This window comes from Mus caroli, unplaced genomic scaffold, assembly GCF_978045245.1.
Source record: "Mus caroli unplaced genomic scaffold, Mus_caroli_1 scaffold_9, whole genome shotgun sequence".
Lineage (NCBI taxonomy): Eukaryota > Metazoa > Chordata > Mammalia > Rodentia > Muridae > Mus > Mus caroli.
The window spans coordinates 116,988,334-117,060,422 of NW_028227264.1; the positions used below are offsets into that span (position 1 = coordinate 116,988,334).

The window sequence follows — 72,089 nt, forward strand, 5'->3', positions numbered from 1 at the left end:
CCTGGGACATTTTCTTGATTGCTAATGTTGACGGCCCCTTTGACTTCAGAGACTCCATCCTGTGTATTGTCTCCACTGTGTATGTAGCTGAATTCTAAGAACAGCTGAATTCCCAGAAACCGCTTCTGGCCTCAGGTGCCCTGTAGGAACTTACACAACACTATCTTACCCTATGCTTTGCTGGTCAGTACCCAGGCGGGACTGAAACCCTGCAGCTGCTCTCTATCCAAGCCAAGCAGTCAGAAAGGCCATCTAAGTGCTTGACAGGCAGTAACCTACTTAAGATGCCCGGTGTGAAAAATGGTTAGAAACATACAACATACATGTGCCTGATTGGTAGCCCCGGCCCCACTTAATTTATGGGTTTTTGCTTTAAAAGTTGCTCTGTGTCATTTCCCCCCTCCATACACACATATAATGGTTTAGATCCCAAATTCCATTCTTTCCCTGATATATCGGTTTCTGAATAAAGACATTTTTGTTGGCTTGAACTTGGTTTTCATGGTGGATTATTCCCCAAATTCTTGGTCCCTAACACTAACTGATGCATAGCTCACTGTGACAGAAGCATGCCTAAGCCAGGTGGTGGTGGTACATGTTGTTAATCCCAGCACTTGGGAGGCAGACGCAGAAGGCTCTCTGTGAGTTCAAGGTCAACCTGGTCTACAGAGGGAGTTCCAGGGCAGCCAGCTCTACACAGAGAAACCCTGTCTCAACCTCCCCAATCGACCCCCAAAGGAACTGAAACTAAGGCAGGAAGCAAGCCAGTGAGCAGTGTGCTTCTATGGTTTCTATGCCTCTGTTCCTACTTGAGTTCCTGTCCTGACTTCCCTCCAGGGTAGAGGGTTACCTACAAGTGTGACCCACATAAACCTGTCTTTCCCTCAGATTTTTTAACATGGCGTTTATCAAAGCAACAGAAAGCAAACTAGAACATGTATGTATACTGCACTAAGATTGGCTGCCTGTTCAGCGCAGGGAAAGGACTGTATAAGGGTACTTCCTGCCAAGGCTGGTGACTTGTTTATCACTGGAATCGACAGGAAGGAAAGATGTGATCCCATTTAAATTGTCCATTGATATCTACACGTGCAGTTGTGGCATATGTGCTCCTGACCAGACACATATGTTCATGCTTGTGTGCTGAGCATGCGTGCGCACACGGACATATAAACAGACACACACACACACCCCACATGCACACATTAAAGAAGGCTGGAGAGATGGCTCAGAAGTTAAGAGCACTTGTTGCTCTGCAGAGGACTCAGGTTCAGTTCCCAGCACTCACATGGAGGTTCACAACCCTCTATAGCTCCAGTTCCTGACCTGTTCTGACTTCCACGGGCACCAAGCATGCACATGATACACACAGACACATGCAGGCAAGGCATTCATACACTTAATTTATTTTAATCTCAAAGCAAGATTGGTTGTACATGTATACAGTGGCATTTGGGCATGATTTCCATATGGACACCAACATTCATGGATATTTAAGTCTCTTAAAGGACTTCTTGTAGTATTTTACGTGTTGAGATAGCAATAAGAATTCTATTTCTATTTATCTAGGTCTCCCAAAGTAGATTTAGTTTCTTAATAATATTTTTCCAGGTACATTCTTGGCTGGTAGTACTTTGAATATTTCATATCATTATTTTCTTGTATACTAAGTTTCTGCTGAGAAAATCTAATACATGTAATCTTGTATATGTTTTTCTCTTGATACTCTTAAGATCCTATGTTCTGGCAGTCTGCTTAGGATTTATTCCTCTGAAGTGATTCGAGCGCCTTTCATGTGTGTGCTCATTTCTCTCTGATCTTCAAGTAGGCTCTCTGCTTCCTTCTCATCCTGCATGTTCAGTAGTGTGCCTGTTGTTCAGCTCCTTGGTGCCACAGACTCTTAGGCTCTCCTCATTGTCTGTTCTCCTCTGCCCCAGTAAGTTAAAAAAGTGCTGCCTGTTGGTTTTCCTGATTCTTTTTAGTTTTTTTGGAGGCAGGGTCTCACTATGTAGCCCTGGCTAGCCCAGAACTACGTAGACCAGACTGGCCTTTAACTAACAGAGATTGGCCTGACTCTGCCTCCTGAGTGTCGGGATTGAAGTGTGGACACCACGCCTGGCAGGTTCACTGAATCTTGATTTCCATTTGTTATGGTTTGGATGGGCGCCCACCAAACACACATATATTAAAGATGTGGCTCCCAGGTGTGGTGCTATTGAGTGGTGGAAGAAATTGAAAAGATTCCCTACGGGAAGTTCTTAAGTCCTCCTTAGTCTGAAAAGGGAATGTAGGATCTCATTTTGTCCTCTCTCTCCTGCCTAGCTTGTATAAATGGTTTACTTCAACATGTCTTCCGGGAGCTTAACCCAGCGTCCACTCTGAAGCAGCCTAGGGGGAAAAGCATTGGTGGGGACAAGACTTGGTCTTGCGAATGTAAGGTTGCTTTCTATAATAACATATGCCTATCTTGACTTTAAGTTACTCTGAGGCCAGAAGCTGCAGGCCTCTGGATCTAGTGACACTTGTTGCTAACAGCAGGGTTTATGGCTAGGGCTCACAGTTTCTGGCCAGGCAGCCAGAAGTCCTTCACTGCCCTGGCTGCTTAACCCTGTGTGAACCAGAGAGGAAGGAAAGGAAAATAATTAAGATGCTTTATACAGGCAAATATGCACAGATGCATATACATTCACACATATTTACCTTTTCATTCACGTTCTCATTCACACATTAACCCAGTCACATATTTGTTGGCTCAACCACCCCTATTCACTCACACTTGCTTACATGCACACATGTACCTACACAGACACATATAGACAAACAGACATATACACATGGATGGATAGATGGGGCAGAGACACCCAAGCCAAACCATCTAAACAACAACTTTACTTCTTTTCGCTGGGCTTTTTATACCTGCATAGACAAAAAGTCCTTTACAAAATGACCTCAGAGATAAAATGGGAGCTTACAGAAGGGTGCTGACATTAAGTTCAAAGCAGTGTTCCATTCCAATATGCTCATTGTAAGTTCAAAGCAACAGTTTTTACACGGCCTTGCCTTATCACAGTGCATACCTGTGGCTTTATCCTTGGACCTAAATGTTTTTCCTTGAACACAAATTTGGCCCAAGTCTATTTCTCTTTTTAATGAGGAGTGGGCAAACTCTATTCTTCATTCTGACGTTAGTAAATCTTTCTAGCAAAGCAAGTAAGACCACCTCTTAATACTTTCTCCCTAAAATTATCTGAAATCAGGAATTCTATAGAATCATTAATTCATCTAAACAGCATTAGTTCATGAAAGTTCATCTTTATGTTGACATGCAGGAAATAGGGTGGGCTAATGCCCAGGGATTGTTATATTAACTTAATAATGACAGGAAAGGCATATCAGCTGCAAAAAGCAATCCTGGGATGAAGTCTCTTTGGGACGCTGCCATCAAGCTCACTCATTGCAGACCATACAAAAATGGTGGAGCACCTTAGCCGATCCTAGATGGCTCCTAACAACGTGCACCATACAATGTGCATCTCATGGCCATTCAGCATCAATGCCAGAGATCCAAAGCCATAGAACGATCTAACTTTGAGTGGGAACCTCGAAAATTGTAAGCCAATTAAAAAGAATTGATATCCATATCTTGTTACAGTTATACAAAGCTAATACAAACCTGTTCAAATCTGCCACTAAGGCAAGAACTTTCAATACAGGAATATATTCCTTAGTTCCATAACTGGGTTGCTCTTTGTTATCTCTTTGTTGACATTTCCTTTTCTTCATACTGGATTTCTTGATTTTTCTTAGTTGTCCGTGCCTTTAAACTTGTAAAGCATCTTTGTGATGATTTTGAACTCTTCAAGTTGTCTTCTGGAAACTGCTGTGTGTGTGTGTGCGCATGCATGTGGTGGTTTGAATATGTTTGGCCCAGAGGGAGTAGCACTGTTAGGAAGTGTGGCCTCGTTAGAGAAGGTGTGGCCTTGTTGAAGGCCTACACTGTGTGGGTAGGCAATGAGACTCTCCTAACCATGTGGGAGCCAGTTTTCTAGTGGCCTTCACATGAAGGTTTCTTAGCTCCTCCTGCACCATGTCTGCCTGGGTGCTGCCACGCTCCTACCTTGATGGGCCTGTAAACTCTGAACCTGTGAACCAGCTCCAATTAAGGAAACTCTTATAAGAGTTGCCTTGGTCATGGTGTCTGTTTACAGTAGTAAAACCCTAAGGTAGAAGTTGGTACCAGAAGTGGCATTGCTGTGACAGGCCTAAGATTGCTTTTGTTTGCAGAAATGTGGCTTTTGGAACTTTGTACAGCAGCAGAATGCTTTAAGTGCGGTTTAATGGGCCGGGCTACTAGGAGCATGGAGGACAGTGGTCCTGAGCGTGTTTTGAACTGTGGGGCCATAACTCCGAGGTTTCAGAGGACAAGACTTTTAGTATGTGGCCTAGAGACTGCTGTTGTGAAATTTTGGTGAAGAGTATGGCTGCCTTTTGCCATTGTCTGAAGAGTCTGCTTGAGGCTAAGGTGAAGAGATTTAGATTGCTTTGACAAAGAAGTCTCCAAAAAGCCCCTGGTATAAATTCTGATGTGTTCTTTTTTTTTTTTTTTTTTTTGTGGTTTTTCCAGACAGGGTTTCTCTGTATAACCCTGGCTGTCCTGGACCAGGCTGGCCTTGAACTCAGAAATCCGCCTACCTCTGCCTCCTGAGTGCTGGGGTTAAAGGCGTGCACCACCACGCCTGGCTCTAAAGTTCATTCTTATGAAGAGTTTTTAATGAAAAATAGCAAGCTTAAAAAGAAAAAAAATACAAAATGTATGGTTCAAAGAGTAAAAGGGCATCAAGAAGTGCAATGGAGCTAAATCCTGTGTTCAAGGAGATAAACAGATTACCGGAGTGGAGACTTTGGGGCAAGATCCTGCCCAGCTAAGTTTAGATCCAGAGCAAGTTCTAATAGAGAATAGCTTAAGTCCAGGCATGGAGAACCACACTTTTAATCTCAGCACTTAGGAGACAGGCATCCAGGTCTTTGAATTCAAGATCAATCTACAAGTTCCAGGACAGCTGTGAAGCATAGGCCGTGAAGGAGTTAGAAAACAGAATGCTGGTGATAATAGAACAATGGGGCATGTTCCAGCAAGCAGCAGAACTCTGCAGCTTCAGCCAAGTGGCTCTTCTGGCTTTAGAGTCAAAAACAGAAAGGACTACCGGGACAACTGATGCTGGTTAGCTGAAGCTAAGAAATTAGCAATGATTAAGAAGAGACCAGCATCACTGCAGCAAAATCTTCTGGGGAGTGTTTTCTGGGAGCACAAAGAAGCTGTGTTCCAGAGATAACCAAGGTTGTACCTTGTGCTGCAGCAGTAGCTGGTAATGTGTAAGAGTTACCCAGGTGGTACTGGTTTTGAAGGTATGAAGGGGTTATGGAGAGCAGCTGAGACTTGGCACTGTGAGAGGCCAGGGAAGGCCAATGGTGAAGGTGCGGCCTCAGTTGCAGTTGATAGCCCAGGACTGAAGGAGTCATGCAAAGAAACAGGCTTGGCACCATGAAGAGAGCCCATGAGAGGCTATTGGTGAAGCCTTGTTGCAGCAAAAGTTTCCAGTGAATTAAGAGATGCCAGTATCATGGTATGATTACCAAGAACAGCAGCAGCAGTGGAGTAGAGTCAACCAGAGCTCTTTGAAGGAGCCCAGATCATCATGTGTGGATCCAGACACTGGAATAAGAAGCTGTAAAGTGGAAGTTGCCTTGGATATCCCAAGATGTAAGCGATATCAGAGCTGTGTGAGGCCTGCTGAGGAAAGCTGCTAACAGGGAATGGAACCAGCCCAACGGAAAGAAGTTTGTTGCTGCTGAATGACAGATCTGCCAACAGTAGTGAATAAGCATGAAAGAAGTTGGAGGGGGCTGGTGAGATGGCTCAGCGGTTAAGAGCGCCAACTGCTCTTCCAAAGGTCCTGAGTTCAAATCCCAGCAACCACATGGTGGCTCACAACCATTCATAACGAAATCTGATGCCATCTTCTGGAGTGTCTGAAGACAGCTACAGTGTACTTACATATAATAAATAAATAAATATTAAAAAAAATAAGTTGGAGATCTGAGGAGTGCTCAGACATCGGACACAGAGATGTGAAGTTTGCCCAGCTGGTTTTCTGTCTTGCTTTGGTCCAGTATTTTTGACTTTATAGGGGATTACAGTTAAGAGACTGCATGAATCTCAGAAGAGACTCTGAACTTTGGACTTTTAACATTGTTGAGAGTGCTATAAACAATGGGGACTTTTGAAGTTGAATTAAATGTATTTTGCGTTATGCTATGTTTAAGTATGGCTCTCACAGACCCATGTGTTTGAACAAGTGTATGGGGACCAGGGAGTGGAATGTGATTTGAATATGCTTGGCCCAGGGAATAGCACTATTAGGAGGTGTGGCCTTGTTGGAGTTAGTGTCACTGTGGGGGTGGGCTTTGAGACCCTCCTCCTGGCTGCCTGGAAGCCAGTCTTCTCTTAGCAGTCTTCAGATGAAGATGTAGGACTCTCAGCTCCTCCTGCACCATGCCCGCCTGGATGCTGCCACGCTTCTGCCTAGATTACGGATGGAACCTCTGAACCTGTAAGTCAGTCCTAATTAAATGCTGTCCTTATAAGAGTTGCCTTAGGGGTCATGGTGTCTGTTCACAGCAGTAAAACCCTAAGTTAGTATGCATGCGTGTACTCCACCTCATCTTTCACCAAACTCAGTACTCACAGATTACCTAGAATGGCAGGCCAGAGAGCTCTGCCCTGCCTCCCAACCCTGTGCTAAAGTTACAAACATGAGCAACCCCTCCACCCCATCCTACCCACCATTGCCATTTTTTAAAATGCTGGTGCTGGGGGTTTGAACTCAGGTCCTGATGCTTCTTTAGCAGTCATTTTACCAACTAAGGCATCTTTCAAACCCATTGTTTAAATGAGTGTCTTACCTTTCATTGTTGTAATAATAGTACCCTGACAAAGAACAATCGAAGAGACAAAGGGTTTGTTTTTGGCTCACCTTTCCTCATAAAGGACAAAAGATAGAGGAGTCCAAAGCTGACCACATTGCATCCAATCAGAAAGCAGAGAGACATGAATGTCTGTGTTCAGCTACTTTCCTTTTTATGCAATATGGGACCACAACCCATGGAATTGTGCTACCCTGTGTGGGAAGGTCTTCCTACCTCACTAACCATATCAAGATAATCTCTCAAAGTCATACCCGGAGTCTTATCTCCAAGTCCTATCTCAAACTGACAATGGAGATTTATCATCACAGGCCATTTTCTCCACTTTTGTCTTAGTAATTTTTGTTGAGATTTTGATGAAGAAATCAACCATCTTTGCCAGACTTTAGGGTCGAGCTTTATATAGGAAACTTCCCATCACATGGCTAGAGAATCTGGGTGTTTCGAAAATGGTTTCTGGGAAGGTGACCTCTTTGGGCTTGTACCTGTCCTTTAAACATAGAAATGTGTTAAGATTTCGATGCAGGTTGCTTTATGCTATGGTAATCCCAGCACCAGAGCGGCACCTAGTGTCTGCATGTGGTACTGCTGACTTGGGTATATTCTCATTTCCTAACTATGTTAGTGCTTGGACTCAAAGGAGTATCTGAAGAAAAGAAGCAGGAGGAAGGAAACAAATAGACTCTTCTAGGAAAGAAATGGTCTGGACCAGAAGGATTACGGTCAGGTACGGAGGAATAAGATTCATCAGCGTCAGCTCAAGGAGAACACTTCCCAGCAGTGTGCCAGAGGAGAGGCTCGTGGTGAACAACAGGCATGTTTAGGTCCACTGTCCTGTCCGAGAGAATGAATGCTGGTACTCTGAGGCATCACGTGGGACCTGAGGCGTTAGACTTACCACTGGCCTAAACCTACTATCCCTTACCTGCATGTGTCCTGACTTAGTCTAGCACTGGAATTTTCCTCTACCCAGTGATAGGTGAAAAATACCCTTAGGGCTACTCCGAAAGAAAAACAGCATCAAAATCTCATTCCTAAGAAACATATTCCTTGATTTTATTTGAAATTAAAAAATTCAAAGCAAGGGTGATTTAAAAAAAAAGATTTATTTTTTTGTTTTATGTAAGTACACTGCCGCTGTCTTCATTTTCACACACCAGAAGAAGGCATTGGATCTCATTACGGATGGTTGTGAGCCACAATGTGGTTGCTGGGATTTGAACTCAGAACCTCTGGAAGAGCAGGCAGTGCTCTTAACCGCTGAGCCATCTCTCCAGCCCCCACAAGGGTAACTTTTAAGTCATTTTTTAACTTACATTATCTTTCTTCACATTTAAATTCTCTGAGCAAAACATTGTTTTAAAGTACTGTTTTTGTCATATTTTGGGAGAAATATTTAAGATTTCTTCCTACCATTTTCTAGGCATAATAGTAGCTTAAGTTGTCTAGAATACATTTTATATAATAGGTTATTGTACTGTTATATGTATGTGTGTGCATTCGCATGCATGTGTGTGGGAAAATGTTTATTTACAGCCCAAGCAGTACAATAGAAGAACATATATGTAGTCTCTGTGGATCTCCTTGGCTGTATCCCGCTACTTCCCTGCCCTATAACTAACATGCTGAATTTTGTTAATCATTTTCTTGCACTACTTTCCTAATACAAAACCCCTACATACTTGCAATTTTGTCTTTCTGGGAAGGTACATAAATGGAATTTTCCTAACTTCTTGAAGTCAAGGTAATTTCATGATTCATATGTGTGTGTGTGTGTGTATATACATATATACATAGATAGATAGATAGGTATACCTAGTTAACAGTTGTTATATATTTGAGTTGTTCTCCTTTCCCCTCTTAAAGATATTACAAAACTCTATTCTTGTATCTCCTATGTGAAGACAAATTTCCCCAGCATGTACATCACAAGCCATGCTCGGCCAACACACACTTCCAACTATCCTGTGTTCTACTGTACCATATGTGAGTGGAAATACACAACGGCTTAAGCACTTTCTCCAATCTCACAGTTGTAAAATAGCACTTGCGATCTTAAAATACATGTCGTAGATTTCTAATGAGGTTGTGTTTCACATTTAGGGACTGTTTCTGTAAAGGGTCAGTTCATGCTTGTTGAATGAAGCATTTGTGAGATGGGGTGCTGCAAAGCCCAGACTGAACTTGAACTCATGTTCCTCCTGCCTCTGCCTCTCAAACACAAGCCTAGTTAAGCACCACCTCACCTGACTTGTTACTCCAGGTGTCAACTCGACCTTCCCTATTATGGTAAATTTGCACTATCTGGGAACATGGAGGAGGACGGAAGCATGGAGGCTGGACAGAGGTAAGCAGCCACGTGGCAGAGCATACAACAGAAAAACAGGATGATTAATACGTGAGCTAGTCCGGGAACAGGCAAAGCTTATGGCCAAGGTGTTTGTAAAGATACTTTAAGTCTCAGAGTTCTTGTTCTGGGAGCTCAGGGACAGGAAGGACCTCCCACTTTTACTCTGGAGGCCAAACCTAGGTCATCATGCACACAAATATTCTATTATTGCTGTAGCCTCAGCCCTGTTATAAACATTAGTCTTTAGTGAGTTGTGTATTTCAAATATTCTTCTCACGGTATAGGACCTTCCCTCCTCTTTCCACTTTAAAAATTGCCCTTTTTACTATTATGTATTAAAAAGATTCTCTTGCACCAGCTGTGGTGGCTCATCACTGTCAGTTTCAAAACTGCCAGGAATTAAGAGGCCAGCCCGAGTTACAAAGTGAGTTTCAAGGGAGCCTGGGCTACAATGTAAAACTGGTCCGAATAAGCAAACGAAATACCCAAACTTCTGAAATCCAAGGTCATTTATTTTTATTTATTTATTTATTTATTGCCTCTAACATCAAGTACTTACTTGGCCCACCCAGAGTTATTTCTATAGACTTAAATATCCTGTTGTAACATCTGCCTCTCAGTACAGTCTTCAGCAATTCCCACTCTACCACAAGTCAGCTTCACACAAATAGTTTCTATCTGTCCATATTGTTTCCTGTAATCTACCTACTAACGCATTGAGCCTGGACTGTCCGACTTAGTGCAGGTCATGGTACCTGGCTAAACAAGTCCTACTGTGTCTCTATCTTCTTGTACTCACTTGCCTCTCAACCGCATATATAGTTCTGAGCCAGGCTGTTACTTACACTCTGTAACCGAATCCCTTGGGATTTAATTCAACTAACGTAGGAGAGATTGTATTACAACCCTGTCTCCTCCTAACTACACAGGCGCATTAATTTCCATTCACCTTACTGACTTCCGATAACTTTCTTCCGGCAGAAAGGACTTCACATTTTACATCAGCTACATTGGTTTCTAAACTGACTCTGTACATTGAGTTTGCTCAATTTTTGATTCTAGTAGTTCACATTGTGTTTGCAAATGATTCCTAAAAAATAATTCCTGCCACATTCTCCCTTGACTCCAAGATCTACACCTTCATTCCTTAGAATGAGGAGCCCAGATGGGTTTTGATGCTCATGTACAATAGCGCTGAGAAAGTGGTCAGCGTATGTAGTTCCCACTTCCTTCCAGACGGCCCCGTATGTCAGTCTTCATCTCCTTTCTCAGACAGGGCAATGCTTTCTTTCTTTCTACATACATTCATTTCATTGCACGTTCTTCACTTTTGTCACTGGAGAAGTATCTCATTTCCTGGTTCAAGAAGACAAATCTATACACTTTCACCTAGGGCTAAGAGCAACCTGATCTCCTGTATGCACTGAGTCCAGAGTCTTACATTTTATTCAGAACTTAGGACAGCATAGATTTATTTAAAAACCAAAACCTTAAAGTGGGAACCTGTATAATGGGTCTCTGCTACCTTGTGGGTTCTTCTTCCCACCCATACCATGTCACTGCCATCAGTAGGTAGGAGAGAGGACAGAGGGGAGAGAGATTCCTGAGTCTAATTTCTTTTCTTGTGTCTTCTTTGCTACACTGTGGTTCTTCTTTTCCCACTCTTTACCCTGACCCCGTTTCACAACCTATCACTTGTCCCTGGGTAGACATCTTACTCTATCTGGGGAAATTCACTGTTATAAAATAGCTATTGGAGTTTATGGCCCTTTGCCCTGAGGGATAGGGAAGAGATCCCTGGACCTAATTTCTTTCCTTTTGTTTCTTCTTTGAGCAAGACTACTAACAAACTGCAACCAACCCCGCTGAATGACCACCAACCACCAACCCTGCCTCTCCGGGCCCTAGCATTCATACACCCTCTGAAAAGTTCCCAGAATTCCAAATGTCACACAATCACAGAAACTATCTGGAGCTGACAAAACCACACCTCTGCTAAAGCACAAATTAGGATGTTGCTGTCGTCAGTCTGAAACAGCTCTATATCCCAATACCTGGGATTAAAACAAAAAACCAGGCCGGGCGTGGTGGCGAACGCCTTTAATCCCAGCACTCGGGAGGCAGAGGCAGGCGGATTTCTGAGTTCGAGGCCAGCCTGGTCTACAGAGTGAGTTCCAGGACAGCCAGGGCTACACAGAGAAACCCTGTCTCGAAAAACCAAAAAAACATTCTACTTCTATCTTTAAAGAAACTAAACTTCTAGAATTCTCCCACCATTTTCCCCATGTATTAAACCATTAATAAAGCTGGGTATAGTGGGAAATTATAAACAGACATTTTCAGTGAAATAAGAGCTTTTTGGGTCAGTGTGCTTTCTACTGGAGTGGCTTTGCCTTTGATGTTGGGAAACAGTAGCAGCTGAGATCACCTGTGTTAAACTGCATCTCTTTTGACATAGACCATAATTAACTGTACTACTCCTGTGAAATGTTCATCTGTAATTCCTAGATGCACAGTGAATCTCTGGGAAGTCAATCCACTCCTCTAGATCATCCCTACTGTCCCTCAGGGGCAAAGGGCCATAAACTCCAATAGCTACTTTTTAACACCTAATTTCTCCAGATAGAGTAAGATGTCTATCCATAGACAAGTCTAGAGCCATGATGCTGCACCTGCTGATCTGCATGTCACTCCTCGGCTCAAATGGCTTGTACTTTTTTGCTGCAGGTACTTGCGCTAAGCCCCCAGGGCCATTTCCTGGTGAAACTGTGTATGATAATGAAATGGACATGAAATGGTAATTAATGATAAGAAATTACCTTGAATATCTCTTTTGGACTACACTCACTGGTCCACTGGAAATCTTTGCAACATCGCTTGCATACCCCTGGAAGTGTGGACCTTCTTTTGGATTTTATTTAAAAAACCATTGCTCTTTAGAGATCCCTTGTTCACGGTCCTGTTGCAAATGACTCTATCTCTCACAATGGAAGCACTGGGCTTTTTGATATCCGAGACTTCTAACTATGGCTTGACATAGTTTATTCACATGACACATATTAGGGCCAATATTGGTCGTATATTTTATCCGGTCATCTGTAAGCACTGTTCGTCCATTTAATGGTCTGATAACATTTTACATCTGATATTTGCATTCTCACACACCAAGGTTTCTATCAGCCTCTGCCTTGCACCAGGGTCTGATGCAGCTTGGTTCACCAGGGAGACTAGTCTTTGTAAAACATCACTGAAGGCTTCTTCAGAGCCTTGTATAATCTTTGTAAACAAGGAGCCCGGGCTCCTTAAATTTGTCCCAAGCTCTTAAAGCTGCTAAGTGACATTTTTCTATAGAAGCATCATCAAATCGATGCTGTTCTTGTCTATCACAGTACCATCCTTCACCCAGCAACTGGTCTTTGACTATATTCATTCTCCTCCTAGCTCTTTTGCTGTTCAATATTTGCAGCTTCTTCTGTCCACCATGTTAACCACTGCAACTGCAGACCAGCCTCTACCAGTCCATTCAAGTCTTGGGGAAAAATTTGAGTAACCCAGTTATATTTAGAATTTGTTCCACATAAGGTGAGTGCATCCATATGAAACCACGGCTTCTTTAAAATGCCCTTAGATCTATCGTTTCTATATGAGACACTATCCTGTCTTGTCATAAATTTGTTCCACCGGAAAGTTGAGAGTGATCTCCTAACCCCGGGGTGCCTGCCCCTGCTCTGGCAGCCCAGCTGGTCCAGCTTCTCTCCCCACAGCTCTGCAGCAGTTCCTTCCCTCTTCCCTCCTGTGGGGAACTCCCACTCTTGCTCAGTCACCAGGACAGAGCCCCCTGCACTCTCTTCTGGGGCTCCTCCCAGGAGCTCCCACCCCTCCGTCCCCTCTCCAGCTGCATTGGCAACTCTGCAACCCTTCTGAAGAGCCGGGCAGAGCGATCCCTTTTGTTTTCCCACTTTTAGTTTCTCAGGCCCCTCCATGTCCACCCCCAATTTTTCCAACTGCTCAGCAATTCTTCTAATCTTTCTTTTTGAAACAATATACAAAGAAAAAGAAAAAATAGACAAAAAACAAAACAAAACAAAATACCAGAAAAATCCCCCCTGGAACCAAAGTGTGGTTATATCCCAGTGGTAGTAGCTACAATCAACTTTTTTTCTTTGTCGTCTGCCATTACCTCTATGAAATTTGAAACCAAATTTCCCATTTTTTTCTTTATCAAGTCCCACATTTGTGCCACTTGTAGCTGGACTTAGCTACTTTGTGAGTTTTTTCCCACTTTTTATCCTACCCGGCAGTTTCTCCCCAACACTAGATAGGAAAGAAGGGATAACCCCTAACTCTAATTTCTTTGTTTCTTTTTTTTAAAGCAGGACTAGTAACAAACTGCAACCAACTCCCCTGAACCATCATCACCAACCACCAAGCCCAACTCTTGGGGCCCTACCGTCTGAAAAGTCCCCAGAACTCCAAACATCAGACAAGCCTAGACCTACCTACACCTGGCAAAACTATGCCTTTGCCAGAGCCCCAGACAAATCTCAGCTGCTGTGGTCAGTGTGAAGTAGCCCATATCCCCACACCAGGATTAAAACAAAACCATTTCTGGGTTTTGTCTGGTTTTGCTTTATTTTTTTTTTAAGATGATTTATTTATTATATAGAAGTACACTGTAGCTGTCTTCAGACATGCCAGAAGAGGGCGTCAGATCTCATTATGGGTGGTTTGTGAGCCACCATGTGGTTGCTAGGATTTGAACTCAGGACCTTCAGAAGAGCAGTCAGTACTCTTAGCCACTGAGCCATCTTGCCAGCCCTGTTTTTTGCTTTTTGAGACAGGGTTTCACTCTGTAATAAGCCCTGCCTGTCCTGGACTCACTTTGTAGACCAGGCTGACCACAAAATCACAGAGATCTGCCTATTTCTGCTTCCTGAGTGCTGGGATTAAAGGCATGTGATACCATGCTGGGGTATTTCTGGGTTTCTTTTTGTTTTTAAAAATCCAGAATTCTCATTATAAACCTGTGCAATGGCTCCGTGGTTAAAGTGCTTGCTCTCCTACCCCACCCTGGACGGACCTCAGTCCAGTGTTCTGAGTCCAATCCCAAAGATCTCTACGTTTAGGAGAGAACCAATTCCCTCACATTGTCTTCCGACCACCACAGGAACCATGGCCCCTAGTAATTAAATATTACAGTGCTTATCTTTAGTGTTAAGTGACAGCCCGGAATGTTACTCAGTGGTAGGATGCTTACTTGCCTACTACCTCAAGGCCCTGGGTCTGAGCCCCAGAATCACAAAATGGACAAAATCTCCAAGTGAGGTTAAATGTATTCTCTAGGGCTATAATGTATTGAGCATCAAAATAATATTTTAAATAACCTCATGTATATTGGATAAATTTAGAAATATCTTCAGTAAGACAAGAACCGCAGCGACTTCACCAAGAGTGTCAGCTCATGACCGTGAGTGCACGCCTTTTATAGAGGCTATGGGTTTTAAAAGAATTTTTAGTAATGTTTATGCTGTTAGTACATGAGTCTGTCCTTTTTTTTGGTCATATAATTTGAGTTCTATATTAGGTGCTTCCCTTGTTGATTTAACAAAATATCTGCACAAAACTACTGTTTGTTTTAGTTTAGTATGAGGGGAATCCCAAGATGGTGGGACAAGCATGAAGGGGAGAGGATGAAGTGGCTGATCAGACTTCAACCGGGGTCAGGAATATCTGAGTGCCAGCAGCAGTCACCAGCTCACATTTTCCTCTCAGACCCCAGCTCATGAAATGGTGCCACCCACAATGACAGTACTCACCTTGATCATCCCTCAAAGATGAGCCAGCGGCCACCTTCCAGTTGATTCTGTAACCTGCCCAGTTAACAACCAATGTTCGCCATCACAGGCTCTCAGTAGGTCTCACTGTACAGCCCCAGCTGTCCTGGAAATCACTATGGAGACCACACAGGTCTTGAACTCGCAGATTTGGGTGATGAGGTTAAAGGTGTGCACACCACGCCCAACAGATCCTGAATCTCTTTACTGAAAGGTTTTCCCAATGAAAAGTATTATTATGAATTTACCCTTTACACAATTTACAAAATTTATGCAAACCTATCACTAGGTGGCAGTATACTACTAACACATCAGTCAAAAGATGACTAGGTTAAAACTCAATTGATAGTGTTTGCCTAATACTCTAAGGCCATATACTGGATCTGTAATGTTACAAAGCAAAACTACCGTAAAAACCAAAAAAGTGTATTAAAAAATTATTCAGCAGGGCAATTTAATGTGTTCAAACCTCTCTACTGTTCACTTTCTTATATTAATGTATAATTTACTTTCATGTTCATTGGTGTGTTACCTGCATGCTTATCTGTGTAAAGTGTCAGATGCCCTGGAACTGTAGTTATATATAGATAGTCCTGAACTGCCATGTGGGTCCTGGGAACTGAACCCAGGTCCTCTGGAAGAGCAGCAAGACAGGATTTTTAACTCCAGAGCCATCTCTCCAGCCTCAACTGTTCATTTTCTTAATCAAATATTTGAAGAAATTATTTTAGAAGAGATCTGCACAAAGATAAAAAGATACTACAGTGATCCCTGCTAGTAACAAAAACAGAACCAACCCAAATAGCCAGTGATAAGAACTAGTTTAAATTGTAGTATATAAATTTAAGTACCAGATGGGCATTATAGGCAATCTAAAAATAGGTTGGCTCAGGCCTATAATTCTTGCAGTCAGGAGGTAGGAAGCATGTTTCTGAGTTCAAAAGCAGCCTGAATGAGATCCTATCTGAAGAACAACAAAACCAAACAAGGCCAGGCATGGTGGCCCATCCCTTTAGCTCCAACATTCCGGAGGCAGAGACAGGTGGGATCTTTATAAGTTTGAGGCCAGCCTGGTCCACAAAAATTGCAAGATGTTACACAGAGAAACCCTGTTTCAAAAACACCAAACAAAAATAGAAGAAACCTGCAGTGTGTATTCAGATACTTGGTAATTGTGATTGAATGCAGAACTCAGTTCCCAGGCCCACTGGTGTTAATGTTGCTATAGACCACTTTCTACACTGAGTTTTAGGCCTTTAATGAGAAAATGTTATAAACTGACTTAATCACTCAACACACTCAAAAATTTATAGTTCAAGTACTGTTTTAGACTGTTTCTACTTTAACATGCCATCAGAACTTTTCTTTGATCTCCACCATATTATGTAAAGCAACAGAATGTGAATACAAATAACTTGGCTTTCCTGGAACTTCCTCTGTAGACCAATCTAGCCTCTAGCCTCAAACTATGCCTTGTCTCTGCGCCCCCTCTGCCCCACCCGCCCAATGCTGGGATAAGAGGCAGGTACCAACCCTGCCCAACTTCAATCTTATTTACTTTTTGTTCAGACAGGGTCTCACTATGTGGCTTTGGCTGTCCTGGAACTCACTATATCCTCCAGGCTGGCCTTGAGCACATATCAGTGTAGACCAGGTTGACCAGTGAAGCACTTCTCTACCGTGTCCAGGGCCCTGGGTTTAATTCTCTACACGTAAGAAGGCTTGTCATTGAGATCAAAAGGGTAACTGAGTCCTCTGACCTTGTATATATCTTTACTTGCTAAAACCTATTTTGACTGGTGAGGATAAACTTGAAACACGCGTATAGATAGATACCCACAATACTCCAGGCATCACACAGTATGTACCATGCAAAGATTCAAAGGGAGGAACATGCTGATTTGTCTGAAAAAAAAAAAAAACTGGAGGGGGCAAAAAAAGGGCAGGAATAGGCTGAACACAGGGGAAAAGGGACAAATTAGATCAACTGGTCTGGTCTGAGAAAGGAGGACCCAGAACTCAGTAAGTTCTTAAGTACTATAGCTTTCAGTAAAGAAACAGGGAGCAAGCCACTGCAGGATTCTGATACTGCTATAAAGAGACTGCATGTGGCCCTGGGTATTCATTGATGGGAGATATCCCAATATACTGCCTGTAAAATGTGATGGATCAAGGGAAGTGCCAAGTTTTAGGACACAGCATCTAAAATGTAATCGAGAAGGGATGTGCCAATGGTCAGAGTTCAGGCTTAGCGTGTTAAATTTGAGATTCCTATTGTTAAGTGGATTTTGCCACCAAGCAAAAAGGCTTGGGAGGACTGAATTAGAAACTGACAGAAGCAGGATGTGGGGGTGGACACCTTTAATTCCAGCACTTGGGAGACAGATCTCTGGGTTCAAGGCCAGCCTGGTCAAGGTTCAAGACGAAGTAGGGAGACTAAACTCCCTTGGGAGTACTTAAAAATAATGTGAATTTTACATTTCACTTATGACAGTTCAGGTTGGGCCTGATGGAGGATGCCATGTTCTGTCCTTAGTATGTATGTGAGCAAGGGGAACCAATGGAAGGCAACTACATCACTGTACTGTCCTCAGATCATTACTCTAAACCAGCTCAAGAAATAAAATGGCTTAAAACCCTACATTTCTAAGACATGTGAACTCTATACAGAGCTTGTTCACTCATAGGCTAACCTGAGATCTGGGCTGGCACCCACTAGTAAATTCACACAGCTGCTAGATGAGCATAAAACTTACACATCTTCTAAGTCAGCTGTGTTTCTAGGATGAGTGAGATGATTCAAAGTGGAAAACAAGACCAAAATTTTTTTAAAGATTTATTTATTATATAGTAAGCACACTGTAGCTGTCCTCAGATACCCGAGAAGAAGGCATCAGATCTCATTACGGATGGTTGTGAACCATCATGTGGTTGCTGGGATTTGAACTCACGACCTTTGGAAGAGCAGTCGGTGCTCTCAACCACTGAGCCATCTCTCCAGCCCCCAAGGCCAAATTTTCTAAACTCTAAATCTGTATATGCTTTAACTTATTGTTTATTATTTATGTGTATAAGAGTTTGCTTGTAGCCGGGCGTGGTGGCGCACGTCTTTAATCCCAGCACTCGGGAGGCAGGGGCAGGCGGATTTCTGAGTTCAAGGCCAGCCTGGTCTACAAAGTGAGTTCCAGGACAGCCAGGGCTACACAGAGAAACCCTGTCTCGAAAAACCAAAAAAAAAAAAAGAGTTTGCTTGCATGCATATTTATGTACCATGAACATGCCTTGTGTCTTTAGAGTCCAGAGGAGGGCACTGTATACCCTAGAAGTGGAATTACAGTTATGAGCTGCCACTGAGGGCTGGAGATTGAACCTGAGTCCTTTGGAAGAACAGCCAGTGCTGACACCTTCCCAGCTCCTTCCCCAAGTTTTATAACCATCTATCTACTTGGTATCTGACAGATAATCACAAAGGTAGCATCTGTGCACCTGCGTGCAAGTGTTCACGTAGGTTACAATACTACCTACCAGATGTGGATGCTGAGGATCGAGCTTGGATGCCTGCCCCAAAATGTGCACACTTCACCACTAAGCCAATTCTTCTGTCCCTGCATATTTATGTGACACTTTAAGAAAACGAAATATTACTTGAGCTGCTTGCTATGCACTGACTTAAATACAAAGCATCTCACAAAATCTATGTAAAGAATAGGAAATCAAAATTTGAGGAAGTGAACATTTATAAACATATTCCTAATTACAGTTCAATTATCAATATAAGGTAAAAATAGTGACAGTGGGGCTTAGCATGCTAGGGATGGACAAGTAACTAAATTGGGAATCCCGGGGGCATTTTCTAACTTCCATTCTGCCCATCAGAGCTTCCTCTGTAAAGTGTGATGAAAAATGAAAGGCTAAAAAGTACAAACCCCATTCTTTAACACACACCCTCACACAGGGAGCGAATGGGTAAGCTGTACTGTTGTGGCTAGGCTGATAAGCAGCAAACTGCAAAGTCAAGTTGACAGCGACAGCCTTTGTCCACAGCTTTATTCATCTACCTCCCCCTGGGAAATAGATGCATGTAAATGAACTGCCACAAATAAAATGGAGCCTAAAACTCAATACCTGCCAAGCCTTGATGATTACTTCACCTAAATACAAACCACACCTACACAAAAAAAATATTCTCAATTTCTACTTCAAAGTAGGCGGATCACTAAATACGAATATCATAAACTTCCTACCACCTAAGTACAAACCTATAAGCTTTTCTGTATTTATTCTCCTTTGAAAATAACTTTTCCATTTCCACCCAAAAAAGTAGTACTCCCTACGACTGATCTCAGTGAGTAGCTTGCTTGCGTCCTCACACAGAAGTATGACTGCAGCAACTGGGCTCCCCACACTGCTGTCACCACTGGTCCAAGTTCTTACAAACTTAGTGTGATCTCCATTTTAACTGTAACTAAAGATTACTTAACCCCAGTTCTCAACTTCAAAATCAAAATGGGCAGCAAAAATACTAACTGCAGCCTTTAAATGTCATCTAATGGGCTCCATCAGCACTGTCATACACAGCATCATACAAGCTCCTCATTTTTCACTGTATGCCACCGCATTTACTTTTTCTCTCTTCCTTGTATTCCATCTCCCGATTAAATTGTAAACTTCACTGTCCTACCTACCTCATCTTTCCCAATTGAATCTGTAAAGATGTTTTGAAATGCTACCTGAATTGTGGCCCTTTATACATACTAGTCACTCCCTGGGTGACTTAGGGAACTTTTCAACTTACATTGAATTTGGGAGGAGCAGGCGACTGTGCTTGTGTACAGAGGGCAAACCACAGGAGTCAGTTCTCTCCTTAAACCACAAAACCCAAATGTTCTTCAATTCCTGCTCCAGGCACACAAGCGTTCTTTAGATTCCTACCTAGCACACTGAATCCTCCTGCCAACAGGCTTTTTTTTCTCTCCAAAGGAGGTGCTTCCCTCTTTATCAGGCCCTACTCTTCAGATTTCAGTGTGATGTCCAGGAAAAAAGCTAAAGCTTTCTATAACTGAGTGTGGGGACTTTCCTCCCACTAAGTGTAGGGTCTAACTGGGTAAACACAGCACTAGCTACAAAAGTCTGACAACATAATTACTAAATAAGTCAGAAACAGAACACAGTGGTGCACATTTTAAATCTCAGCACTCATACTGAGATTTGGAGTCCAGATAGGGGATTCCCCAACTGATCACAGCCTGCCAGGCTGGGGTGCAGCAGAAACAAGGGATGCATCTCAAAGTGGAAAGCAAGAGGTAACCCTGTATGCTGTACTCTGATCGGACAGGCAAGTACCTGCATGACAACAGACTCATAGACAGGGCTAACTGGTAACTGACTTAGGCCAGCCTCAGACCAGATTCACTCCTTCCACTTCCACGTGCTGACAGTTACAGGCACACAGTATCACAGCCAACTGACTCTATGGACTTTTGAAACTCTTTATCTTTCATCCTGCATACCTGATCAGAATCACTGTGCATACACAAATTCCTAAACACCGTTAATGAACGATAAAGTTGAAAAGGCCCACAAAGTAGCCATTTCATAATCATGGCTAGGAAACCCAAGTAGGAAGACTAGGAAAATCAGCTTAAATCCCTTGTTTAGCAGAAATGGCTTTGCCTGGGTTGGAGTTGAAATCCACTTGGTAGAGTGCTTGACTATCATGTAGGAGGCCTTGGGTTTCAGTCCCTAACACTGCAGAAAATGGGACCCGCACCATGACTGTTATGAAGCACTTAAACATGGTAGAAGGATCCCAAATTCAATGTCATCCTCAGCTATACCCTAAGTCTGCGGCAATCCAGGCTGTGGCAGATTCCCTTTATAGTCTGGAATATTCTTTTAAGATATTCCCACTAACTTTACACAGTTCCATAAAGGCTATAGATACAGAGCCTCAAATTATTCCAATGAATGTAACTTGAAAATGCATAAAGATAGCTGAAGAGATGGTTCAGCAGTTAAGAGCACTGACTGCATTTCCTGAGGTCTGGAGTTCAATCTATTCCCAGCAACCACATGGTTGCTCACAACCACCTTTAAAGGGATCCAATGTCTTCTTCTGGTATGCCAGAAGGCAGGCAGCTACAGTGTACTCATATGCATAAAGTAAATAAATAATTTTAAAAAAATATGCATAACAGTAACAAGAAACCTAGCAATGCTACACAAACACTGAAGGTAACACGCATTATTTTAACCTGAATGATTTAGCACTGTTCTGAGAAGTTAGTATTTGCATGTAAGAAATTGTTTAGAACTTCAACTAGTATATATCTCTTTCTTTCTTTTTTAGTACTTCAATATACCCAAAAATGGCCTGAATCTCATCAGATGGGGATAAATCTGAACTTCTGATCCCAGTGCTAGGATGTGCCTACTGCAGCAGGTCTATTATGGTGCTGTGTGTCAAACCCAGACTTCCGCATTGTATGCAAATAAATACTCTACACAACTGAGTTATATCTCCAGCCCCAATGGACCAAATAATGAAGAACTAATCTGATTATATTATATTATGTCCTATAATGTTCCCAGGTTAACTGGTAACTATAGCTATGATCCAAATATGTTTTTAATTCTAAAGTACTAGTGAGGTTCATAATGTCAAGATGAGGAGATTATAATTCTAGCCAGATGTCTCACTCAGCAAGTAAAGTCAGTGCCACCTAACCCGTCACGCTGTCCTCCACCTGCACACTTGGACCATGGCTGGCACACACACACACACACACACACACACACACACACACACACGCATTTAATGTAAACTTTTAAAACATGCCAAGAGAAAAGAGCCACTCTCAGAAATGTTGTCTTACACAAAACAGAAATGGAAGGCTAATCTCTATTCATACTGCATTTTCCCAATAGATGTTTTTCAAGGTTAAATGAAATAGTTAAGCCAAGATTATAAGCCAAACAAAAAGAACAAACTGCAAAGTATTACCAAAACTTTGTTTTTATTTTCAATACAAGATAAATACCATGCTTGTTACTAGTGCAGTTTTAGGCCAACAATGGCCATATAGAAAACTGCTGAACAGTCACCTAAATGCTAAAGAAAGAAAAGCCAAAGTAAACATTAAACACAAAATTGCAAGTACAAACATTTTAATAAAATGGGAATGAGCCTTTTGAAGGAAGCTAATATGGAAGTCTAGTTTTCATGGACATCAAAAGAATGCCTATCGAATGGAATCTCACCTTACCTTTTGCACAGAAATCTTATGAAGTCACCACATTCAATAGCTAAAATCTCAAGACTTTCTTTGGCCTTCTGGTATCAGACAACTTATTTACAAAGGGTGATTATTCAATAACTCATCAGCACTGTAATATGATACAATTTTTTCTTGTTAAGGGTTTTCCATAAAAAAATTGTAAAACAACTTTGTAAGGCTGTGCAGGGCTGTAAACTACTCTGCTAACATACCATGGGATGCAAAGGAAGGAATAAAGACCTTTCCTTAAGGCTAAAGTCATGTGTTATAGTTGCAGTCCTCAAAATACATTATGATTCACATCAAAGAATCATTTCCCATTAAATACCACCTGAGTACTACAATTTCCAAAGTAAAAAATAAACATGAATTGATCACTGTATTTTAAAATAGTTTGCATACAGAAATGCTGAGAAGTGTTACGCAGTAAACAGTGTGGCAAAAAAAAAAAACTTTCAAATCGAAGTATTTGTACTAAAATGAAGGGTATAGCCAATTATGAAATTATTTTAATTTACTCCCATGGTGGAGTTTTAGGGTACTCACTCTCTGATATGAAAAACTGCTCGTAGTATTTACTATCCACGAATACCATTCAAGACCTGTGTGACTTCAATTAAATGTTACCTAATATTTTAAATGCCTCCTGATACAGCATAATCAACGTAGCAGGAATTCTTTAAAAACACGGAAATCTGCCTATATGTAGCCAAGATTTCATACACCCATATAAAACCCACAGTAGCTGTATATTCAGTGAATGCCAACCACCTGGAACTTTAAAGAAACACTGGGCTAAAACAAGCCTAAAGCAATCTGAACACAATACAATGGCCTGAATATTTAGAATATTCATAAATTCATATTGCTTCTTTCTAATGCCAAGAAAGAAGAGTGTAAGAACTTCCTCCCAGAAGCCTAGACGCTTAATACATTTTCTATTTTGACTTAAAATGAAACTAATTCTAAATCTTGATTTAAATAAAATCTAAATTTAAAATATTTCACGTTATGAACACAGAAAACACCACATATAAGGCCACATCTCAAGAAATTCATAATTTTTGGTTGAATGTTTATTTAAAAATTAGTCTAAGGCTTCTAGGAGTCAAGTTGCTAAAAATAAATACACCAGTGTTTAAACTGAATATTAATGTTAACACATACACTATAAGAACATAAAAATAGAATGCTTTGCTACAAAAACCCTACTTAATAAATTTTAGCACAAAAAATGTCTAGTATGTACAATGAAAAAGCGTGCATTTAGTAAGTACATACAACTGGGGGAAACATTTACAGAGGGCTATGGGATGCAAATGAAGTTCATGAATAAAATTTAAAAATCAGTTTATCTGTGCAATAGCAAGAATCTCAATACTGAATTCTCAGTGAAGAATCAGAGCATAAACTTCCTCTTAAGATAACTGAAGCTGAAGCCTAAAACACAATATTGGGCCACCTTGCAAGATACAGACACTGCAACAACCACTTGGGTAGCAAAACTGTAGTGACATGAGCACTCCAGTGGAAGAGTCTTGCAGTAGCATCTTGTTGTATGAAACAGAATGTACTCAGGCTATTGGCACATGTCAGCACAGGGAAAGATAAAGTCTTACCCTTTAAACAACTCCCCCCACCCACTTTACTATAAAATATTATACAACGTTCATGAAAACTTCCATGTTTATTTTTAGAACTGACTTTAAACTAGTAAAAACTAAAGCAACAGTCTCCATAGGAGAATCAAATTAAAATAATACCTTAAGCTACATGCTATTTGTAAATTCCAAATTGTAGTTAACTGCTTAAGATTATAGGTTAAGGAGACATGAAATGGCCTGACATGATCAATAGCTATGGCAAGTCACTCAGAATCTTGCTCATCGTGCTGATGAAAACTGACAAAACATAAACACAGGTAAATTTACACTGAAAGAATCCTTTCTACAAATCTATTTCCTTTCCCCCAAAGCAGTTTATTGAATTCAAAGTGCCACTCCAGGAGAAATACCATGTGGAATCTCACTACTAGCTGCAAGGAATGTGACTGCACAGCACTGAGCAACGCTAGGACTCAAGATAAACTCAAGCTTGCTGTCACTGCCACTATATATATGAACTACACGTGTCTAACTCCTTTTTTCTTCTCTCTGACTTCTCTGTCTGTCTGTCTCTTTTTTTTTTTTTTTTTTTTTGGTGTCTTTGTAAAATTTCATCTCTTTGGATTGCTTCTACACATTAAAAACCAGTTTTCAAATGAAACTGGCTCCTAGACAACAGAAGGGCTTTGACAAATAAAACAAGGTTTGTAATGTTTACTTTTACTGCTACACATTCATGTGTTATCAGGTAGGAGACACTGCAAAATTAGACAAACCAAAGCTACTTTATTTTTTCCTAACAACACTTAAAATAATGGACTAGCAGCAGCAAGCAATGCTAATACACTATCTGCATCCAAAGTCGCTTATGAATGAAATAAGCCAAGCAAGAAGGGTGACATAAAGAGAGCAAAGAAAGGGTTCCAACTGATTTTTAAAAAAGAAAAAATAAAAGGTAATAAAGGATTAAAATCAGTACAAAATCTCCAGTTTCATTTCAAGTATATGTATTTTTTGATTCCATTTTTAAAATGTTCAGAGAAATTCTATCTATGGACATTGTACTTACCTTTTAATCTCACTATTAACTAATCCCCCTTGTAAACACACGTATGTCCACACAGCTTCACATTAGGGTATTGTAATTGAACTATTAAAAAAAGCTTAAAAAATGACAAAAACTTACAAGACCTATATACAAAACAAGAAAATAGATTTTGATACAACTCCCAAATTAAAAGGTAATTGCATTTCAACAAGATTAAACACTTAAGAAAAATCATTTCTGAGAGCTAACAACAGTTGTGGTAAACACCAATGATACCTTCCAAAAAATACTCTGCTCACAGACGTTTTAAAATGAACTGGCAGTGGTATGGATATTTCTGAGTATTTTAAAAGCAGAGAAGATAAAACTGAAGAAAAGTAGAAATCTCTCAAGCTGCACATTATGTCACCTATGGTACAGACCTTAAGCATTGCTCTTAAATTTAGGTAAACTTTAAAAGTCAATGTATACTATCCAAAGATCTCTTATAGGTAATAAGATCTTTAAAACATTTAACACAAATTAGCTTAAGGACTTTATCTAAATTTCTTTAGTAATTCAGATTTTTACCTTCCTATAAAAATAGGCAATCAAATTGACAGACAGTCTGTCTCTGCTATTTTTGCATAACACATGCTAGCCAGGTGCTTTTAATACAACCTTTTATTAAGGCTGGATTTTTAAAAAAAAAAAAAAAGAAAAGAAAGGAAGGAAGGAAAAAAAGGAAAGAAAAAAAAAATCAACTGGTTAACTCTAATCAAGCATAAATCAACAAGGTTACAGGAATACACACACAATTCCTTGAGCCATGAAGACAGTGTAATTATAATTTTTCATTATTCACACTGAACAATACAGCCCAATGTTAATAAACATCACACCCTTCAGAAATCTGAATCAAGTACAATACTAGAGCTTTCTCTACCTATCTTGCTGTATAGCCATAATTACACTGCCTATGGCACCATCAGCATCAAACAGTAAATGACTGCATGAAACCAGAATTATCAAAATCTATCTTAAATGCTAGCAGTTCACAATTTATTATCTCAGTATATTTGGGTTGTAATTAAGCTGCACTACTGTAGCAAATACATGAGTTTTTACCAAAAATGTTACAACCTTCAATTTTTGACCCCTAACACATTGACTGGATTGCTCTGTCAAATTTCAGTTTTTACACGTTTACATACCATTCAGCAAAATCACAAGCTAACTAGGTAAAAACAGCTAGAAAAGCAGAATATAGAAATATTAAATACCCATGTAGTCACCTATTCTAATATCAAAATCAAGGGCAATAGACACTTAATTAGTCATGTTTAATTCACTGAACGCAAGATTAGATTGATGCATATCCAAACACGCTATTGCAATGCTTTTTTAAAGGACAGTAAAAATGTTGTCATAGTAACATTATCTTTAGATATTGCTGAACACAAGACTTTCCCTGAGGTGTAAACATCAAATAACTTGAACAGCTTTACACATCAGCCCCATTCAACAGTTTATTACAACACTACATCTAGTGTGATCAGATCGGTGCTGTTTACAGACATTATCATAGGAACATTTTAACAAGAACAAACTACTATAAAAACAAGCATTTACTTGACTTTTTTCCAATTGCTTGCACATTATAATGGCCAAATATATATAACCAGTAATAAAGTTGCAAAAGCTATTAACTTTTTAAATCACACAGGTTTCCTTCAAATAAAACAGTTAAGCAACATAAAAAATAAAAGTAGAGCTACTGGTTACCATTTATGCAGATTTGCTTTATTCAGATCTATTCCTGTTCAGTTTATCCATGAATCCTTACAGGTTCAGTTCAATCACAAGAAGCAAACTGCTGGACAAGCGTCACTTTTCCCCCGAGAAGACTCTTTTGTCTTGGAAGGAGTTCCTCTTCCTTCAGCTGTAATGTGTCAAAATTTGTGATGTAGATTTTGCTATTCCCCAGAATACACAAAAAAAAATGTTGGCTTAGCTATACATACACATTGTCGTGCAACTACTCACTGTTAGGGATTCTAGCCCAAAATAAAACGTAACTCAAACAGTAGCTGCTTACATGGGGGAGAAATGCTCCCATGTTTACAAATTGAATTTACAAATTCAAAGTAAGAAATTCTCATATTCTTTTCACATATTACTTCCATTGAAATTCAATGATTCTCATATGAGGACCACTGTTTTGTGCAAAATATGATAATTTTGAAAAGAATAAAATTACAGTAACAAATGAAAATACACAGCTACTGTTTCTGTGATGATGAGAACAACCATAAGTCATTGTCTAAAATATGCACACTACAAAATAAATGGGAAAATGCTTGGATTTGAATGTAGATATTTTTCATTCATCCACATATCAATATATTTAACAAATGCTGAACTGAATATAAAATGCAATGACATTTACAAATTAACTGTATTTGACAGCATACATGAACTTCTGCCAATTTGTTATAAACCAATGGAGTTCCATGTTACAAAATTTATAAATACCTCAGTATGGTCATTAAGTATGACATCCACATACAAATCTTTAGACACAATACAAATTTGAGACATTACTTTCATTCTATTTCACCTATATCCACTAACCAAACACAAACTAATGAAAATCTACAATGATAAATTTCATTGAAAACTTACATAAAGGGGGGGGGGGAAGCCAACAATAAATTGATACTATAGGCTCAGGAATACATATTTATGTAAATGTCCAAAAAGAAACATTAGTTTAAAAATGATCAGTTTTATATCAAATATTTAAAATAGAAATATTGGAGGGTATTTTAATATTTTTCAAAAGCACATAACATTTAGTGGCATTTCATCATAAAAATAATTTTGAAAGATCCTTTGCTTTATAATTAGGAGGAATTTTTGTAACAACTATGAATTCTGTGTTCATTTCTCTATTGGGAGAATCTTTTAAGAGTGTCAATATGTGTGTGTATATACATATTCATTCTCCCTAATAAAATCTTAAACCGTAAAAGTACAAAAGGAAAAACTGCATTCTTTTAAGAGTCATGTAAACTATTTATGTAATCACCTTTGTACCTTCTCTTTCACGATATGCTAATAGGCTCATACAAAGGATTTAACAGAAGAAATCTACAATGTTAGTTTTCAAATGTTTTAGTTTTACAGGTTACAATTTTGCTAGTTCTCTTTGTGTTCTGGGACTGAGGCTGAAGACTGAATCCAGTCTTCTACAACACACAAAGCCCAGGACCTACACTAACACTTCAAGCACTAGTGAAAATTTTAAAACAGTAAAATCATTAGAGACAGATAAGGCAGGTGTTTTAATCTACAAAAAAGAAAAAATAAAAGACTGTGGAAAATTTACAAATCCTACTAAAAAAGAAATGCTATCTACCCTAATATTTTTGTTGTGTTGTAAAGAATGAAGAGTTACTGAGAGAAAATTACTTAAAGTCACAGTATAGGGGAATTAAAAACAACAAAACAAAAAAACCCAATCTTTCAAAAAGCCACAGGATATGTATTACCATGACCAGTGGAAACGTACTACTGTACACAGGCAACCCTGTTTATGAGGTCCACGTACATGCAGAACCAGTGCACTTATCTTTTGCTTCATTATATTATAGATAGGCATTTACTAATTGATAAATCTTCAAATTTTACCATACAGTCATAAAATTTACGGAATAGTTTAGAAGCTTTTATTTCTATTTCTAAACACTTTACATAAACACAAATTTTACAATCTCAAACGGAAGCAAAATTTGAAGGCAATACAACCCATTTCCAATAATCCAATTCCATAATATAGACTCAAATGTCTAAGTAGACATCTACATAAACAAAGATACCAAAAGCTTAAAAGTAACAAATACATTCGATGCCCACATGTTCAAAATTGCATTTGATCAAATCTGTAATGCCAAAGCCACACAATGACTTGCTTCAACTGTCAGCTATTAAAGGCACCTACGTAAACAGTGTTAAATCAACTAGACAAGGAAACTGTCCTGAAAGTCTGCAAGCTACAGCAAGCAATAACATTTCAATAGACTAAATGCCTACACTTGTGCTATCAAACAGTTATGAACAACTCAAATTGAGTGTTTAATTATATGTGCAATCTTGGTATTATTTGTATTTTAAAACTCATGGAAATTAAGCTTTTAAGGAAAACACTTGAATATCTTATTTGATGAAATTCTCATAGGTTTTTATGTTGAATGTTTGTTCTTACTTCTGAAACACGGTTTTAGTATAGAGGTCTGGCTAGTATGAAACTCCACATGTAAACCAGGCTGGCCTGGAGCTCACGAGCATCCTCCTGCATCAGTCATCAGGTACTAAGGTCACAGGTGTGCACTATCACACCCAGCTCTTACAGGTTTTCATATTAATGAGCTGAATTTAAAAAGGATCCTCACATAATTTTAGAAATGCAATACTTTTAAGTTAATAAAATCTACCCTTCTATATCTGAAAATTTCTCCTTAATGAGGAATGGGGATGAGGTAGGCAAGAGAAGAGTCTAAACATATTAACTCTTCCTGAGTTTCTTTTATTGACTAGAACAGAGTACATATAAAACCAATTCCATTTATTACTGATGTTCACAAAAAGCTTGGAGCTGCTGAGTTGATACTCTGATGTTTTTCTCTGAACACCATACTTACCCCATTTTAACTAAGTAATTTTATTACTGTACAAAATACACAATGAAGTATTCTATGCAATTGACTACACAGAAATAAACTGCATCACAAATAAGAAAATGAAAGAAAAAAAGTTTTGTGCCAAAGAGAGTCACTCAAAAAATATGGACATTTCAAAATAAGCTGGTTGTTATTTAGAATTTACCCATTGTCAAGAGCTAGAACTTGCTAACTACAGAAAGGCAAAAGCATAAATTTACAGAACATGAATGTCACTCTTCTCTTATTGGTTAGTAAGTTTCCTTTAAACAATGCTAACTGAATTCATTTAAAACATTATGTATTAAAAACAATCCAAGATACAAACTAAACAATGGCAAAACCATCACCCGGGGTGAAGGTGAGAGAGCAGGGACTCACATTGGCACTGGATTTCTGTTTTAAGACAGAGAACATCAATTATTTATAAACAAAACTGTATTCTTAAACCACGGTGAGCAAAAAGCACTATCCATCCATCCATGCAGGGGGCCACTCTCTACCCTCTCTTGTCACTTCAAGTAAAACAGTGGACAGTCAGATTTTACACACACTAAAAACATGAGAAATAGAAAAGAAATGAGAGCCAGCATAGCGAGGTGAAGTGGATAGTTGAGATCAATGGAAAACCACAAGCAAACATGGTGGGAAGGCTAGGCTGGTCACAACATGTCATCTAAGACTTGTAAGAAATTCTGAAAGCTTAGCAGTTATCTATCATTCACCAGGCAACGGAGAAGAATTTAATTTTCACGAAAGCCTCAACATAACACTCCTAACAAGATGGAGCATCTTAACATAAAGGAAATGATTTTCTCACAAGCTATAATAATCTGGATAAAAAACACAAAACATTCTCTAAATCCTGTACAGTAATTAAATTTAAGTTCATGACATTTGTGCCAGAAATAATCACATGGCCATACACTTACAGTTATATAACCCAGATCCAAACACATTACTTAGGGGGAAAAGTAATCATTTGAGAACATGAGAATCTCACAAATAAGGAGGAGAAGCCGGAATAAAAAGCACCTAGAAAAAGAACGTGCTTCCCTTATTCGTCAGGACACAGAACTCGGTTGTTAACACACACTGCTGGGTGGGGCTATGCTAAACAATGAGAACAATACAACCAAGGAAAGGAGCTCTGCTGCAACTGGACAGTAACGTTATTTCTGTGAGGACAAACCTTACAGCTTTTATTTTGCTCAGAGTGGTCTGAGAATAGAGGCAAAAATTACAGACTATGAAGCACAATGCATTTATACAGTGAAATTTACAAAGCTGTTATTCTTCTCATTGAACTATTATTATGTACTTGGACTCGGATATGGAAAACTTTTTTAAAAACTAATACATTTTTCAAATGAGAATGCAATTAACATTACTCAACAGTTCAAACACGAGAAACTTAGGATGGGACAGACATTAACAGCTGTCAACACCGCGCTTCCAGAACCTGCCTGCACCACCATCATCCCTTGACAGTGGAGTACATCAGTGACTTATACAGAGGCTGACACTTACTTTATTGGTGAAGTACTTCTTAGTCCATTTATTCCATTTAAAATTTACAAGGAAGTTCAAAAGGACTCATATTTTAAAACTTCTAAAGAGGTCAACAGACCTTATAATGATAATAAAATTTGCAGATAGGTTTGCACTCGAATATATGCATTTAAGCCCACCCCCACCCTCTTACTCACATCTACTTCACAATAAATACCGTTTGGTATAGCAAAAGTACAGTAATCCAGGAAAACATATTCTTTCTTTTTTTTCTTTCCCCTACTATAAAGGCTTTTGTAAAATTTTGCTTGGATGAAGGCACATAACAATATTACAACTCAATTCTGATTAATGTACAAACAAAACATGGGATTTAGGGAATGGTACATCACTGATTGCAAAAAACTGCATAATAGGACACTTTAGTTAATGTCTGAGTGACATGAACTCAAAATGATATATTTAGGTGATTACTCTTGACTGGAGTATAAATTCAAAGTACGTAAAGCTAACAATGCATACTTGGTTTACTGGATTAATTTTATGAAGACCTGTAAAAAGAACTGCTAATTAAGGCTACATATGAACTGGCTTAAAGGCCCCTTGATGGACACACTGAATTACTGAAAATGTATCCAATTTCACTATCATCTCTTTGGTAGCTATATAATAAGTAAACAAACAAAAAATACCACTTGTAAAATCAATACCTTATCAAAACAGATAATTCAACATTTCAAGTAATAACTTGATCCCAATCTACCTTAAGGGATTTTTACTAGGACTAAAAAAACTTCATTTAAAAATTAGTTTAGATTTATATGATAACACATCCAATGTTTATATCCAAACAGTACAAACTTTAGTAATTTTAAAACTAAGAGAAATATTTTGAGAATTAAACTTTTAGTATAACATATAACTAGTAAAAGGGTTTTGATAAATATTCAAGATGTAAGACAAAGTATTAAAATGGGTTTCCTCACTTCAAAAACTGTCATGAAACTTGTATTTCATAAAAATTACATTTTTTCTTTTTCAAAAGGGAAAAGTGTTTGCGTGTGTGTTATGTATGTGATGATTAAAGAAACTGCTAGCCACAGAATTAAATTACATACATGATAAAGCCAATTACAATTTAAATATTAACAATTTTCCAACTGGATTTTTAGTAAATTTCTGTAAAATATTTACTTATAAGTATACTTATAAAGGATTTGTTAAGTCTACTTTAACTCATATATGGAGCAAAGGTGTTTACAGAATTGATAACCTGCCACATTCAAAAGATTCACAGTGCTCTGTCCCCACTCTTCATGAGTAAACACTGTTCACAAATATAAAATGAAACTACATGTAAAAATGAAGCATAAACAGACAACTCATCCTACTTTATGAAAAATGTACACAAGAAAAATTTAAAATACAGGAAAAAAAAGACAATGATTATGGCTTATGAATGAAACATCAAAGAAAATTATTTCCACGTATTTCTAACTTGGGATGTATGGCTTGGCACAGTTTTAAGTTCCTAGATATGAACCCTAAACCCACTTTCTGCCTTCTTTGCAAATTAAAAAGATAGTGTTTCTTTAAAAATAAAATCAAATGCTAGCAATTCTCATCTAAAAGTAATTTCTAAAAGGGAAAAAAATCCTTTCGCTGCTGAAAAACATCTTTTTGTATTATAACCTACTATAGTATTAGATCTTCTTTAAAAGTTTCAGGGACAAATAGAATTAATTCTAGGAAGGAAGAATAAAAAATTATTTTTAAAAATCCAAGCACATAAATATTTTAAAATCACATGCAAACAATGTATGTGATTACAAGAATCCCAATTTCCAAATTTTAGAAGTACACAATGAGTCCTCTTGATTATTTTTCTTGCTTTAAGACTATAAACAATCTGAAATCTAAGTCACAAATAACTCATGAATACAATATTCAAAGGGGAAAAGGTCAAAATCTTTTACCTGTGATGGCTTACCTGTTTTCAGGTGCTTCCAGAAGGTTAAATCAGAACAAGTACTTGGACCACTTAAAATGTAGGTATATTTACTGTATAAACAACAGCCTTGGAGTTATGATTGCTGTTAATACACACACATACCAAATAAGATAATAAAAAGAAATGCCCACCTTCTAACGATGACGGTATTCTCGCTCTCGATCACGCTCTCGGTCACGGTCCCGGTCCCGATCCCGGTGTCTCTCTCGTTCTCTGCTTCTCTCTCTGTAATAATCATCATGGCGATCTCTACTCCGAGATTTATGACGCCGACTCTTTTCCCGTGATCTACTATGGTCCCGTTCTCTTGATCGTTCACGTCTTCTAAAAGAAATTACTGGATTAATGCTGTCTGTTAACTGTAAAGCTTCAAAAGATATTTAATACAGTTTTCTTTCCTTTACCGCTAGTTGTACTTTCTATGGTTTCAGCTACAAGCCACCAGAAGAAAAATATTAATGTAAAATTTCAGAAATAATCTTATGCCATTCTGATTAGATAGAGTATGAGTAGAAGCAGCGCCTAATGAATGAATTGTGAGTGAACGGATTGTTGCCATGGCCCTGTGGGAACTCCAAGGCCCTACCTAACTGAACCCCTTACATTGAACACTGGCAAAGAGGATTCCCACACAGAGGTGGCTAGCTACACAGAGGAATCTGAGTATGAGTGCTTATGAAGAAAAGATCAGTGTGCAGAAAGAATGAAAGAAGCCACTTCCTCTGGGAGGTTTTTCCAACAGCAACTGGTACTCTAGAGAGACCTCCTACCTAGACTAGTTGGCCGCTCCCATCCCCGAAGTTCCAGGTTACAGCAGTAGCAGACCCCTGATTCTGTCTGTATCTAAGTGTGTCTGCCCCTTCTTCATTCCCTTGCAGCCCCTAGTCATGTATCCAGGACCCAGACCACCTAGACTGAGCCAACCATCATGATGAAATCCTTTAGTCACCTTGCTCCTTCCTGCCTGCATTGGGAGCCATTCCTCTGCCCACTGCACCCACACTCAATGTTCTTTGCCCATTAACTACTCAGTAGTCTTAAGTATCCTGGCAGTTGAGTGCTTTTGCTTGAATAATTCTTAGATTATTTAATAATAGCACCAAAGTCAGAGAGTAATGATGCTGACGGTGTGGACACTGTTCCTTTAAATGGAAAAAAAAAAAGAGTTATGTTGAAATTGCTAAGGTTTACAATAAGAACCCATGAAACAATAAAGAAAAAAATAAGTTTATGCAAATTTTACCATCACATCTTAAAAGCCCAAAAAACATAGTCAAACCTCATAAAAATTCTATTCGTTTAAATAAGAATTTATTAAAAAAAAAGAAAAAAAAAAAAAAAAGCCGGGCGGTGGTAGGTGAGTTCCAGGGTTATACAGAGAAACCCTGTCTCGAGAAAAAAAAAAAAAAAAAAAAATTGTTATCATGTTCATTGCTAACCCAGGTAACTGAACTTAAATATTAAGTGCTGAGCTTCTTGCTCGAGCTAGATGTTCCCACAAGGAAGACAATGCATGATATAATCTCTAGTTACAACAAATTTGTTCAGAGATACTTACACTGAGCCAAACCGGAACTAACAAAGTAAAACCTGTGTCCCGTGTGAACTCCTTACTCTTAATTAGGATACTACCTCCAGGAAAAGCATCCTAAGGTCAGACAGAAGAACATCATGTGGGAAACTGGAGAGATGGCTCACGGGCTATAAATATTGGCTGCTCTTCCAAAGAACTCAGGTTCAATTCTCAGCGCCCATAAAGTGGCTCATACCTACCTCTAACTTTACTTCTGGGGAACTCAAGGCACTTTTCTAGCCTTTGTGGGCACCTAGCATGGGTGATTTATAGCCAGAAATGCAGGCAAAACACCCCCACATATGAAATCAAAATAGTCAAAATGTAGCTGTGTAAGAATGGATAACCAGGGCTGGTGAGATGGCTCAGTGGGTAAGAGCACCCGACTGCTCTTCCGAAGGTCCAGAGTTCAAATCCCAGCAACCACATGGTGGCTCACAACCATCTGCAACGAGATCTGGTGCCCTCTTCTGGAGTGTCTGAAGACAGCTACAGTGTACTTACATATAATAAATAAATCTTAAAAAAAAAAAAAAATGGATAACCAGGCTGATCTCTCTGTAAGTTCAAGACTAGCCTCATCTACATAGTGAGTCCCTGTCTCAAAAGAGGTAATATCATGTAAAGATTAACCATTTATCTCACAAAATATATAAAATTTCACAATTGGTAAAAATGCTTTTAAAAGTAACGTTTAAAAAACAGTATCTAGGGGCTGGAGAGATGGCTCAGTGGTTAAAAGCACTGACTGCTCTTGCAGAGGTCCTCACTTCAATTCCCAGCACCAACATGGTGGCTCACAGCCATCTGTAATGGAGTCCCACGCCCTCTTTGGGTGTCTGAAGAGAGCAACTTCGTGCTCATCTACATAAAATAAACACATCTTAAAAACATAGTATCTATTACAGGGTCTGAAAAGATAGCTCAGTGGTTCAAAGGACCAGGGTCCTGGTGCCCACATGATGGCTTACAACCATCATAGCTATCCAGTTTGAGGGGACTCAAAAAATGCTCTCTTCTGACTTCCTTAGGCACCAGAGAAATACATCCATGTTTGCTGGCAAACCACTGATACATACAATAAACAAATCTAAAGTAAAACTGCACCTATTACAAAATTACCAATCATTCATAACACCCTCTTTCAAATCACCATCTCTTGTATAAAGCAGTGGTAACTGCTAAAGCCCCTACCTTGTTCAACATGTGTTCACTAAGAAATGGGCATCAATAATGAATACAGTTATAGCAAATACTACAAAAGAAATAGACTCTGCAGACTATATTATATTAAAAGATGAGAAATACAGAGGCAAGTAAATGTTGGGGGAGAAGAAAACAACAAGAAAAGTGGTTCCAAGAAGGAATAAAGCACAAAAATCAGTAAGGTGGCCAAATGCTTGACGTGTCCAAGAGAAGGGCCCATTTGGCTAGAGAACAGTAAGGAGAGATTACATCACACAGCCTGCTTGAATGTACACAGATGTTTAAGAGTAAAGAGAAGACAGAGTTCCTTGCATCTCGGGATTTCAGAAAGCACCAATATATCATTCAGAGGTTTTTGTTTTTTTTGTTTTTTTTTTAAAAAGACCGCTTGGTACACAGTAAATAAAATCACAGTTCTATTTTTTAGAAGTTCCGTGTGTGTATGTGTGTGAACTAACAGTTTTAAAAACACATGAGACAGGAACATTTTACCTGGATCCAGACCCATAGGACTTGGACTCGATGCCATGAAGGCAATCCTGCAGAGAGCTAATGAGAACTTTGCAACGATCATCTGCAGAGACTTTGGATTGTTTAATTAAAGAAATTGCTGTTACCAATGTTTCAATAGCACTCCCATAATCACCTGCAGGAGAAAAAAAAACAAGGTTAATCATAAAACAAACTTTTGTTTCCAAATTATCTTTTGAGATAGTTCTAGCTGTCCTAGAACTCTCTCTACAGACCAGTCTGGTCTCATACTCAGAAATTTGAAGCCTTTGGAATCCTGTACTAGGATTAATAGCATGTGTCACCTCAACCTGACATGAAAATTGTCTTTTAAGATAACCAGAGACAATGAATTTTGTTCAGTGTTTTGGAATTTGGAAAAGACTCTCATTTTAACAAAGCTAATGCAATTAATTGCTTTGTCATGTAGAGAGACAGTTATTATTTTGCAAAGAATAAGCTATACCATAGCTAACATTTATATCTTTTTCATGTGTCCAAGTGTTTTGCCTACATATATGTCTTTGTATCCAAAGAAAGAGTAGTGCCCACTGAGGCCAGAGAGGATGTCAGATCCCCTGAAACTGAAGTTATCAAAGTTTGTGACCCCACTACATGGGTGCTGGGAATCAATCCTTGATCCTACGGAGGAGCAGCCAGTGTAACTCTTAAGCTACCTCTCTAATTCCCAGTTGGAATTAATTTTAACTTTATGTATATGGATATTTTACCTGCATGTATATGTGTGCACCATGTGTGCCTGGTACACACTGAGCAAAGAGGAGTATACTGGATCTAGTGTGCTTCACTACAGAGCCACTTCTCCACCCCCAATAACCACTGAAATCTAAATCTAGTAATGTAAACCTGGTGGTCTTCCCACTACACTGACATGTATCTTCCTTTATTACTTTAAAACTAAGTGACAGGCTGGGCAATGGTGGCGCACGCCTGTAATCCCAACACTTGGGAGGCAGAGGCAGGCGGATTTCTGAGTTTGAGGCCAGCCTGGTCTACAAAATGAGTTCCAGGACAGCCAGGACTACATACACAGAGAAACTCTGTCTTGAAAAAAAAACCTAAGTGACAGATAATGATTTGAAACTAACTATATGGGATCATAACGGAGTTAAGAAAATTGTCTTTATAAGCTGCACTTAAGCTTTGCATTTTGTTTTAATTTTAAGTTGTGTGTGTATGGGTGTCTGACTGCGTGTATGTCTGTCTTTGCATGATAAGTATGGCTGATGCTGCAGAAGCCAGAGAGGGCCTTGGATCCCCAAGAACTGTAACGAACAGATGGTTACTAGTCAAACCAGGGTCCTCTGGAAGAGCAGCCAGTTCTAAACAGCTAAGTCATTTCTGCAGCCCCTACATTTAGCTAGATTCAAGACTGAAACAAATATACAAACCAGCACTAGCGTCAGACACAGCTCTTGAAATAGCACTGCTTGAGATTGCCCGATTTCTATTCATGATTTCTTCAAACTCAGCTTCACTCAGAGGTGTTCTTGCAGTATCCATTTCCCTACAAAAAGACAAAGAAATGATAAGTTGTTACTTAAAAGTTCTCAAGTTAGTAACAATGTAACAACTCCACATAAGCAGCTTTTGGCATTTGCTTTAGAGACAGTTTTCCAGATTAGAGAATGCTATTTTCCCTTTCAGATCAAATTCCCTTCTTCACTGTCTTCTGACTGAAATCTTTTGCAGTTTAGACATCTGATCCTTCTACAGGACAGAAACTTCATTTCTAAAATATAGAAGACTTCACAGGACTTTATCTTTTACTGTCTAACGAGTTTCAGTACATGTTTAACTTACCTTCCAGGGGGACCGTAGTCACCCCTGTCATATGGGGGAGGTCGGCCATATGGGTCTGTCGGTGGTGGACCTCGACTATCTGATGTTGGCATGCCACTATTAGTTGGTGGAGGGAAAAAAGCAGGATTCACATGTGGAGCTGGTGGCGGGGCACCTGGAGGTGGTCCCGGAAGATGTGGAGGAGGAGCAAGTGTGAGGGGAGGCCCGAGTGGACCTGGTGGGCGAGGTGGAAAGGGGCCTGGAGGTGGAGGCGGTCCCTGCTGTGGAGGCGGTGGACCTGGAGGGGGGCCGTAGCCTGGAACTGGAGGTGGAGGCCCAGGAGGAAGTGGACCCAGCGGAGGCTGCCCAAAAGGTTGTCCAGGAAAAAGAACTGGTGGTGGAGGGCGGTCTCCTCGGTTAGGAGGTCCTGCTAGAGGAGGTGGCAGAACCTGACCAGGAGGTGGAGGACCTGGTGGACCGGGTGGGCCAGGTGGACCTAAAGGTGGACGTGGAGGAGTTTGTCCAGCTATAAAATAGAGAAAAGGAAAAAAAAAATCACTTCAATAAAGATATTTAACTATTACATGTAAAGAGTATATCTCTAACACAGAACTTATAAACCATGACTCGCTCTCTGAATGAAACCCATAGGATAATGCTCTAATAATTGCAAAGATAAACAATATCCTTACAAGTTTAACTAGTGTAAATCATGATTAAGGAAAATCACTAAAACAAAAATCCTGTTAAAACTTTAACACTTAGACTTTCCATCTTTCACCATACACACTTCTCACCCACCTTACAGTCTACTCTGATGCCAAGCTAGAAAGTGAAACAGGGAAAATGGTCTTGAAAGGATTTTTTAAGAGGTAAGAAAATAAGACTGATATAAATATTCTATATATAAAGTCAAGCAAGTTTGGAGAAAAATAAAGACCTTTTAGGCCAAAAATGGGTATTTCCTCTATGCTGTGCCCCATATGCCATGGAATCCTAGTTTCCAGGAACAAAGGCCGAGTTCCTTTAACAAGATGCTTGATCAAATTTCCTGGGTTCCAAAAATAGCATAACAAGGAGAGTGAGTCACATTAATAATGCATTACTTGAAAAAGAGAGAAAGGAAAAAAGGTATTAGGCAGACATGTTTTTCTCCATGATAAACTTAAAAAACTTTTACCTGGGAAAGGTGGAGGTGGCCCTCCTGGTCCTGCTGGCCCAGGAAATCTGTCCCCACCAGGAACAGCCCCTGGAAAACGGCCCCGTCCTCTACCACCTTGTGGAAATGCTGCACGTGAACTGCCTCCTGGAGGACCAGCTTTCCCTTCCCCAGACATTTGTCCTGATTGTGTAGCTGCAAACATGCAAATACTCATAAGTAGCACTTATTAAACGTTTCCTGAATTGTAACCACTGTTGTTAGAAAATATCTCTAAGTTCTTTATACTATTCATCAATTTATGGATGCCTCCGACCTATGTAAAGTATTTGGCAAGGAAAACATTCACATTTATTTAAATTCTCGCTTAGTCTTAAAATAGTCAAGTTTAAATGTATTTCTACTGAGAAAGAAACAATCGCTTTTAAAATACCAATACTCTACAATAGCCAAAACAGAAAATCTTCAACAGAAATCTTCATTTCAATAAGAGATTATTTTATGCCATGTAATAAATTTTTCAGTTAAATCTTAAATGTCAAAACATTAAAACAAAATCACTTGAATTTCTATTAATAACAAGGCCTTTCCTTCTACATTTATTCTACCAAGTAGTAAAGATCTTGGGAGCAAGCAGAAAAGCCAGTGACTACTTCAGTAGCTTCTCCCCCATCAGAAGGTGTAGGACAGAGAGGCTCCACCTCTAAGGGTTAGAATGCAGCTCCCGTTCTCCAAGATGAGAGTGGCAGGACAAGAATGCCAGCACCAGAGAGCTGTCAAACTGCTGCATACTGATTGGTCTGTCTAGAAAAAACTGGAATGTGAGTGGGTTTCCAGTATTAGCCTATAGTCATAACCAATGATTAAATCAAGTTCATGAAAAATTAAATAGTAACATGACTTCCTAAGTATAATTAATAAATACCAGCAACACTGCTTAAATACATGTTAAAAGGCTGCTGAGAGATTCGCTTACTTTTCCTGGATTGCATTTCAAATTGACTCAGGAACTGTTTATTGCATGGAGTTACAACAGGATTCTGACCATGAAGTTCTCTTTTAGGCAAAAGATCCATTAACTTTTTGGAAGATGCTTCAGATCCAACACCAACAAGGGCAAATCTAAAGATGTTAAGGGGGTAAGAATAAAAAGCAAGGAGGAACTGAGAATATTGCTGTTGATTAAAAAAAGAAACGGTCTTAGTCTTTTTTTAAAAAGATTTATTTATTATGTACACAGTGTTCAGCCTGCATGTATGCCTGCATGCCAGAAGAGGGCGCCAGATCTCATTACAGAAGGTTGGGAGCCACCATGTGATGTCTGGGAATTGAACTCAAGACCTCTGGAAGAACAGCCAGTGTTCTCAACCTCTGAGCCATTCCTCCAGCCCCTTAATTTACTCTTATCAGAAGAAAAAAATAAACTATTTAAGGCCACATAAACTTAAACTGCTTTTTATGATGTACTACAGAATTCACTCTTAATGTATAATCCAATAATTTTTTAAAGTATATTATGTGGTTTACAAACACCATGATGGTTCATGTTATAACAGTCATCACTACCACTAGTCCTATTTACTCTTGTTCCTTAATCACAGGTTATCAGATATCTATTTTGCCTCTATGGATATGCCCCATTTGGAATGTCAAATAAATGGAGTATGAAATTCTTTGTAACCAGCTTTACTGAGCAAAAGGTCTAGTCATGTTATAGTATGTATCACCAATTAATTCTTTTAATGGCTGAGTAATATTCCAATATAGATATCAGTTTTGTTTTTGCTTTAAGTCTACCCCTCAGGTAATAGGCACCTGGGTTGTTGTCACTTTTTATTGCCACAAAAAGATATTCAGGGGCTGGAGAGATTGCTCAGTGGTTAACAGCATTGACTATTCTTCCAGAACTTAAATTCAATTCCCAGTACCCACATGGTGGCTCATAATTCCAGTTTCAAGGGATTCGATTCCCTCTTCTGTTCTACATGGGTATTAGGCATACACAGAATGTGTGTGTGTGTGTGTGTGTGTGTGTGTGTGAATATATATATAGCCAGACACCCACACACATGAAATAAGGAACTATGCCCAGCATCATTACCCACCAAGGTACAAATCAAAAGAACCATAAAGAGATGCAATTTCCCACTGTAATCAAAATGACAACTATTCAATGCTGGTGAAGAGAATGAGAAACTACAGCCCCCGCCTATATGGTTGAATGTACAAATGATCTGGCAGCTTCTCCGAAAGTTAAACACTTACCATATAACACACTAAATCCACTCCTAGGTATGTGCCCAAAACAAGCAAAACGTCATGTTCACACAAAACAGTACACTATGATCTTAGGGATGGCCACCTTAATAGCTAAAAGTAGAAGCCACCCAAACATTCAGCAGCGAGTGGATGGATGAGTCCTGGGTTCCTCTTTAAGTGCTACCCCATTATATGGGGTTACCACTCAGCTGTAAAAAGGAATGCTGACGCTGTCACATGGAGGAACCTTAACAACATTACTAGGTGAAAGAAGTCAGACACACAGGACATTAATATTATTATGCTTATAAAACACCCAGTATATTATATATAATACCCAGAACAGGCTAATTCCGGGGTAGACAGTACATGAATGCTTGTGGACAAAGGGTACAAGGGAGATTGGGAACTGGTGCTGACAGACACAGGGTTTCTTTGGTGGTGGTGGTGTTAGGGTGATGAAATCTGAAATTAGAGAGTTACAATGGTTGCTTAACTTTGTAAATATGATTTTTAAGTACTGTATTGTACTGATACATACAAAATAAATGTAAACAGATCCAATTATGTGCTTACTGTATTATTTCTAAGAGGCACAAGTGGAAACAACCATAATACACAAAAGTAAGAAAAAAGATGTATTTATCACTAAACATTTCTTCTGCTCTTTCCAATCAAAATGACAAAATATGAATTATACTACCTTTTAGGGAAAGCACAGAAGCACATTCACTATGATTATCTGTAAATGGTGAAAGTGTGGCAATTCATTTCCTTACTAATAGACACTTGCATTACATAACGCTCACATAAATAATCTTATCCCATGTGTGTGTTTTGCTTAGTAGAGAAGTGAGCAAGGCTACATTATTCTTTGGTTATTCATCATTTTCATTGTTATGGTACTGGGATCAAACTCACAGGTCTGGCAAGTGGCTCTAGCACCAAGCTACATTTGTGTAGACGGTCCGGGAGGTGGGGGGTGTTGACACAGAATTTCTCTGTATAGCCCTGGCTGTCTTGGAACTTGCTCTTTAGATCAGGGTGGCCTCCTGCCTGCCTCTGTCTCCCAAGTGCTGGGATTAAAAGTTTGAGCCACCACTACCTGGCTCTTCCCTAACTCTTTTTTTTTTTTTGTTTTTTTTCGAGACAGGGTTTCTCTGTATAGCCTTGGCTGTCCTGGAACTCACTTTGTAGACCAGGCTGGCCTGGAACTCAGAAATCCACCTGCCTCTGCCTCCCGAGTGCTGGGATTAAAGGTGTGTGCCACCACGCCCGACTCTTCCCTAACTCTTAAATCACAATAAAAACAATGCTTCTTAGCCTAGTTATTTCAATCTTATGAGTGTACTGAGTATAGTCAGGCAACAGGCCTAGTCTGTCCACAGTCCCATCTCAAACAGCTCTGTGTTTTTAAAAGACAAGCAATACAAAATTCAAGTATGAACCTCTGCCTAACATCTTCCCTCTAGTGTGTTCATGCGGGTTCCTAGGAACTAAGATTGTCAGGTTTGGGCAGCAAGGATCTTTACTACCTAAGCCATTGTCAGTACTAATGTGTTCGTGTGTTCCACATGTGTATTATCACCATTAAACTTAAAGAAAACTAATTTGTAAATTGTAATCACTATTAGATTACATTAGGAAAAAAATTAAATTCTTACCCCTTTGATTGTCCATTTGCCCGATTTTCAAAGAATTTTATCTCCAAAATATCATTTACTCCCAAAGAATGAACGGCCTCAGTTAGGTCCTCATCTGTTGTCCACTGCAAAACATTTCCTCTTATTAGTGTTAAACATTCAGGTTTTAGTGTCTGAATTTAATGTTTAAAGGAAAACAAACGGTAAGAGAAAATTATCTTTTATGGTTTGCAAGTCTAAGTAAGTATAGTTACCGCCGGCAACCTACCATACTCTAGTAGGTGACTAATACCAATATGCAGGTTCTTATCAAACACTTAGCTCTTACCTAAATCACTGGCTTCATAAATAAATAGCTTGTTCAAATTCACAAAACATAAACATATGCCAAATCCTTCTCTCTCTCTCTCTCTCTCTCTCTCTCTCTCTCTCTCTCTCTTTCTTTGAGACAGGATGTGTAGACCAGGCTGGCTCTCAAACTCAAGAGATTCACCTGCCTCTCCCCCCCCCTCCCCCACTGCTGAGATGTGCACCACCATATCAGGCTGCCAATTCTTTTTGTTTTTTTTTGTTGTTGTTGTTGTTTGAGACAGGGTTTCTCTGTGTAGCCCTGGCTGTACTGGAACTTACTTTGTAGACCAGGCTGGCCTTGAACTCAAGAGATCCACCTGCCTCTGCCTCCCAAGTGCTGGGATTAAAGGCATACACCACCACCGCCCGGCCAGGCTGCCAATTCTTATTTAGCAACTAAATTTCATGTTATACTGCCATTATTTCCAATTTTGTGTACAATTTTGTGAAGACTGTTCAGATTGGATGACAGGAGACTGGAAATGTGAGGGCTGGAGAGATGGCCCCATGGAGGACTCCAAATTCAATTCCCAACACTCACATGATGTCTCACAACCAAATAAATCCAGTTCCAGGAAATCTGATGCCCTCTTCTGGCCCCTGAGGGACTGTATGCAGGTGGTACACAAACATACACACAAATATCCATATACATAAAGTTAAAACAATAATGTGAAGTTAAATATTTTCATATAAAATTCTATAAGTAGAATAGAAGGATACAAAGATTTTGCTACAATGTTTAAATTTCCAATACACTAGCTGAGATAAAGATGTTCTAGGACTGCTTTAGTGACTATGCCAGTTCTGATGCTAACAGACAAGTGCTCATGAGGCATTTAACCAACAATCTCTCAGACTCTTATGAACAACACAATTAAAATACAAACTATATCCAGGCAACAAATATTATAAAGTATGTAACAACCTCTAACTAATTTCAAATTTAAGGTCAGAAATGAAATTTAAGTCTATAATATGAATTAGAAAATAAGGAACAATTTAAAAACTGTAGTGGTATTTTATCTTTCTCCCATAATCTTAAATTCTTAACTTGAAACCCTGTGTGAACATTTTTCTTAGTGAAACTGGAAGGAATGTAAAAAGAGTGAAGACAATTGCAAGCTCAAGTACTATATCCCCAAAGCAGACTATAAAATTCAAAATTATAGTAGCTGCAATGTCTTTTTAAAAGAACTTAGTTTTACCCTTCTCATCACTTGGGCAAACATGAAAATATATTATTTTTTATATAGTAATGTTCTTTTTTTTTTTAAAGCTGGGCAAAAACATGTATGACTAGAGCAGTTCAAATGCCTGCCACCAATCTGTTAGCTTTCCTTACCCATGTTAGATTTCCAATATACAATGCGATTCTCTTCCCAGTGTAAGTGTAGACAACGTTTGGTGCGGCTCCTTTACCCACATCATCACCAACAGTTGGTGGAAGAGTATCCATGTAGTCGCGATCTTCTGGGGCATCGCCATTATTTGCAGATGGAGAGATGACATCATCATACAAGTCTATCTGATCATGTCCACCATATTCTGCTTCCTAAGACACAGAGGTAATGTTCTCAATTATATGACAGTCAGAACACTAAATAAATGTGAATGCCAGTTCATTCAACTTTCTTTTTTTTATTTTATTTTTTTTTATTTTAAAGGTTTATTTATTTATTATATGTAAGTACACTGTAGCTGTCTTCAGACACTCCAGAAGAGGGAGTCAGATCTTGTTACGGATGGTTGTGAGCCACCATGTGGTTGCTGGGATTTGAACTCCTGACCTTCGGAAGAGCAGTCGGGTGCTCTTACCCACTGAGCCATCTCACCAGCCCCTCATTCAACTTTCTTATTTAAAAATCTGATAAAGACAGGAAAAGGTCCAACGATCTTAATGCACGTCTCTTCTTCCTTTATAGAATAGATGTGTTCTTGAATGTATTTAACTAATGCCTTCCTTGAAAGTAAAATATGCTTAAAAGCAACCACACATAAATGCAAATAGAAAGTTTCAAAGGAATATTTGTCATAATATTGTGACGGGCACACACACATACACACACACATATTATAAGCCTTTAATATGTGACCACATGTGAAACACCAGTATTTTTTGGTATTCAGATCGTATTAACCTACTCTGAAAAAGCTATGTTTTTATAAGCTAAGCCATAGATGACAAAATTACACACACATAGATATATATGTACGAATATATACATGTTTCAAAGTCTTAATTCCTAGTAAAATTTAAAAGAATATGTAAAACTATTCAAAGTGATATCTTGAAATAATGGTATTGTTCTCAGTAAACAAAGAGCTACTACTTACCTGACTTTTTTTTTTAAGATTTATTTATTTATTATATGTAAGTACACCAGAGCTGACTTCAGACACTCCAGAAGAGGGTGTCAGATCTCATTATGGGTGGTTGTGACCCACCATGTGGTTGCTGGAATCCAAATTCATGACCTTGGGGAAGAGCAGTCAGTGCTCTTAACTGCTGAGCCATTTCTCCAGCCCCTTACCTGACTTTTAAATCTAGCCAAATACATTAGCAAGTGAAAAGTGTACACACAGGAGTTAGTACAACTGCAACTGTCACTGGCAAAATCAAAGCAATGCTCCAGATGTCACTCACGTGCCTACTTGATGAGCCAGGAAGAGGAAAACAACAAAGAAACTCATGTGAGGAGGAAAAAAATTCAATTTGCCAACATCCCTTTCTAAGACTTAAGTAACTCTATCAATATCCCTGTGAACTATTATACTCTTCTGAGGGAAATTTGAGAGAGGAAAATGGTTAGCTAGGCATAACAATCTCCCATGTATACAATTTACTAAGAACTGGCATATAAATAGCATGCAAGAGTTAGTTTTAGGGAATATGATGACCAAGTAAAAATTTGCTATATGATCAAAAGATACTGTAGGCACCAAGAAAGCATGGCTTTTATTCCATTTTTCACTAAAAAGCCAAAATAAGACTTATTTTTTAAAGAGGGGGGGAACCCTAGAATGGAAAACATTGTTCATAGACAAAGCCATGGAGACCTCAAATTTCTATTTTTTAGGTAGTCTGCATTAATAATGAACTATGTAATTTTTCTTAAATTTAGTATTATATACCAACCTGACTTATCACAAGGCAGGATGGCTGTAAGTTTAATTTTCTAAGAAACTTAAGCTATCAAGGTAAATCAAAGAAAAGCTATCTTCATCAGAAATTAAGGTAAGTCATTGAACAATGCCATTAATTTTAATGTACAACGATGCAAAAATAATCTCTAAGTAATGAGTTTTTATCCAACAAAGAAGCTAATCAAAATGCACTGATGAGGGTAAGCTTTGTGATGTGAGCTGAGCTTTCTGCTCATGTGGCTGCAACACTGACTCCATAGTCTTAAAAAAATATAAAACGGTATTATTGGGCACCCCCCCCCACTCCCACCCCCAGACAGGGTTTCTCTGTATAGCCCTGGCTGTCCTGGAGCTCACTTTGTAGATCAGGCTGGCCTCGAACTCTGAAATCCGCCTGCCTCTGCCTCCCAAGTGCTAGGATTAAAGGCGTGCGCCACCACGCTGGGCACCATTGGGCACTTTTATAATCTAGTTCTGCACATCAAGTAAAATTACTATAATTATTCAAAGGGAATTGTGTTTCCACCCTCAACAGAGATTAACTACGTACGATTTACAATCTGAGGGAGTGTAAAGATGAATGCAAGGGTTACTGAATACAAGACTAAAAGTATTTAATTTCCTATTTTCACTTTCAGGAAAGATTAAGATATAATTTTTCATTAGCTGTAAATGTGTGAAAATGTTCACATAAGATCATTTATAGGCAGTAATTGTAGCTACACTAACCTTGGTATTACAGTGGCTATTTTTGTGTGATCATGACTTCCTACAGTGAGGAAGCTCATAACCAGCCATTTTGTCTAGTAGTTGGATTACTTCCAAGTGGTTGAAGAGATGCTAATTGAGACCATGGTCCTGGGGTTTGATCTCCATGTGGACTAGTTAGCTGTGTTCCAAGATCTCAGACTGTATCTTAACCCCAAGGGTATACATTGGACTTGATGAAAAAACATTAATGAATCTGAATACATATATTGCCATTGCTAAGAAAGCAACTCAAAGGATACTTAATAGTATCTTTAGTCGTCTTCTTTTCACATTGATTATTTAAAAAAAAAAAAACCCAGAACACATTCAAGTGTTTCTATTTCAAGTAGAAAATGTACATACTCTGAAATTAAGTAAAATGCCTATCACAAGTTTTATCTATCTATCTATCTATCTATCTATCTATATATGTGTGTGTATGTATGTATAATTTAAAGTATGTGAAAAGTATATATATATATATCTGTCACTTTTATTAAATTTAATATTACATATCAACTTTACTTATCACAAGGCAGATACACACACACACACACACACACACACATTATATATATATATTAAACTAAAGACTTTCTACTACCAAAGAAAATAGCATCAAGTTCTGCTATGTGAAGTCTTTTTAAAATACATTTCACTTGGCATTCAAAAATGGAAAATATATCCTAACAATTTCAGATTCCAAAAGTCACCCAGTCTTATCCATGTTTCTAGAATCTAATCATCAATAAAGGTGCATATCTACTGTCTAGCAAGATCAGCTCTTAGGTAGTTCAGAATGGTGTCAATACCATTAATCTTAGCACTTGTAGGCAAAGCCAAGCAGATAATCTGTGAGCTTGAGGCTAGCCTGGTCTACATAATGGTTCCCAGGTCGTAGTAGGAGAACAAAAGAACAGCTCTTAGGGTTTGTGTTAAGAGTAACAAAGTAATTTTTCTCAATCCCTACTATTCTGAATCACTATAATCATTCATTCTTTTTTTTTTTTATTTTGGTATATAAGTACACTGTAGCTGTCTTCAGTCACACCTGAAGAAAGCATGAGATCCCATTACAGATGGTTGTGAGTCACCATGTGGTTGCTAGGAACTGATTGAACTCAGGACCTCTGGAAGAGCAGTCAGTGCTCTTAACCACTGAGCCCCCCACTATAATCATTCTAAGGGCAAGCAAGGCATCAAAATCCAGCAATAGTTGTAGCCTAGCTTTGATGGCCCTAGTAATCCTAGCAGTTGGGAGGCTGGGGCAGAAGCAAGCCTGGGACACAGGCAAACAAGCCTTTGCTGCAAAAAAAAAAGGGGGGGGTTGCTTTCTCAAGATTTTGCACTACAGGATGACTGTTGTCCTCCTACAAGATACACAAAACTGTTTCCTAAAGAATACACTTAAAGGCATGGTGGATAGAAAAATGACCAACATCCCATTCATTTTTTTAAGGCAGTGTTTTAATCTTTTTTCATTAGCACTATTTCCTTTCCTTCAAGATTTTTACACAATTTCACCTAATCATACCATATAATTTTTACTACTACAGATAAACTGCATATAATATATACCATTATTGGGATTATCCTTTTCCCTAATCAAAAAAAAAAAAAAGGGCTGGAGAGATGGCTCAGAAGTTAAGAGCACTGACTGTTCTTCCAGAGGTCCTGAGTTCAATTCCCAGCAACCACATGGCGTCTCACAACCATCTGTAATGAGATCTGACGTCCTCTTCTGGTGCATCTGAAGACAGCTACCGTGTACTTACATATAATAAAAAATCTTAAAAAAAAAAAAAGCATTATCAGTCATTCCATTTAAAGAATAGTTATTTCATTATAAGAAAAGGGGAGCTATACTCTACATGACAAAATGTATTCAAACACTGTGTAAGAGAAAAACCCAGTAGCAAGAAACTGGTTCCAACATATATCTCCAATTTACTCAGAATGTTTTGCAGTATTTACATATAAGCTATACATCTTTTCACATATTTTAAATTATCTCAAGATTTTTTAAACTAACACAATGTAAATGTTTATATTAAAAAAGTGATTATACTGTGTTGGTTTAGGGGATAATGGGAAGAAGTCTGTACATATTCAGTACAAGTCCAATTTCACCTAGCCAGGATTTTCGATTCCAGGTGAATTCTAGGATACAGAAAATATCACATTATGGGTATGCTAAGTGTATTAATTTTATAATTCTTGTAAAATGTTACATTAGATCCTAACTACTATGCCATTTCTCCAGCCCCTATAGATTTATCTTTAAACTATTTTCATTAAGCATATAATAAAGTTTCACAGAATAACCAGTAGTTGCTTTATAGTGAATATAGTGAAAAGTATTAAGTGAAATGATTCATTCAATAAAATTAGACTTATGGGGACATCTAAACCTTACTTACAAACTGGTACCCCAACCCCAGCCATTGTCTCCATTTGGTTTTAGAGTTAGATGAGCAGGTAACTAAATGAGTACTTCTTGCTATCAGTAATCCACAATCTGATAGAATAGACACTAAACTACATAAACTGCTTCTGACTGACCCCCAGATAAACAAAATATATATTATTTGATTGTATAGAATATAAACTGAGCATGCCTAAAGAACCTGGTTAGTTTCTAGCACCCTCATGGTAGCTCACAACCATCTATAACCAGTTCCAGAGGATCTGATGCCCTCTTCTGACTTCCATGAGTGAGCACTAGAAATGCACAAGGTACACATACATACATGCAAACAGTCCATAAACATGAAAGATTAAGTACATCTTGGGGTGGGAAGAACTGCTGCTTCTGTGTAACTCTAAAGTTAGTACAAGCAATGTAGATTCAGGAGCAGTTCACAATTCTCCTTCCAATGAGTAACTCTTCTTAATTTGTCCACATCTAAAAGCTTTTTAGGAACCAAGAAGACATATGTTTCTGTTCCTTCTCATCTCTGTTCTCCATTCTTAACATTATCTAGTAAAGGAGTTGCAGAGTTGGCTCAGGGTTAAGAGCACTGACTGCTCTTCCAGGGGTCCTGAGTTCAATTCCCAGCAACCACATGGTGGTAAACTACCATCTGTAATGGGATCTGATGCCCTCTTCTGGGGTGTCTGAAGACGGTGTACTCACATAATTTTTTTATTTATTTATTTATTTATTTTTGGTTTTTCGAGACAGGGTTTCTCTGTATAGCCCTGGCTGTCCTGGAATTCACTTTGTAGACCAGGCTGGCCTCGAACTCAGAAATTCGCCTGCCTCTGCCTCCCAAGTGCTGGGACTAAAGGCGTGCACCACCACCGCCTGGCAAATAAATCTTTAGAAAGAAAAATGTACCTAGTAAAGAAAGCAAATACACTAGCCTAAGTCTCATCTTACCCCCAATAAAGCTTAGTACTCAGTCTCATACTTTCTGCAATTTATTGTGCTTTGCCAAAATACAAAAAGCTTTTTTAAAGTACACCAAAAGAGACTAATGACTAGACAGAGTTTCAAAGTACAATTAAAACTGCAGCTCACATTAGACAACAAAAGATGTGTTTAGGGGCTAGAAAAATGGCTAAATGGTTAGAGCACAGGCTGCTCTTCAGAGCACTCACATTTAATTCCTAGCACCTATGTGGTTGATCACAAGCCTCATAATTCTAGTTCCAGGAAATTTGACTCCCTCTTCTGGATTCCTTGGGCACCAGGCACCTACATAGTAAAGACATTCATGCAGGAAAAAAGACTCATACAGGGTTTTTTTTTTTTTTAAAGAAGACAGAGAAAGAAAGAAAAAGTAAATAATAATAAGAGAAATACAAAACTAACTTTTATAAATGTTTAAAACTCAAAATAATTTAAAACATCTAATGATCAGTTCTGAAAAATACTTTGCTCAACTACAGTCAAATAATCACACTGGTTACTACAGCAGCGAGTAGAAATAAGGTTACCATCTATTAAGAGAGACCAGATTACTAGGGATGTTGCAGAGGAGTAAAGTGCCTAGCATGTGCAAAGACCTGAGTGCAAACTCCCAATAGTAAGGAGGGAAAAAGGAGCAAGTGAGCCAGACACAGGCTGCAATCCAAGCACTGGGGAGGGGGAGGCAGCAGGTGGTGCAATCATAAATTTAAAAATTAAAAAAGTAAACCTGGGATACATAGTAAGTTCTAGGTCAACAAAGCTACAAGACTGGGGGAGTGGGGGGGACCCAAAAACAAAACCTAACAAAAAGGAGGGAGGGAGGGAGAGATCAGAAAGTTAAATCAATAAGTTTGTTGTTGCTTTTAATTCTGGTAGAATCTCAGAATGATAGGGTAGTCAATGACAGTAACACTTACAGAAAACATAACAAATCTTAAAATAACTGGCAACCTTTTTGTGACTACTTTTCTTGTTCAAAATTCAGAGCAAGCAAATCATAAAAGTCAATTATAGGAAAACAGTAACAAGCAATGCCTCCTGAGCAAGCAAGGCTATAGCTCAGGGGTCGAGTGCTTAGCCAGATGTGCAAAGTCCTGGGTTCATTCAGTATCCAGAGCTGCAAACAAGGTATTTTGGGAAAAGTTACTTAAATCTCCCAATTAATCTACTTAAACCTACAAAGATTTTACTTGTAAAAGTACACAACCGTGTATTAGATACAATGCTAAAAGTACCAAGTCAATGAAAAGCTACAGTTATAAAAAAGAGGCCTACAAAGTAGTTCCTCGTTGGGGTCAAAAAAGTTTAACCTCTCCAGGCACTCGGGAGGCAGAGGCAGAGGCAGGCGGATCTCTCTGAGTTCGACTACAGAATGAGTTCCAGAACAGCCAGGGCTACACAGACAAACTCTGTCAGCAGTAATTAAAACCCTACGACAATTTGCTTTGCTTTTCTAACATTTAAGCCAAAGGCACAGTCATTCTTGAAAAACGAAGCAGTAAGGACTTAAGAGTTTCCACTGTTTGGTTCAAGTCTTCCCTAGTCATAAACAATGGAGGGAAAACGCCATACAAACCAATGGCATTTTATTCAGGTTCTCATCCGAACCTTATAATTTTTTAATATGGTTGGGTGTAAATTTGAAGACCGTGAATATAGGAAATGTAACTAAAAAAAAAAATTTTAGAGGAGAGTAAGAGGCTAGACGTTCCAAACCCTGGCAACCAGACCCTTCCAAGGATATTCATCATGAGACGCTGGTTCTAGGCATCCCAGGCGGGTGAGACCGGAAAACCTTACACGTTTCACTTTCTCTAGCCTTTCAAATCGTGAAGTCGAGCCCACAGGGCAAACACTTCGCTTTCAAACTACAGTCACGTCCACAACGACTTGTCAGGTACGCTACCCAGGATTCCGATTCCGAGTGGCCCGCCTTCCTTTCAGTCTCTCTGGTCTGTTAAGCTAGGGTACCACCATCTTTTTTGTTCTGTCCAGCCACCGCGCTCGCAAGTCTTTGGCGCAAGCCATTTATCCTCCCCGATATTTCGCTTCACAAAGGCCAAGGACTGGGCCTCGGAGGCACTGCAAACCCTCGATGACCAAGGCGGGCCGACGCACCGACTTTTAAATGCGATCGGTGGCTCCAAAAGTCAGATGACTTGTTGCAGATGGAACCAAACCTAAGCAGCCTTCCCTTAAGGGGACCGGCGAGCAAGGAGCCCGGAGCCACGCCGAAACCCGTCGCAAAGGCGAGCGGGAGCCCAGGGAGAGCGGGCGCGCGGGATACAAAGGGCTGTGAACGCGGCCTTCCATGAGGCGACCGTGCGCGGACAGAGACACAAAATGGAGCGGCGGGAGGAGGAATCGGAACCCGAGGCGGCAGGGCCGGGATGGAGGCGGCGGGCGGGCGAGCGCGCGGCCGGGTCAGGGCTTCCCCTCTGGCCGGCCGCGGGGGAGGGGGCGCGGCGGCCCGTTCTCCCCGCCCCGCACACGCGGCCTAGCTCGGCGGGAAGCGCCCGCCACCGAGCCAACAATGGGGCGGGAGGCCGTCCGGAGGAACCGGGCGGGCGGCTGCAGGGCGGCCGGGCCCCGCGCTCCAGAGCCCCGCGGCCCGCAAAACGACGCGCGAGAACAAGGGCTGAGGGGCCGTCGCGCACGGCGGCGCGGCCCGGAGGCGCCAAGGGCGCACGGTCTGCAGCGAAGCCGGCTCGCGGCCCGCGGCGGCCCTGGTCAGCCGGGCGTCCGGGCCGCGGCACCGTCCGCGGCGGCGGCGGTAGCGGAGCCCGGACCCTCACGTACCTGGTTGAACTCTTCGCCCACATCCGCGTAAATGTCTATGTGGTCCACACCGTCCGCCATCTTCCCTCGGCCTCGGCCGCCGCCGCCGCCGCCGCCTCCTGCAGGTCGGCCCGCCGAGGCAGCAGCAGCGGATCTGGCGGTGGGGGCGGGGCGCGCTACGTCACTTCCGAGGGGCGGAGACCAGGGCGCAGGGGCCGCTGCTGGTGACGGGGGACCCCGCCGAGGGTCCGCGGCGGTTCCGAGGCGCTAACTAGTTCCTTTGTGTGCAGGATTAAGCCGCGGCTGGGGCAGGGGCGTGATTTCCTGTGCTACCCCGCCATACCGCACGCCATGGAACCCTCTTGTTTTCAGAGACTGTCTTTTCAAACTGCTTCTGGCACAATTTATCTATCTACATATCTATAGATGAGAGATATAGATATATATATATACATCTATATATATAGAGAGAGATATTTATATATTTGCGTTTTCATTTTTTTCCTACTTTTTTTTTTTTTTTTTTTTTTTTTTTGCTTCCAACGTTTCGAGAGATGAGAGCTATGTGTACGCAATTAAAAGCGAGATAGGATGCCCTGGCCAATGTCTTATTTTTGCTTCTTCAGACAACTGAATTTTTTGGTTACCTTGAGTTATTTGCATATAGCATATTTGCATCTCTTATCTTTATGCAGTTGTAAGCATCTTTTCCGCTCCTTCCTTCACATCCTCCTTCCTCCCCCATTGCCCTTGCTTTTACCTTTTTATCTCTGTGGTAGGTTTTCTCCAGCCATCGTTCAGAGGATTCTATCCTCATTTTTAGAGCACGTACAACAGAGCAGATGTATCCTAAGTCAACGAACTCCCGGATTCAGAATGCTGAGCTAGAAGGGAAATTAAAAGAGTGGCTTGAGGTCCAAACATCCCGTTTTACAGATGAGAGAACTAAGGACTGGTAGAACATAAGTTATTTAACTGGGGTTACATGGCTCGTAAAAGTGCACACCTTTTGACGCCGATTTATGATTCAGAGATCTCTCTCCAGTTCCAATGGCTCCACCTATTTCTTTCCTTCCTGTTTAAAAACTCACCAGGTCACTCAGCTGCCTGTGTGCTTGATATAAATTCAGTTCCCACAGCGCTCTCAAGGAGAGTAGAGAGAACCGAACCAAAGCCTCTTAAATAGTCCTCTGATCTATTCAGCACCTCTGACTGCTCCCACTTCCAGCCCCACCCTGCCAAACATATTAACAAAAAAGCAAAACAACAATAACCAAAATAACAATAATAATAATAACAAAAACACCAGCTGCGAACTGGTCTGAAATCATCAAAAACCCAAAGAAACATCTATGCTTGAGATGTCCGTAAAAGCTTGGTTGCAGTCACAGAGACTAATCTCTTAATCTGAATAAACATTTCTTTAAATTTTTTTTTTTTATACATCGGGGTGTTTTGCCTGCATACAGTCTGTGTACTACACATCTGTGCAGTGAACTGGGAGCGCGCAAAAAAGGACATCAGTCGACTAAGACTGGTATTAGACAGGGTTATGAACCACCACATGGGAATCAGACCATGACCCCGGAATAGAATCCAGTGCTATTGACCACGGTACAAACGGGACTTAACGATGGCTACCGCTGTTGAAAAATCCTAGACTCGTAATAAAAATATTAAAAATTAAAAAAAAAAAAAAAAGAAAAGAAAAATCCTAGACTCTAAATTTTGTTTACTTAGAAGTCAAATGCATGCGGGGCAGGGCAATGATGGCCCACGCCTTTAATCCCAGCACTTGGGAGGCAGAGGCAGGCAGATTCCTGAGTTCGAGGTCAGCCTGGTCTACAGAGTGAGTTCCAGATCAACAAGGGCTACACAGAGAAACCCTGTCCCAGGGAAAGAAAAAAAAAAAAAAAAAAAAAAGTCAAATGCATGCTGAGTAGTGGTGGTCCCAAGGCTACACAGAGAAATTCTTGTCTCAAAAACCAGAACAAACCAAAAAAGTCGAAAAACTCAGCTTTATCCCTCAGCTCTATTTTGAGATCTGATAATTCCCTCGACAGCAGACTCTCTCTTACTATAGAGGCCCCATCCTTTCTACTTCTCTGTCAGGTGATTGCTCACACACTATCTTAAGAATGTTTTTTTTTTTTTTTTTTTTTTTTTTTTTTTTTTTTTGGTTTTTCGAGACAGGGTTTCTCTGTGTAGCCCTGGCTGTCCTGGAACTCACTTTGTAGACCAGGCTGGCCTCGAACTCAGAAATCCGCCTGCCTCTGCCTCCGGAGTGCTGGGATTAAAGGCGTGCGCCACCACGCCCGGCTCAAGAATGTTTTGATGTCGGGCAGTGGTAGCATTCGGGAGGATGAGGCAGTTGGGGTCTCCAAAGTTCGAGGCCAGCCTGATCTACAGAGTGAGTTCCAGGACAGCCAGGGCTACACAGAAGGACCCTGTCTCAAAAAAACCTAAATAAATAAATAAACAAAATGTTTCCTTTTTTTTTTTTCAATTGTAACTTCAGAATACCTTTTTACTTAGCAATTTTCAAAATTTAAAATATTTGTGGCTCTTGCTTCTTTTGTCTCTTACTAGCTTACTCTTGCCTCTCTCCCCATTCCCTCCCCCCCCCCCCTTCATGTGGCCATGGCCAGCTTCTACTTCTCTACTTCTCTCTCCATCTCTCTGCCTTTCTCTGCCTCTACTACCCTCTTTTTTTTGTTGTTGGTGGTGGTTTTTTTTGTTTTTTTGTTTTTTTTTCGAGACAGGGTTCCTCTGTATAGCCCTGGTTGTCCTGGAACTCACTTTGTAGACCAGGCTGGCCTCGAACTCAGAAATCCGCCTGCCTCTGCCTCTACTGGGATTAAAGGCGAGTGCCACCACCGCCCGACTTCATCTCAATTTCTTGATGGAGGTTCTAAAATCTTTTTGTCTCAAGACTTCATAGTACAGACAGTCCAAATGTCTTTAGGAGAAATGCAATAGGAAGTTACATGTTGCACATAAATGGCCTTTTCGCCTCCCTGTGTTAGTTTCCTATTGCTACTGTAACAACTTAGTAACAATGTTAGAGACCAAAACAATACAGATTTTTTTTTTGTCCTCAGTTCTAGAGGTCAGAAGCTCAATATAAGTTTTACAAGGCTGCTCCAGTTATTTATTTTTTTTTTCTGTTGCTGTAATAAAACACTCTAACCAGAAGCAATTTAGGAAAGAAAGGGTATATTATTCAGCGCTCTCTGGAGTAAGAGAATTTGTAGAATGACTCTCTTTAAATCTATAGAAAAGAGATTTAGTAGAATGTACTACAGATATGGTCCGACTGTGGCTTCCTATGAATGGAAAGTCTGAGAATCCAGTTCAGGCTGGATGTCTCAGCTGGTCTTCAATACATACCAGAATCCAGAAGAAGTAGCAATGGACTTGCTATCCTTTTGCGAGAGCAAGCAGCCAAAGGCAAAAGCTTCCTTTCTCCATGTTCTTATATTGGCTTCCAGAAGAAGGTGTGGCCCAGATTAGAGGCGGGTCTTCCTACCTCAAAAGATCTGGATTAGGGCTGGAGAGATGACTCAGCAGTTAAGAGCACTGACTGTTCTTCTCACAGTCCTGCATTCAATTCCCAGCAACCACATGGTGGCTCACAACCATCTGTAATGGGATCTGAGGTCCTCTTCTGGTGTGTCTGAAGTGAGCAATGGTGTACTCGTATACATTAAATAAATAGATAAATAAATAGATAAATAAATAAATAAATAAATAAATAAATATTTAACAAAAAGATCTGGGTTAAAGTTGAGTCTTCCTATCTCAAATATCTAGATTAGAAGTGGATCTTTCCACTTCAATTTAATAGAAGATCCCTATGATATTTTGGGGCTTTAGTTCATTCCAAATGGAGTCAGAATAGCAGTCAAGAATAGCCATCATAGAGGGTGACAACCAAGGACAGCTGTCACAGAGGATTTATTTGTATTACACTTTCAGGTCACACTCCATCATTGAGGGATGTCAAAACAGACACTCAATGCAGGAGCCTGAAGCAGAAACCATGGCAAAGTACTGCTTACGGGCTTGCTCACAGGCTTCTGCTCAGGTAGGTGGTGGTGGTGGTGGTGGTGGTGGTGGTGGTGGTGGTGTGTCTGTTTGTTTGTTTTTGTACAGGCCAGGTCCACCTGCTTAGGGACAGTGCCTCTCAAAGTAGGCTGGACCCTCCCACATTACTTGTCATCAAGATGGTCTCTCACAGGGGTTGGAGGTAATACTCAGTGGTAAAGAGCACTGGCTGCTCTGCCAGAGGTCCTGAGTTCAAATCCCAGCAACAGTTGGTAGCTCACAGCCCTCTGTAATGGCATCCGATGCCCTCTTCTGCTGTGTGTATGAAAACAGAGCACTCATATATATATGTATATATATATATATAATATGTATGTGTGTATTATATATGCATAATACACACACACATATAAAATCCACAGACCAATCTTAGCAGGCAGTTCCTCAATTGAGTGTCTCATTTTCCAAGTAACACTGACTTGTGTCAAGTCGAGAAAAACTAAGCAGCCAAAGGCTTACCAAAGTCCATTAGAGAGTCAGGAAGAAGTGGTCAGGTGGAGCTGGTGGTCTGTGACACATCTACCTACTTTCAAAGATACAAGAGAGCTTCTCTCCTTTTTTACCTACGTGGCCATACCACAGCAGCAACCGCATTCCAGGGTTCAAAATGATGTGCAAGAAAATGGGCAGCTGTCTTAGTTCCAGTTACAAAGCAAAGGAGAGCACAACTAATGGCCTCATTTTTTTTTTATAATGAACTTTTTTTTTAAGATTTATTTATTTATTATATGTAAGTACACTGTAGCTGTCTTCAGACACTCCAGAAGAGGGAGTCAGATCTCCTTACAGATGGTTGTGAGCCACCATGTGGTTGCTGGGATTTGAACTCCTGACCTTCGGAAGAGCAGTCGGGTGCTCTTACCCACTGAGCCATCTCACCAGCCCATGACCTCATTTTTAAGTAGCATATATTCATTGTAAAAACTATGAGATTTGATTATGACATTGTCTTTTTCTTTTTTTTTTCTGCTTTCTCGGTGATTATGACATTTCATACACAAATATCATATACTTTGTTCTCACACACTTGTACGTCCCTTCCTCCTTCTGCTGGTCCCCTCCCCCCTGCCGAGTAGTCTACCTTCTATGTTAGTGTCTTTTAATTTTTTTTTTAAGATTTATTTATTGTTGCCGAGCGTAGTGGCACACGCCTTTAATCCCAGCACTTGGGAGGCAGAGGCAGGCAGATTTGTGAGTTCCAGGCCAGCCTGGTCTACAAGTGAGTTCCAGGACAGCCAGGGCTATAAAGAGAAACCCTGTCTCGAAAAAGAACAAAAACAAACAAACAAACAAACAAACAAAGATTTATTTATTGTTAAATGTGAGTACACTGTAACTTTCTTCAGACACAACAGAAGAGGGCATCAGATCTCATTATGGATGGTTGTGAGCCATCAAGTGGTAGCTGGGAATTGAGCTCAGGACCTCCAGAAGAGCAGTCAGTGCTCTTAATCACTGAGCCATCTCTCCAGCCCTAAATTGTTTTGTTTTGTTTTGTTTTGTTTTTTGTTTTGTTTTGTTTTGTTTTGTTTTGTTTTGTTTTGTTGGTTTTATGATACAAGGTTTCTCTGTGTAGCCCTGGCTGTCCTGGAACTCACTCTGTAGACCAGACTGGCTTCAAACTCAGAGATCCACCTGCCTCTGCCTCCCGAGTGCTGAGATTAAAGGTGTGCACCACCATGCCCAGCCTAAATTGTTTTTGATATCTAGATTCCACATAAGATATGAGCAAAAACAGAATATTTGATCTTCAAATCTGGCTTATGTTTTTTTTTTTTTTTTATTAATGTGATCTACAACTGTTCTCCTGCAAATGACATAATTTTGCTCTTCCTTATGGCCAAATGAAATTCCTTTGTGTTCATTATATTTTTCTTTATCCTTTCAACTGTTGAGGGATACTTAGGCTGACGCCATAACTTAGCTATTGTGAGTAGTGATGTACTGGGGTCCCCTCCGCTATGACCTTGCCAGTATTTGTTGTTATTTGACTTCTTGAGGACAGCCATTCTAATGGGTATGAAATAGAATTCCTATGTAATTTTAAAGCTCTCATTAGTTTATCTGGGGAAGATGGAGTGTGCTCAGAGGCAGGGCATGGACCTGAGGAGCTGGCTCACCCCCTTCACCCTGTGGATTTCAGGGGTCGAACTCAGTCTGTTAGCCTCGGTGGCAAGTGTCTTTACCTACCATGATAACTTGCCGACCTCCTAGAATGTAATTTTGATTTGCAATTCCCTAGTGGCTAAAGATATTGAGCTTTTTTTTTTTTTCACATATTTAGCTACTAATTGTATATCCTTTAATTTTATGAATTCTTTCTGTATTCTAAATATTAATTCCAAGTAAGATAAAAGCACTAGGAAGTTTTGCCGCCCATTCTGTCAGCTGCTTCTTCATCCACACTAGGTTCTCTCATTTATGGCACAAAAGCTTTTTTATTTTATTCAAGCCTATATGCCACTCTTGCTTTATTCTGAGGATGAGAGTCCTTTTCAGAAAGTCTTTTTGAACTCTGTATCTCGAAGTATTTCCCTCTAGTATTTTTGTAGGTTCAGCTCATACTTCAATGAAGGCCTCTTTAGTTTAGAATTGACTTTCCTATAAGGTATAAGACAGGGATCTAATTGGCCTCTTCTGTAGGTGAATATTCATTTTTTTCCCAGGATGGTTTGGTGACAAATCTGTCTTTTCTCCCCTGTAGGGTTTTTGGAGTCAGATGGCTGTTGGATCTGCATCTTTATCCTATCTTCTCCCTTCGGGAGTGGTGTGCATCAATTCAAGGACCTGGTTGCCCGGTGCCTGTCTACAGGGAGCCAGAGCTCCAATCTAGTATATTAGTATCCAGTAATATATATATATATATATATATATATATATATATATATATATATTACTGGATACTATTATATATATATATAATAGTATCCAGTAATATACTATTATAGTATTATATAATATATAATATTATATAATATTTAATATAATATATAATATTATATGTTATATATAATATATAACATATAATATATATAATATAATATTATATAATAATACTATAGTATTATATAGTTTTATATAGTATTTATATATAGTATTTATATAGTATTATATATATTATATAATACTATTATATATAATAGTATTATATAATAATACTAATATACATATATATATAATAGTATCCAGTAATATATATATATATATATATATATATATATCCTCCACTGAGACCCAGAACATGACACAAAAGTAAGTGTTGGCTCCTCCAGGGGAGGGTTACAGAAATCTGTTTCTACCCTCGGTTTCTATTTCTGAGGTCACCCACTCCACAGAAGTCTTGCAAATCATCTAGCAGCGGAGGCAGCAGAAGCGTCAGTGTGGATGGCCCTGCTAAGCCCTTGTTGAGCACCTTGTCTGAAAAACAGATCAGCACCTTGAAGAAGGTGGCCGTGTTGGCTGGTTTTCTGTCACCTTGACACAAACTAGAGCTATCTAAAAGAGGAAACCTGAAATGAGAAAGTGCCTTCATGAGATCCCGCTGTAAGGCATGTTCTTAATTAGTGATCAATGAGGGAAGGCCCAGGACATTGTGGGTGTTGCTGTCCCTGGACTGGCGGTCCTGGGGTCTGTAAGGAAGCAAGCTGAGCAAGCCACGGGGAGTACGCCAGTAAGCAGCACCTCTCTCTGGCCGCTGCATCAGCTCCTGCTTCCATGTTCCTGCTCTGACTTTGGTGATGAATGGAGACATAGAAGTATAAGCCAAATAAACTCTTTTCTCCCCAGCTTGCTTTTGGGTCATGGTGTTTCATTGCAGCAATAGAAACCCCAACTAAGACAGTGGTTTATTAAGCTAGCAACCATGGAGGGTTACAAGCTGCTCCTCCATGACCAGAGAGGGCCTGAAACAGCTGGTGGATCCCCTGTCAGTCCTATGTTATGTCTATGAGACTTTCTTGAGGACCCTTGCAGGTCAATGACTCTTCAAGTCTTCACTCTGAGCCAGAAGCTGGCCTGGGTACCTTTCCTATACATCAGTCCAGTGCAATGGCTCAGTGAGTGAAGCTATCTTTAGTCAAGCACCTGGCCCATACCTGGCTGCCGTTTCTTGAACTCACATAGTAGAAGTAGAGAACCAACTCTCACAAATTGTCCTGTCTTCCACATCTGCCATGCCATGTGTTTCCCTGCCTCCAAATAAAAAAAAAAATCATTAAATAAACTAGCCTCCTGGTAGTGGCACTCTTAAGCCCAGCACTCAAGAGGCAGAGGCAGGCAGATCTCCCTGAGTGCTGGGACTCACAGTTTGCACCACCACGCCTGCAGCATCCTCCATCCCTGCCAGCAGTTAATTTTTTCATTGCAGATGTCTTTCTCCTCCTTGGTTATGTTTATTCCTAAGGGGCCTTTTCTTTTCCTTTTTTACATTTTTGGGGGGGGGTGTGTGTGGCAATTTTAAATAGAATTGTTTTCTAACTTCTTTCTCACAAGTTTATTATTGGCAAAGAAGAAGAGGAAGAAGGAGAAGAAGGAGGAGAAAGGAAAGAAGAAGAGAAGGAGGAGGAGGAGGAGAAAAAGGAGGAGGAGGAGGAGGAAGAGGAGGAAGAGGAGGAGGAGTCTGCAGAGGTGGTGGCAGCAGCAGCTACAGATTTTGGAGCTGGCCAGATAGCACTGAGCCTGACAATGGACCTAGAAGGGGAGAACCTGTTCCTACAAGTTGTTCTCTGACCTCTTCATGTGCAATATGACACTTCCACATGTGGGTGCACGCACACAAACAAATAACTTTAAGGGTTTTTTTTTCGGGGGGGGGGGAGGGGGTTGAGACAGGGTTTCTCTGTGTAGCCCTGGCTGTCCTGGAACTCACTCTGTAGAGCAGGCTGGCCTCGAACTCAGAAATCCACCTGCCTCTGCCTCCCGAGTGCTGGGATTAAAGGTATGCGCCACCACGCCCGGCTAATAAGTAACTTAAAAGCTACTGATTTCGTATGTTGATTTTTATAGGCGGCTATTTTCCTGGAAATGGTTTCTGGTAGCGTTTTTTAGGATCTTTTAAGTATAGGGTCATATCCTCAGACAGGGATAGTTTTGTTTCTTCCTTTCCTGTTTGTATCCCTTTAATTGCTGTTGCTGCATTCCTCTGGCTAAAACTTCAAGCAGTGCATTCGATGAATGTCAGTAGCATGGGCTCTTTTGTCTCATTCCTGATTCTAGAGGGAATACAACCCTCTTCCCCCAGTTACCACAATGTTGCCTTTAGGCTTGTCATATGTAACTTCTATTGTGCTTACATGTATTCCTTGCTTCAAGGCTTTCCATCATGACAGGATGTTGAACTTTGTAAATAGTCTTTTCTGTGTCGCTTGAGAAGATCACGTGATTTCTGTCCCTGTATCTACTGATGTACTGAATTTCATTTATTGATTTTTGAACTATCCTTGCATGTCTGGAAGGAAACCAACATGATCATGGTTTGTGATCTTTGTTTGTTTGTTTGTTTGTTTTTCGTTTTTGTTTTTTGAGACAGGGTTTCTCTGTATAGCCCTGGCTGTCCTGGAACTCACTCTGTAGACCAGGCTGGCCTCAAACTCAGAAATCCGCCTGCCTCTGCCTCCCGAGTGCTGGGATTAAAGGCGTGCGCCACCACGCCTGGCTGGGCTATTCATTTTTTTTTTATTTTTTATTATTATTTTTTTAATTTTTAATATTTTATTACATATTTTCCTCAATTACATTTCCAATGCTATCCCAAAAATCCCCCATAGCGCCCCCCACTTCCCTACCCACCCATTCCCATTCTTTTGGCCCTGGCATTCCCCTATATTGGGGCATATAAAGTTTGCAAGTCCAATGGACCTCTCTTTCCATTGATGGCCGACTAGGTCATCTTTCGATACATATGCAGCTAGAGACAAGAGCTCCGGGGTTCTGGTTAGTACATCATGTTGTTCCAACAATAGGGTTGCAGATCCCTTTAGCTCCTTGGGTACTTTCTCTAGCTTCTCCATTGGGAGCCCTGGGCTATTCATTTTTAACGGGATGATTTAGATGTAGAGATGAGGTATTGTCGTCTCCCACTATCACTGAATCTGGACCCGACTGTCCTTTTATATCCAGTAGTGATCATTTTATGAATTTGTTCATACCAACATTTGGTATATACATATTTATAATCATGTCCTATGGTTCAGCCAGGTTTTTACTCCCAGATTCTCAAAGTTGCAACCATTCTCTGTCTCCAGAGCAGCTCAGTTTCAAACAACAGAAGCCCACCCCAAACAGCATCTGACTGTTGTACTCCAGAGCAAAGGGTTTGCTTGACACTCAGGAGAAGCCACTATGACAACAAACCACCTCCCAAGATGTAAGTCGCCTGTTGTCCTTCAGCTAGGAATGCCAGTCTCTTCTCCAGTGACTCCTGACTCACCTTGTATTTGGCTTTGGCTTTCCCTCCCTTCCTACCTTTCTGTTTCTCTCTGCTATTTACCAGCCATCATTTCATTTCTTTTGTAATTCCAGATGTTTCTGTCTTTCTTTGGGATAAAGTTTGATCTTTGTTACTTACACTTTTCTTCTTCTTCTTCTTCTTCTTCTTCTTCTTCTTCTTCTTCTTCTTCTTCCTCCTCCTCCTCCTCCTCCTCCTCCTCCTCTTCCTCTTCCTCTTCTTCCTTTTCTTTCTTCTTCTTTCTTCTTTAAAAAACACTCTTCTTTCTTTAAAAGATTATTGTAGGCTGGTGAGATGGCTCAGTGGGTAAGAGCACCCGACTGCTCTTCCCAAGGTCCAGAGTTCAAATCCCAGCAACCACATGGTGGCTCACAACCATCCCTCTTCTGGAGTGTCTGAAGACAGCTACAGTGTACTTACATATAATAAATGAATCTTAAAAAAAAAAAAAAAAGATTATTGTATTAGTCAGGGTTTTACTGCTGTGAACAGACACCATGACCAAGGCAAGTCTTATACATAAAAAAAATAATAATAATAATAATTGGGGCTGGCTTACAGGTTCAGAGGTTCAGTCCATTATCATCAAGGTGGGAGCATGGCAGCATCCAGGCAGGCATGGAGCAGGCAGAGCTGAGAGTTCTATGTCTTCATCCAAAGGCTGCTAGTGGAAGACTGACTTCCAGGCACCTAGTATGAGAGTATTAATCCCACACCCACAATGATACACTTACTCCAACCGAGTCACACCTATTCCAACAAGACCACTCCTCCAAATGGTGCCACTCCCTGGTCCAAGAATATACAAACCATCACAATTATTTATTTATTTATTTATTTAATGCATATGAGCACACTGTAGCTGTCTTCAGACACACCAGAAGAGGGCATCAGATCTCATCACAGATGGTTGTGAGCCACCATGTGGTTGGTTGCTGGGAATTGAACTCAGGTCCTCTGGAAGAGCAGCTAGTGCTCTTAACCACTGAGCCATCTCTTCAGCCCCTACTTACACTCTCCTAATTCTTAGGAGTTCCTCCTTAGGCTACCTTCCTGTCAGCCACGCTCACACCACCTTGTAATGCTCTTCCATGTTGGTCAAACTGGGACAGTTCCTGAAACTAAAGTAAACTGGTTTCCAGAACTTCCAGACCCAAGACAACCTTGAATTATAACTTTATTTTTGTTTTTTCATGGCAGGGTTTCTCTGTGTAGCCCTGGCTCTCCTGGAACTCACTCTGTAGACCAGGCTGGCTTTGAACTCAAGAGATCAAGCTGCCTCTGCACCCCAGGTATGAGCATTAAACGTGTGTGCTACCATTGTCTGGTCAATGATAACTTTATTTCCACCTAGCGCCTTTCTGCCTTGTAACTTCTGGCACCTAGACTAGGTCACAAGGCGGGCAAACATCCTCCCTTCAAATCTGTAGGAGCAATAAACTCCTCTTCATTCCTTGGAACTGAAGGGAATTGGAGGCTCTTTCCCTCCAGGCCCCTGTCATGCTGTGCATGGCTGCTGTCTCTTCTAATGAGGCTCCTCTTTAACCAGGTTTGCTTTCTGGGCTTCAAGGCCCCATCATGACTGCCTACAGATGTGATGGGTGTGTTCATCTAATCCCTACACAATCACGCCACTCCATGCTTCTGTGTCTTTTCACAAGGATACCTAAGCCCCTGTCATTTGTTTTGTTTGTTTGTTTTTAGTCTTTTGTTTCTTTACCTTTGTTATTGTTATTAACTATAAACAATAAAAAAATAATAGGTTTTAGGAATTTAAGAACAGCTCATGGGCAGACCTTAAATCCAGTACTCAGGAGCAGAGACAGACCGCTGTGAATTCAAAGCCAGTCTGATCTACAAGTTGGGACCCAGGCCAGTCAGAGACACACAGTAAGGCCCCATCTCAGACAAAACCAAGCCAAACCAACCAACCAACCAACCAACCAAAAATTCCTTGGTTATTTTATGATGCCATATTTATAGTCCACAAACCTTTACTGTGATTATTCACCATTATAGTGTCATTCCATGTATTTTACATAATCTGCTATAAATTCAATGTATTGTTCTTAGGTCTCACAGGTCACCCAAATATCCAGAAATATTAAACTGATATCCAGATCTTAAACTGGACTGTAGGATTACAGTGGTTAGATAAAAGCCTGAATTCCTCAGGAATTCATGAAACTTGTTCCCATCTGCCAAAAGGAGACATTCCTGTTACCTCTGGAGGAAGGGACAAATGGCTCTCTGTGACACCACTCAGCATTTCAAGGCTAATGCTGGCCTCTAGGCTCCCTCGCCAGCACAAGCCTCTTAAGGTGACTTTTTCACATAGTCATATAATTGCACCACCTGGAAGAGTCTAGAGGAGAGAGAGAGAGAGAGAGAGAGAGAGAGAGAGAGAGAGAGAGAGAGAGAGAGAGAGAGACTGGGAATGGAGAAATGGCTCAGTGGTTAAGATTCAATTTCCAACAACCACATAGTGGCTCACAACCACCTGTAATGGGATCCAATGCCCTCTTCTGGTGTGTCTAAAGAGAAAAACAGTGTACTTATATACATAAAATAAATAAATCTAAAAAACAAAAAGAAGTAGACTGAACATGGCAAGGGTTAGGAGAGCAGGAGAGAATAGTGGAGATAGCAAGATAACAAGAAATGGAGACTACAATATGTGTGTGCGTGTGTGTGTGTGTTCGCGCGCGCGCCCGCATGCGCACGTGTGAACTGTTGTTGGGAATCTCTGGTAGGAAAGGTTGTCATGATTATTAACCCAGCTGCTGGGCTGACTCCCACAGCTCCTGTGTTTGCTGTGAGAATTTCTTCCCCGAGAAGGTATAGACAATATTTACCCTTCTTCACCAACAAGCCAAAGTACAATTCACTGATGCTCAGCCTAATGTTACTGGGTTTACATACAGACCATGAGGGAGGGGTTAATGGCAGAAGTGTGAGGGACCCTAAAGTAGAGGTATTGGAGAGTCCTGATCCGATCCCCATAGCTCTTCGGGCCCCTTTCAATCAACCTCCGGAACTTATATACGGCGGTACAGTGGTCCTCACGTTCCCCAACGCTGCCCCTCTTTAATACAGTTCCTCACATGGTGGTGACCTCACCTGTAAAATTATTTTCACCGCTACTTCATAACTGTAATTTTTCTACTCTTATGAATCATGATGTGAATATCTGAAAGGCAGGATCTCTGATATTCGATCCCCATTGAAGGGTGCAACCCCCAAAACAGTCAGGGCCCAAAGGTTGAGAAGCACGGTGGCACCTCCTGAGACCCTAAGGCAGAATCACATTCAAATAGAATCGGAGTGGCTAGAGTCCCGGGTGAGAGTCCATTGGGCCATCCCCTCCCCCTTGCCTGAGGGGATGCAAATAGTCCATGGGTCACTGCTGATAAGGCTCTAACAAGCTGGCACAGCTGATCTGAAGGAGATGGAGACATTTCTGCTCAGAGGAACACTCTCCACAACAGGGACATAGTGTGAGCTGCAGATGCTCAGCTCATCCGCGCGGCACTAGGACTGGGTGGAGGAGAAACAAAGCTTAAGATAGAGGGAACACGGGGCAGTGGCGCATGCCTGTAATCCCAGCACTTGGGAGGCAGAGGCAAGCAGAATTCTGAGTTCGAGGCCAGCCTGGTCTACAGAGTGAGTTCCAGGACAGCCAGGGCTATACAGAGAAACTCTGTCTCGAAAAAAAAAAAGATAGAGGGAGCAGTTATAAATATTTTTCTGTAGAAAACTCGTTTAATTGTTGTATGTGACAGACTCGGTAATAAACTGGCCACAATGGCTGTTCCATGATGGGGGGCAGGTATTGTCTACAAGAGAGAAAAAATATCCAGAAGCAGCTGGAGGAGTCCAGAGAAGAGATGGGGGGAAAAGCAGCCTGGTCACGGCCAGGGCGATCTGGGAGAGAAGGAAGGACAGCAGGAGAGGGAGGAGGGGAAGAGGGGAGGAGGGGCGTGGTGCACTTTGGGTAAATTAGTAAGACGTAATCTGGTGGTTTGAATGAAAATGGCCCCCATAGGTTCACAGAGAGTGTCACCATTAGGAGGTGTGGCCTTGTTGGAATAGGTGTAGCCTTGTTGGAGGAAGTGTGTCACTGGTGTGGGCTTTGAGGTCTCAGAAGTTAAGACAAGCCTATTGTGTCTCTCTCTTCCTGCTGCCTAGACATCCAGATGTAGGACTCTTAGCCTCCTCTCCAGCACCAGGTCAGCCTGGGTGCCACCATGCTTCTCACCATGTCGATAACGGACTAAGCCTCTGAACTGTAAACCAGCCCCAATTAATGTTTTTGCCTTTATATGAGTTGCCACGATGATGGTATCTCTTCAGAGCAATGAAACACTAAAACAAAACCATATTGTATATTTTCTCCCTCAACATATATAATTACTAAAACCACATAGAAATGATAAAAAAGGGGCTGGAGAGATGGCTCAGTGGTTAAGAGCACCAACTGTTCTTCCAGAAGTCCTGAGTTCCGTTCCCAGCAACCACATGGTGGCTCACAACCATCTGTAATGGGATCTGATGCCCTCTTCTGGTGTGTCTGAAGTGTATTTATATATAATAAATAAATAAGTCTTTGGAAAAAAAATAAATGATAAAAGAATTTGTTCACTTTACTACTCTGTAAGTATTTTACTGTAATGTTATCTTGGTCTGGACCACTATGTCAATACGATTCCATTATGACCCAGGGAGATCTGGTGTGCAAAGATGTGGGTTACACCTTGCTTTGAGGTCCTCCTCTGCTGCTCTTCCTGGAGGGCGGGGGTTGTTTTGTTTTCATTTATTTATTTTTGAACGCAGGTTTCACTGTGTTTTCCAGACTGATTTCTTTCGTTCTTTCTTTTTTTATTAGATATTTTCTTTAATGCTATTCCAAAAGTTCCCTATACCCTATCTCTGCCCTGCTCCCCTACCCACCCACTCCTGCTTCTTGGCCCTGGCATTCCCCTGTACTGGGGCATATAAAGTTTGCAAGACCAATGGACCTCTCTTTCCAATGAAGGCCGACTAGGCCATCTTCTGCTACATATGCAGCTAGAGACACGAGCTCTGGGTGTACTGGTTAGTTCATATTGTTGTCCCACCTATAGGGTTGCAGACCCCTTCAGCTCCTTGGGTGCTTTCTCTGGCTTCTCCATTGGGGGCCCTGTGTTCCATCTTATAGATGACTGTGAGCATCCACTTCTGTATTTGCCAGGCACTGGCATAGACTCATAAAAGACAGCTATAATAGGGTCCGTTCAGCAAAATCTTTCTGGCATATGCAATAGTGTCTGGGTTTGGTGGCTGATTATGGGATGAATTCCTTGGTGGGGTAGTCTCTGTATAGTCCATCCTTTCGTCTTAGCTCCAAACTTTGTCTCTGTAACTCCTTCCATGGGTATTTTGTTCCCTATTCTAAGGAGGAATGAAGTATTCACCCATTGGTCTTCCCTCTTCTTGATTTTCTTGTGTTTTGCAAGTTGTATCTTGGGTGTTCTATGTTTCTGGGCTAATATCCACTTATCAGTGAGTGCATATCTAATGATTTCTTTTGTGATTGGGTTACCTCACTAAGGATGATATCTTCCAGATACATCCATTTGTCCAAGAATTTCATAAATCCATTGTTTTTAATAGCTGAGTAGTACTCCACTGTGTAAATGTACTACATTTTCTGTTCCAGACTGATTTTTAACTCTTGGGCTGAAGTAATCTTCTCTCAGCCAACGACCTAAGGTGACAGGCAGGAATCGCCACACTCACTTCCCAGCTGTGCTGCTTTAAGCAAGAGCTGCTTAACCGCAGTTGACCTGTTTGAACGGGGGAAAAAAAAATAATAGATAATAACACTTCCCTCAAGTAGAGTATTTATTGGTGACAAGGGGATGGAAAAGAGCCAACAATTATTGAGTACAAAGCAATTTATACCGGTCCCTGAGGTAAGTGCTTCGCAAGCATCAACTCAAATTACAAACTATGTGTTCAGAGAACTGATAACCCTTGAGCGCAGGGTGGATGTTACTTTGAAAATCCCTCGGAAGTTATGTCAGCCAAAAGCTGGCAGGAAGCAAACGGTCCTGTCCGTGGGGTGAACTAGAGGAGACTTTGATGAAGTAACCACTTAGGAAGATCTATGTCAGGTCTAAAAGAACGTAAACGGAAGATGACGAAACGCTGCAGGACGAGCAACCACCACCAAGGAGCCAGCAGGGACAAAGAGTGTCGTCAAGTCATCAAGTAACTGTGAGGGGAGAAAGTGGGCGGAGGGCGGGCGGAGGGGGGGGGGGCGGGGAGCGAGGGGGGGGTTTGCAAGACCCGGGTCACATGACCCGGCCGTGCCTTTACAATGCGGAGAACCTAATGAATAAAATTCCTGCACCACTCTGCTCACGATCGACTTCAAACCCTGTTTCCTCTGAGTTGAAACGTTGGCTCCTTGAGGGAGAAGGGAGGTTCCTGACACACAGAAGGTAAAGTTAGGAAATTCAGGAAAGCGACCAAACTTACAAGACTCAGGAAACTGAGGAGGTTAGGAGATTCAGATGGCTCCCCCTGCGCGAGGGCGGAGGAAAGTGGGGTGGGGGGGCGTAGACCCAGAGCACTTCTATAGCTGGAGAGAGGAGCTTAGAATTCTGCTAAGAGCATACTGAGAATATTTTTTTTTTTTTTTTTTTTTTTTTTTGCTGTATTGTTGTTGTCGAAGTAGTTTCCTTCTTTTTCTTTTTCTGTTTTCGAGACAGTTTCTCCGTGTAGCCTTTGCTGTCCTGGAACTCACTCTGTAGACCAGGCTGACCTTGAACTCCCAGAGATTCACCTGCCTCTGCCTCCCGAGTGGTGGGAGTAAAGGCGTGCACCACCTCTACCTCGCCTGGTTCAGAGACTATTTTTTTTACCGTTTTAATAAATAGAGATAAAAGTTTTGATCCCCTCAATCCCTTTTACTGCCTTGAATGTTACACAACAGAGTTATAACAAAACATGGACACAAACACCAATATGCTAAAGATGGCAGAATAAATAGAACTAAGCTATACACTGGTTCTGTTACAGACATAATATATAGCCTTCACATCAATAAAGACAAGGGTGAGAATCTTTAATCCTAGCACGTGGGAGGCAGAGGCAGGTGAATCTCTGTGGCTTTAAGGCCAGCCTGGTCTGAGTGAGTTCTAGGACAGCCAGGGCTACACAGAGAAACCCTAGCTCAAAAAAACATAACACACACTTAAAAACAGGTTCCTGGGGCTCAGTGGCACACTGTTGTTCCCAGTAACTTAGGGCATTGGTGCAAGAGGCTCCCACAGCCAGCCTAGGTAGCATGCCAGTGCCTCATTTCAACACTAAAGGGGAGAGGACTGAGTATAAAAAAAGGTGTAGCAAGCACATACCAGGTAAAATGGAACTAGCTCAGCTATACCAACAGTACGTCAAAGAGAATTTAGGAGACACAAATCATAAATAAGAAAGAAGCCAGAAGTGTATCTTTCTCAAAGAACTGTTTAAACACATGAAAAAGCTTAAGATGAAAAAAAAAAAAAAAAGTCATTGTGGGCTGGAGAGATGGCTCAGCAGTTAAGAGCACTGACTGCTCTTCCAGAGGTCCTGAGT

At 40.4% G+C, this 72,089-nt stretch overlaps 1 protein-coding gene across 8 annotated transcripts; it reads right to left on the minus strand.

Annotated features, from left to right (window-relative positions):
* Positions 1-22,165: 22,165 nt before the first annotated feature.
* Positions 22,166-54,069, minus strand: Cpsf6 (cleavage and polyadenylation specific factor 6). Of its 8 annotated transcripts, none has more exons than XM_021174698.3 (11): positions 53,936-54,069; positions 45,170-45,379; positions 43,495-43,598; positions 40,548-40,693; positions 39,593-39,766; positions 39,353-39,463; positions 38,434-38,938; positions 38,022-38,137; positions 36,592-36,745; positions 33,452-33,641; positions 22,166-27,018 (listed from the first exon to the last, which is right to left on the minus strand). In XM_021174698.3, the coding sequence occupies exons 1-10, from the start codon at positions 53,993-53,995 to the stop codon at positions 33,455-33,457; spliced, it is 1,767 nt and encodes a 588-aa protein (XP_021030357.1). In that variant the 5' UTR covers positions 53,996-54,069; the 3' UTR covers positions 22,166-27,018; positions 33,452-33,454. The 8 variants fall into 8 exon arrangements, with proteins under 8 accessions (XP_021030357.1, XP_021030356.1, XP_085699312.1 ...); XM_021174697.3 differs by having other exon boundaries at positions 33,452-33,644; XM_085843186.1 differs by having other exon boundaries at positions 22,166-27,052; positions 33,452-33,644.
* Positions 54,070-72,089: the final 18,020 nt, after the last annotated feature.

What these genes read in the sequence shown, in the direction of transcription:
- Cpsf6 (XM_021174697.3), bottom strand. Translation starts at nt 53,995, where the DNA reads ATGGCGGACGGTGTGGACCACATAGACATTTACGCGGATGTGGGCGAA. An exon ending in GCCACCTCCACCTTTCCCAG is followed by an intron (nt 39,464 to 39,592) that starts GTAAAAGTTTTT and finishes TTTGGAACCCAG; the next exon opens with GAAATTTGATCAAGCATCTT. An exon ending in GACTACGGTCCCCCTGGAAG is followed by an intron (nt 38,138 to 38,433) that starts GTAAGTTAAACA and finishes GTCTTTTTGTAG; the next exon opens with GGAAATGGATACTGCAAGAA.